Source organism: Capricornis sumatraensis, chromosome 1, assembly GCF_032405125.1.
Source record: "Capricornis sumatraensis isolate serow.1 chromosome 1, serow.2, whole genome shotgun sequence".
NCBI lineage: Eukaryota > Metazoa > Chordata > Mammalia > Artiodactyla > Bovidae > Capricornis > Capricornis sumatraensis.
This window is the reverse complement of record NC_091069.1, coordinates 186949574-187021073: the sequence shown is the minus strand read 5'-3', so window position 1 is coordinate 187021073 and position 71500 is coordinate 186949574. Positions and strand designations below refer to the sequence as shown.

Genomic DNA, 71500 nt, shown 5'->3' with positions numbered 1-71500 from the left:
CCCAGTTGGCCTCTCTGCCTCTGAGACTGAATAAGCTAAAGGACGGATTTTGGCTGCATTTCTCCTGCCCCAGTATTCAGGGAGGAATGGATAGCAGCAGTGGCCACAGGGAGTACTCCTGACTTCTTGAACTTGTAAATTTGCTCTGCCCAATTATAGAAAACCACCCAGAAGGACTGAAGGGTGTGTGTGTTTTCTGTGACTTCAGCATCCAGGCCACAAATAAATTGAAATATTGGTGACATCCCTGTGGAAGGAACCTCAGAGGTACACCCTCCTGTCATGTCCTTCTGCAGGCCACTGGCTTATTGAATCCAGAGAAGAGGCAAGTTTATTTCTTTGTCACTAAGCACTGCTGTGCACACAGTTTGCAGCCACTTGGGAGCTGGTGGTGAGTGAGCTCCCACACGACAGTGCTGGGGGACCACTTAGGAAACCCTTCCCATTAACCTTTGACTCCTGTGCCCACAGCCTGCGGCTTCTGGAAAACAAGGCTGTATGGGTGTAAAACTCATACTGAAAGGACTTCCTTCTTCTTTTCTGTCACACTTCATTCTGAGCAAGACTCACTGGCTTGTGACTAGTAGGTGCCCTAGAGAGGGATACAGGACTTCTGCTGCTTTTTATCCCTCTGGTGGAAGGCCATCCTTTTCTTCTCAGCTCTCTGGACATTTCTTCCACCAGGTGGCCCCTCGGGCAAGAATCCCCCCTCTCAGAGGTCGGGCAGTTTTCCCTTGTTGCTCCTTTGGATTAACTGGCCCTCACTTGGCAGTGGCCGACCTCACTCGCTTCCTGGGAAGGCTTGTGAGTCCAGCCTGGCTGCCACGAGGTTCCAGGCCGTGTGTGGAATGCTAGGCTGTTCCGTTAGCCTCTGTCCACCTCCCCGTTCCATTCTCCCACTCAGCCTTCAAACCCTTCCACCTGCCATGCTCCCAAAAGTGGATCAGGAAAGCTGATCTGTGGGGGAGTGGTGGTTGGCAAGAGTGAGAGACAGAGAGAGATAAAGACAAAAGACACAGAACGTGTGCTCCTGCCTGGCTTGCCTTTGGTCCTCCAGGTCTTCATTCCAGGTTTTCCAGAATGCTGCTATAATCCTATGATGCCTTTTTTTTTTTTTAAATAAAAAAGGAGTTAGCTAAGTTTGCTTTCTATTTATTGTCCCCCAAAGAGTTCTAATATATATCTCAAGCCCCCCACCCCACTTCACGAATCTTCTGCATGTCTGTGCCTCTCTTCTCTGAAAGCTCCCCACGGGCAGGGTAAGTCGACCCCACCCCCTTCCCAAGGCATCTGTAGACAACCTGCTGTACACAACTTGTGTGGGTTAAACATCTCAGCAGCCCTCTGCCCATTTCCTTTCCCCAGGTTCTCAGGGCAGGGACTGAGTCTCTTATCAGACCAGGGACCCAGGTATCCTGCATTCATCCAGGTATCTTCAGATGCCCGGAACACTGCCTGGCATAAGGCACATGCTCATTAATGTTGGAGGAAAGAGTGAATCAGTGAAAGAATAATGTGTCAGTGCACCAAAATGTATGTTGTATAAAACTCTCTAAAATAGCTCTGGAAATTTCCATTCTAACTTAAGTCTTAGGCATGCCATTTAGTCCAAGAAACATTGGACTGGCAAGGATGCCGCCCAGAAGGGTGACTGCCAGAAGCCCATTAAATAGGGCTTAGTAACTGTTCTGTTTTGAAAACGTTCCCATGCCCCTTCTCCTGGAAATAGACACCATCTCCCTGGACAAAAAGGTGAGCACGTTCCCCTGTTCTGGCCAATAGGTATCCTTGCCTGACCTGTAGTGCCCTTGTTCCCCCCTAAAATGCAAAGGGTCTGGCTGAGACTGATGTCTGGGGCCCAGGTGACCAAAACAAAAAGACTCTGGGTTAGGTTTAAACATATCCTTTATTATTAATCTCCTAGAATCAGGATTAAGAGAAAAAAGCAATGTATAGGAAAGTGTGTAAAATAATGATTGATGTACTGAAGCTGGGGTGGACATGGTTATAAAAGCAAAGAAAGCACATACAAGGGGCTTCCCAGGTGGCCCTAAAGGTAAAGAATCTGCCTGCCAATGCAGGAGATGTCAGAGACATGGGTGTGATCCCTGGGTCAGGAAGATCCCCTCGAGTAGGAAATGGCAACCCACTCCAGTGTTCTTGCCTGGAAAATTCCACGGACAGAGGAGCTTGTATGGCTGCAGTCCATGGAGTTGCAAAGAATCAGGCACATCTGAGCACGCATAAGCCCTGCTGCACATACAAAGGTCAGAAGTACCATCTGTACGTAAGCTCTGTAAGGACAGGAATTTTCGACTTCTTAGTCACTGCTCTATCCCCAGTACCTAGAACAGGCTCTCGATGAGTATATCTTAACTGAGCAAGTAGGACAAAATGAAAGGAATATCCCTGAGGGCAGAAATGAGAACATGGAGTAGGTGGTTGCCTGTTGGTGGGGAGAGCAGAGGTGTCAGGATAGAGGAGGGCTGCGAAGGAGACAGAACACTGTTCTGTACTGTGTACAGCTTTTACACACGCGGACTGCCTTAAACGGCAAATGTAAAGGGGTAAGACCAGGAAGACAGGACACTGTGGAGCTAAAAACAGACTGGAAAAAACATGAAATCTGGATGAGCATCTCTTACCGTCCTCCATGACAGCAGAGGAAGAAAGCTAACTGGAGGATTGGCAGTCCACTCTCTTCACACAGCAGCCCTGTGGGGCTGATCTGCACTGGCTATAAAGATGGCAGCCTTGAGTGTTCTCTTACATAAGCAAATTAGGCTCCCATAAATAGCAAAGCCAAGTCCTTTGAACACTGAGGTGACAGCCCTTCGTTTTGACAGCCAGCCCTTGACATCTTGTCAACCTCATGGGTAGTCATGGCTGCCTGTTCTCTGCTAAGCTGGTTTTACTGACACCTTTGGAAACAGTAGGCACTCTTGGATAAAGAAAAGTTTTCTTTGTTTAATTTGGGCCAATTCCTATTACAATCAACATTTCTTCTATTTCTAGAAGAATATTCCCAAAAGTTTGATTTCAGGGCTCCCTCTGAAAGGTGGGCAGCATATGAAAGACAGAATTAATATCCTTTATCTTTGATGGAGAATTTAGTAGTTAATATTTTGACAGAGAAGTATAAATTTATATAAAGCATCTCATTTAAATCTTATTTCAGCTTAGAAAGGTGAAAAATTCAAGAGATGGATGAAGGTGAGAGTTGTACAACAATGTGAATATCCTTAGTGCCACTGAACTGTGCAGTTAAACATGGTTAAAATAATGTTTCACATCAAGTGACTTTTGCCACAATAATAATAATAATAAAAACATTGGCCTACAGAAAATGTCTCTCAGATACTTCATAAATTTTAACCTGAAAAAAAAAGTCAATGAAAACATCTTAAAAAGGGGGACAAACATGCATCTTTGAAGGTTAAAAAAAAAGTCAATTATAAAAATTAAATAACAGCTTTATGCAGAAGATGAGATCACCCCATTTTATAGAAACCGGGGTTGTGGGAAGCAAGTGGGAAGCAAGGGTTCCAACCAGGCCAGCCTCTAAAACACACGTGTGTTCCTCACCACTGCGTACCCACACCTGATAATACCTGCAATTGACAGAGCAACTCTCAGAAACCATCCCATTTAATTCTCTCAACAATCTAAGAATTATTTTAAATTTACATTTGCTTTGGACTGAACGTCTGTGTGTCCCCTGTAAATTCATATATTGAAGCCTAATCTCCAATGTGGTGGTATTTGAAGATAGGGCCTTTAGGTTGTGAGGGTTCAATATCAAAAAAAAAAAAAAAAACCCAATCAAAAAATGGACAGAAGACCTAAGTAGACATTTCTCCAAAGAAGACATACAGAATCTCCAAGTCACTAATCATTAGAGAAATGCAAATCAAAACCACAATCAATTATCACTTCACACTGGTCAGAATGACCATCATATAATATATATATATAAAACCATTATATATATAACTGAAAAAAAGTTTCTCTTTCGTGTGTCTCCAAAGACACCAGGTTCTTTTTCCAAGAATTACACAAAGTCTTGTTAAAATCTGCAAGCTAAGTCACTTCATTCGTGTCCCGCTGTTTGCCACCCTTGGACCACAGCCTGCCAGGCTCCTCTGTGCATGGGATCATCCCAGCAAGAATGCTGGAGTAGGTTGCCATGTCCTCCTCCGGGGGATTTTCCCGACCCAGGGATTCAATCTGTATCTCTTATGTCTCCTGCATTGGCAGGTGGGTTCTTTAACACTAGCACCACCTGGGAAGCCCAACCTAGAAATCTTTAATTACCTGTGGCTTATACAAATTACTAAGATTTCAACTGAGTCAAGGCTTAAGATATTATTAAAGTGATCTGTCAGGACAAACTATAAAACACAAAATTAGGTTGTGAGGGTAGAGCCCTCAGGAACAGGATTGCAGACTTCCTCTCTGCTCTCTGCCTGTGAGGACACAAGACGGCCATCTGCATCCCAGGAAGCAAGCTCTCACCAGACACCAAATCTGCCCATGCCTCAACCTTGGACTTCCCCGCTTCCAGAACTGTGAGAAATAACTGTCTGCTACTTGGGCAACCCAGTCTATGGTTATTTGTTACAGCAGCCCCAACTGACTAGAACACCATTTTACAGAGGGAAAAAATGGAGCTTAGAGAGGGGAATACAGAGGTGGTGTGCTATAAGACAGAGAGTGCTGGTCTGGGGAAAAAGACCTGGATCCTACTCCCAGCTGTGCCCTGTTGAACTTGGTGACCTTGGGCAAGGCATGCATCCTCTCTGGCCCTGTGTCCTCCTCTGCCAGGCAGGGTGATGGACTAGAAGCTCCAGCATCTGCAGCAGCTCAGATAGTCTTTGATCCCAGGAAACCTCTCGGTGTTCCTTGTGAAGAAACTAGAACTTGAGTTGCGAAGGGGGAGCCAACCAGAACTGCCATACACAACTGGCTCTGGTGGGATGTTGGCACTTGTTCCTACGCTGCAGTTCACACGTCTAAGTTTCTGCAGTTGCAATGTCTTAATCATAACGACACTGCTTCTAGACTGCCATTAGTATTCCCATCAGAACTGGAAATGCCAAATTGTTAACAGCACCCTGGGGGCTTTGAATCACATGCTATCATCACTTTAGATAATTTTTTAATCATATTTATTAAAATATCAACCTTTTTTTTTTCTCCCCAGTTAGAAACAGGGAAGTCTATGCCAATGTTTATATAAGGGGAGGAAAAAAAAAAATTCTGTCCACCTGAAAGAAGACAGCCCACAGCTCCACTGAGAGGATAAAAACATCTGGAAAGCCCACCTCTGCCTGTCTGCCTGAGGCTTCCCTTTGCTAGTGGGTATTGCCAGCAGCAGTGGCAGGTCAGTGCTCAGTTAAAGCAGCAGGTAGAACCAGTGCAAGCAGAGGCCCGGGGCCCCTATCTGTGGTTCAGAAATGGAAGCTATGGTGTCTCGCCTGGCAAGGAAGTGGGTAGGACAGAAAGGGAGCGGGCAGCCTGGGTTTGAATCTGGGCTCCACTGCTTGTGGCTCTGTGAGCCTGGAACAGTTACTTCAACCCTCTGAGCTTCAGCTTGCTCATCCGTAACTTCTCATTTAGCATTTCTGGCTGAGAATCAGTGCAATGATGGAACAGGCTTAAGATGCAGAGAAAAGCAATGGTGGAACAGACCTAAGATGTAGAGAAAACAATGACAGCTAGGTAGGCAGTTTCACTATTCCCATTTAGTAGATGAGGAAATTGAGGGACAGCAACAGTAAATAATTTACCAGAACTTGAATCTGTGTCATCTATTCCTAGAGCCTACAGTTAGCCATTATACTTGGCCATATGTCTAAATTCAAAAAGTTCTCATTCATAGCTACATAGTTCCACTGACATGTCACCTCCTGGGAATGCTGCTGTGTCCTAAGGTTTTTTTCACAGAATACCTTTCATCACTTTGGTAAGGTTGTCCTGGTGCAAGATTTGGTCTTCAGCATTGTAAGTCCAGAAACCAACTTGTATCAGTGCAATAAAGATGGGACAGTAATTTATGAGTAATAACAACTGGAGGACACAGAACTCTTAGCCCTTATGCCCAACCCACAGTCACATTAGTCAGAAGCCAGGTCAGAATCAGAGTCGAGTTTGAAAAACAGGGACTCAGACGAGGATAGCTGCAGGCCTCATGTCTGACAGCTGTCAGCTAGAGAATCCAGCCATCGAAAGCCTGCCTCCTCCACCTCCTGTCCTTGGGAAGGTACCCCCAGGCTTCCTCTTCCAAAGTCAGCGCTAGGACATTCTTACCTACTCACCCAACATTGTCCCTGAGACTCGACTTTTCTTGGATTCCATGGCTCACCAAACCCGCCCTGTTTATTAACTCATCCCTGCTCATAAAGGGGCTTCCCAGGTGACACTAGTGGTAAAGAACCCGCCTGCCAATGCAGGAGACATAAGAAATGTGGGTTAGATCCCTGGGTTGGGAAAATCCCCTGGAGGAGAGCATGGCAACCCACTCCAGAATTCTTGCCTGGAGAATCCCACGGACAGAGGAGCCTGATGGGCTACAGCCCTTAGGGTTGCAAAGAGTAGGACAAGCTAAGTGAAGCAACTTAGCATGCACACCTGCAATTAAAATTTCCATTAGGATACAATAAAACTCGGAGGGTGAGGAGTCTTTCTGTTGTCCAAAGATGGCTTTGAACATCTCTGCTGTTATTCTTAGTAAATTATGCCTAAGTTTAGGTCTTCAGGAGAAATCTTTCTTCCTAGCACAGCAGTACGGGCAATGTACACAAAACACCTGACAGGTAGTAGGTGCACAGTAAATGTCCATGTAACAACAGCCATCCACCCTGGTGATATATGGATGAGACACAGCCTCCGACCTCAAGGAGTTCATGGTCTAAGGAGGAGAGAAATGTGGAGAGACCGCTGTGACTGACAATACAGAGGACTGGGGTACTGGTGACGGTGGAGAGTGGCAGGAGCTCAGATGAGAGCGTGTAACCAGATGGGAAGAGGTGATGTCAGCAGAGGAGACGCTCCCTGCCCTCCCCCTGCTCGTTCCCACACCCCTACCTCTACCCCAGGAAACATCTGAGCCGATAGCCAGGATGAGGATGAGACTTACCTGGGAAAGGTAGGGAGGATGATTCCTGGCGGGAAACAGCAGACTGCCTTTGAAGGATTATCAGTGATTCACAGATTCACTGTGAGTGCTGTGGGTTGGAGGTGGGGGTGAGGGAGCCTGGGAGAGTGGAAAGAGATGAGGCCTGTGAATCCCTCTGTGGGCCTGCAGTTTTCCCAAGCCCGTTTCTCCATGTGGCTGGATGGCCCTGCACAGTCACTGCACAACAGCACCCCAGGCCAGTGGCACAGGGTGCTGCCTCATGCGGGATGTGGGCCAAGGCCTGGGAAGTCTGGATTTGGTTCAGTTCAGCTCAGTTCAGTCGCTCAGTTATGTCCAACTCTTTGCAACCCCATGAATTGTAGCACGCCGGGCCTCCCTGTCCATCACCAACTCCTGGAGTTCACTCAGACTCACGTCCATCGAGTCCGTGATGCCATCCAGCCATCTCATCCTCTGTCGTCCCCTTCTCCTCCTGCCCCCAACTTTTCCCAGCATCAGAGTCCTTTTCAATGAGTCAACTCTTTGCATGAGGTAGCCAAAGTACTGGAGTTTCAGCTTCAGCATTATTCCCTCCAAGGAAATCCCAGGGCTGATCTCTTTCAGAATGGACTGGTTGGATCTCCTTGCAGTCCAAGGGACTCTCAAGAGTCTTCTCCAACACCACAGTTCAAAAGCATCAATTCTTCAGCGCTCAGCCTTCTTCACAGTCCAACTCTCACATCCATACATGACCACTGGAAAAACCATAGCCTTGACTAGATGGACCTTTGTTGGCCAAGAAATGTCTCTGCTTTTGAATATGCTACCTAGGGTTGGTCATAACTTTCCTTCCAAGGAGTAAGTGTCTTTTAATTTTATGGCTGCAATCACCATCTGCAGTGATTTTGGAGCCCCAAAAAATAAAGTCTGACACTGTTTCCACTGTTTCCCCATCTATTTCCCATGAAGTGATGGGACCAGATGCCATGATCTTCGTTTTCTGAATGTTGAGCTTTAAGCCAACTTTTTCACTCTCTTCTTTCACTTTCAGCAAGAGGCTTTTTGTTCCTCTTCACTTTTTGCCATAAGGGTGGTGTCATCTGCATATCTGAGGTGATTGATATTTCTCCTAGCAATCTTGATTCCAGCTTGTGCTTCTTCCAGCCCAGCGTTTCTCATGATGTACTCTGCATAGAAGTTAAATAAGCAGAGTGACAATATACAGCCTTGACGTACTCGTTTTCCTATTTGGAACCAGTCTGTTGTTCCATGTCCAGTTCCAACTGTTGCTTCCTGACCTGCATATAGGTTTCTCAAGAGGCAGGTCAGGTGGTCTGGTATTCCCATCTCTTTCAGAATTTTCCACAGTTTTTGTGATCCACACAAAGTCTTTGGCATAGTCAATAAAGCAGAAATAGATATTTTTCTGGAACTCTCTTGCTTTTTCCATGATTCAGCAGATGTTAGCAATTTGATCTCTGGTTCCTCTGCCTTTTTCTAAAACCAGCTTGAACATCTAGAAGTTCATGGTTCACATATTGCTGAAGCCTGGCTTGGAGAATTTTGAGCATTACTTTACTAGCATGTGAGGTGAGTGCGATTGTGTGGTAGTTTGAGCATTCTTTGGTATTGCCTTTCTTTGGGGTTGGAATGAAAACTGATCTTTTCCAGTCCTGTGGCCACTGCTGAGTTTTCCAAATTTGCTGGCATATTGAGTGTAGCACTTTCACAGCATCATTCAGGATTTGAAATAGCTCCACTGGAATTCTATCACCTCCACTAACTTTGTTCATAGTGATGCTTTCTAAGGCCCACTTGATTTCGCATTCCAGGATGTCTGGCTTTAGGTGAGTGATCACACCATTGTGACTATCTTGGTCATGAAGATCTTTTTTGTACAGTTCTTCTGTGTATTCTTGTCACCTCTTCTTAATATCTTCTGCTTCTGTTAGGTCCATACCATTTCTGTCCTTTATCGAGCCCATCTTTGCATGAAATGTTCCCTTGGTATCTCTAATTTTCTTGAAGAGATCTCTAGTCTTTCCCATTCTGCTGTTTTTCTCTATTTCTTTGCATTGATTTGGTTCAGAACACTCCAAACCTGAGAAATTCACTAGAAGGGTTTAAATCAAGGAAGTGACACAATCACAACTGTGGTTTTGAAAGAACACTCTGAACACAGGAAGGCTGATGGATGGGCGAGGAGAGAAGCCTGGAGGCCTGGGGTGGGGAGAGGGGAGGATGAGCAGAGGCACAAGAGTGTGTGCGTGGGGGGCGGGGGGGGGGCAGGGGCAGAAAGGGAGCCTTGGAGGAATCCACAGAAGTTAGGATTTTGTGATTGGGTAGAAATGGGAGGAGACAAGGACACGATGAAAGCTGGAGCCTGTGGCTCAGGAGACTTAGATACAGGAGTCTTTATGTGGAGAGAGAGGAAGGTGGATCCACCCTTGACCAGAACAAAATGTCAGGGACCCCTGATGTTTTGGAGACAGGAAGAATCCTGTGGGGAGCGGGGAGGGGGCTGAGTAAGCCTGGTCCTGCGGTCCTTCTTGTTCCCACCGAGTAGGAGGTGGAGGTATCTGGAGAGACCGGGTGTGTGGGGAGCCTGGAGGGTGGTGAGGAGGAAACAGCTGCTGTGGGGGGTGAGCGAGGCACTCGATCAGGACGCCGGGGAGGACTGCCAAGCACGGGTTGTTTTCTCCTGGCCTGACAGCTGCCGTCAGTCAGGGGACCAGATGGAACAATGAGGTAAGATCCTCCCGGCACAGGAGCTATGCCCTGGAGGCAGAGCAGGTGCTTTCAGACACGGAATTGTGTCCTCTGTGCCACTAGAGGGCCACCAGTGCAGAGGCAACATTTGCTGATGAGGAAGGCCCCAGGCCAGCCTCCCCAGCTACCAACGGGAGCAGGCCTAGAGCAAGAGTGAAAACAGAGGCCCATACATCCAGATGGCTAAAATTGGAGACACTGCACAAAGCTACTCCCTCAATGGGCCTGGGACCTCGCAACCTATTCCCCAGCACCACCCTTGCACCCCAGAGACTAAAAGCGGTGAGCTCTCCCCTGGGTCAGCCTGGCCACCTGTGAACCTGTGAGCCAGGATAGGGCATTAGCTGGACCTGGGCCCAGGACTACCAGTTGGCGACTAGACCCTCAGAACCGATAGGGACAGACCTAATCAAGGTCGCTAGGGAGTTGAGGTAAGCAGGTTCCTCTCTCTGAGTCTGAGTGTCATTTTGCCAAACCAGGAATTCCAGGCAATTCTAAGTACCTCCCTAAACCACATCACCCAAGTACAGAGAACGGAAAGAGTTATCTTATAGAAAATGCTTTGGCTAAATGCCTTTTTTGTGTGATAGGAAGTGACTGTCAACAAGGCGGGCCTTTTGGAAGCAATCCAATTTCCTTCAGCTGGTAAGTGATAAAGCAAAATGTGGTATATCCATACAGTAGAACACCACTCAGTAACTTAAAAAAATAGACTACTAATATGCAACAAGTCAGATATATCTCAAAAGCATCATGTTAAGAGAAGAATCCAGGCACGGAAGGCTCCAGGCTGCATGATCCACCTTCATGGCGTTCTAGAAGAGGGGCTATGGGGAGACAAGACAGATCAGTGGTTCCAGAGAAAGAAGGGTGGAGAGGATTGGCTGCAAGGGGGCAGAGGGGAATTTAACTGGGTGATGAAAGTGGTCTAGACCTTGATCGTGCAGGTGGTTACACAACTGTAGACACTTATCAAAACTCATCAAGGCAAATACTTTAAAGGGTGAATTTAATGAAGCATGTTGTTTCTAAGTCCTGTCCGACTCTGTGCTCTCTGTGACTCCATGGAATGCAGCGTGCCAGGCAACCCTGTCTGTCACCATCTCCTGGAGTTTGCTCAAATTCACGTCCTTTGCATCAGTGATGCTATCTAACCATCTCTCCAGGCAAGAATACTGGAGTGGGTAACCATTCCTTTCTCCAGGGGGTCTTCCTGACTCAGGGATCAAATCTGCATCTCCCGCATTGCAGGCAGATTCTTTACCATCTGAGCCACCAGGAAGCTAATGAAGCTACCCTTCCCAAACAAGTAAATAAAAACCTGAATCAGACCCCGTTTCTCTGGTTTCCCAGGACAGAGACTGTGATTTTCTCCCTCTTCCCTGGTCTAGTGGATCCATTTCAGCCTAAGTGACCCTCTCCTGGAGAATAACCGTTATCGAATTGGTTACCAAACCAGAGAAAGACAGACAGAGACAGAGATTTAGACAGAAATGCAGAAAACACTTTGTATTTTAGAGTTTGTGATATGTAGGATCCTTCTGAGGCTTCCCAGGTGGAACTAGTGGTAAAGAACCCTCCTGCCAATGCAGGAGACATAAGAGATGCTGGTTCGATCCCTGGGTCAGGAAGATTCCTTGGAGAAGGGCACAGCAACCCACTCCACTATTTTTGCCTGGAGAAGTCCATGGACAGAGGAACCTGGTGGGCTACAGTCCATGGGGTCACACAGGATCAGACGCAGCTGAAATGACTTAGCACACACAGCACACAGGATACTCTAAAGTGTGGGCCCCAAGGCAGAGAAAGGGTCCTCTTTTCAGGGTGTGAGGACAGGAAGAGACTGTCACAGACTCAGAGCATCTCCTTTGATAAGTCTGGGTACCTCAGCTTTATCTACCACGTGATAGATTCTCACTCAACACACAACTCTTTGATAGTAAGCCTTGCATGAGCATTGCATTTTGCTGAAAATTTCAATGTAAACTTTTAAAAGACTCCTGTAAGTAGCCACTTTAAAGTTAATATTCTCCCCCTAATTTACTTGTTTTGTACATTTGAAACTTTTCATGAACTGGTTTTGCTTAAAAGGATAAGCCTGAAGGATAACCCATCAAACCTTCACTTGGCTTGACAGATCTGTCAGATTGTCCTGTTGTGGCAGGGCCCAATCAGAAACCAGAAAAATGAAAGGCAGAAAGGAAGAAGATAACACAAAACAAGGCCTAAACAGAAAGCATCTCTATGTGTCCTTCTGATGCATGCTTCCTGACACTCACATGTCCCTCCCCAGCCCAGCAGTCCTATGCTCACCTGGATTTCACTCAATCACAGAAGCCACCTACTCTGAAAGTATGCGTCCTTCTTAAGATGATCTTTACAAAGTTGTCATATCATAGGAGAGAATTTTGGCATGAGCACCTGTTATACCAAAGGGCTGCTGCTGACCATGGGGACCCAAGAGGTCTATAATGACCCCTACAGTCACATAGTCCTTCAGTTACTCAGTGTATTCACAAGTAAGGTGGGAATAAAATATTATCTTTTTTTCTCATAACCGTGATGAGGGGTACATATGGAGTTGCATATGAAAGGGCCCTATCAACTCTGGAACAGCACCTATACAGCACCTGTATGACTCTGAGCCTGAGACACAGCCAGCTCCCTCTCCACGGCAAAGACCCCTGGGTTTTAGAGGAGGCCTCCAAAGCTTGTTAGTGGTTGAGATGCTTTTGTTTCTAGTTTATAACCAACCTGCAGAAAGCCCCCTGCCCCTCCCCGGCTCACCGGAACACATGGTCTAAAGATTTCTCTTGGTGTCCTGAGTGCTGGACCCTGCAGAACTAGTCAGGGTCATCAAGTTCCCCATGAGCTCCGCGCAGCACGCGGTGTGTGCTGAGAAGCGCGGAGGTCAGCACCCCAGACAGACCCCCATTGTCCGGGCCCACGGGTCAGCGCGCGGGCTAATGTGGCCTGTTCAGGGAGGTGGGGCATGAACAATGGGAACAAATCTCTGCCCAGTGTCCTCCCAGGGGACAAAGTGCTGGCAGGCTTTCCCTTGGAGCTCATCAATTCCAGAACCATTCAACCAGGTTGCTGAGCCCCGGAGGCTGCTGACTCACAAAGGGCCACCGGGGTACTGGGGAAACAGGAAGCCATTTCACCAAAGAGAAAGGAAATGAGATGGTTTACAGAGGTAAGAGAAAACCAAGGGGGCATCCCAAGGCCTGGAAGAAATGAAGTGAGAGAGATCACCTTCCCCTTTCTGTGCAAGTAGCTGCTCCCCTCAAGGGCAGGAGTTCTCTGCTCCCCTGCAATCCTCCCCAGCCTCCATAAACCACCCCCTTCCTTCCTCCTCCGTACCTGTTCACCAGACACCGGCTCCCAGACACTCACGGATCATTAAAGTGGGGAGGGACTGAAGAGACCACCAGCCCACGGGCTCCAAGCTTTTCAGCACCAAGCACTCCTCTCGCTTCTGCTCCTGCAGGGATTCCCTCTTTGGGAGGATTTTAGAATAACTGCCCTTACTGAGTACCTGCTCCTTTGGATCATTCACTGAATTAAGAATTTCCCTTTATTATCACTTCTAGTGCCAGCAAAACCCCTGGGAAGTGGGTGTAATTATCTTTATTTCACATACAAGAAAACAGAGACTGAGAGATTTGTTCTTGCCTGAAATCCTATAGCTAGAAAGCAGGAGAGTTTTGAACCGAGGTCTGTGTGGCTTCAAGTCCCCACAGGCTTCCAGCATTTAAGAAGAAACAGCTTAGGCTCCCTGACCTATTTGCCCTGCTGGGTGTATACTCAGGCAAAATGAAACTATGTGTCCACATAAAAATTTGTGCAGGAACATTTATAGCAACTCAATTCAAATGTTCATCAGCTGGTGAATGGATCAACAAAGTGTGGGATATCCACACAATGGAATATTATTTGGTCATAAAAAGAATGAAGGAGATTGGTGATTGCCAGGGCTGAAGGGTGGGGTTGGGGGTGGGGGTGGGGGTGGGCGATGGCAGTGATCCCCAAAGAGTGCAGGTTTCTTTCTGAGGTGACAAAAATGCTCTAAAATTGACTGTGGAGATGGTTGCTTATGGCTGTGAATACACTAAAAACCACTGAGTTGTACATTTTCAACAGGTGAATTGTATGGTGTGTGGATTATATCTCTATAAAGCTATTTTAAAAGAAATAGCTCATGTTATGACCGGAAGGTACCCTGGTTCTATGTTGTGAAGGTTGAGAGGCAGAAGTTGCATGGGGCAGAGGAAAGAACCAGAACTTGGGAACCGGTAACCTTGGACAAGTTGTTCATCCTCCCTGAGCCCGAGTTCCTTGTCTGTAAACTGGGATTAAAAAGCCTCTCTCTCCCTTGTTATAGTGTACGCAAGACCCCCAGCCCCTCCGGGCACACAGTTCTCTGATTTTGAAGTTTGAGGCTTGAGTGAAAGAGGCAGAGGGAGGAGGTGCCCGTGGACACAGTGGCTTCCCCTGCATAGAGGGATCCTTCTCTCTGGATACTAAGGGCTAGTCAGGCAAAGGGCTGGAAAGAAAGCTTGGTGATTCACTGTTCTCTGTTGCCTAAGAGACCCCAAACAAGACAGACTGAGGAGAAAGTGAGAAAACAGAGTGTGTGTGTGTGAGCTCTCTGGATGACCCTGCTGGCCCGGGGACTGGTGGGACTCAGAACCAGGTGGGAGGCAGGTGTGAGAACTAAGGGACAGCCAGACTTCTGTGGAGGGTGGCTGCTTTTCAAGGCAACAGGATGGGTTGGATGATTCTGATATGTTTCTTCCCAACTAGGAAGCATCTGCCAAAATGCCGAGATGCTTTTCTGAAAACAACTGGGGTATTAGAGTTATGAAAAAGCCACACAAGTAAAATAACAAAACCCAGAAAACAGAGAAACTTGACAACAGAGGTCTAATACTTAATGTCTTGGGGAAAGGTACCAGGTCAAGCGCCAAGGTGGGAAAGGTACTCGATCTTCGTCATTCACAGATTCCGTACTCGTGAATTTGCCCACTCACTTCAGCGCATGTGTAATTCCCAAATCACGGCTCATGGTGCTTTTGAGGTCATTCTCAGACACAGCAGCGAAAAATTTGTCACCCAGTGTGCACATTCTCAGTTGAGGTGGAATAAATGCTCTGCCTTCTTGTTTCAGCTCTCGTACTGTAAACAGAAGTTCTTTTTGCAGTGTTTCTATGTTTTTTGCATTATTTCCTTCTTGGTTCATGATTTTGCTATATAGAACCACCCCAAAGGCAGTGCTAAGGTCCCGTCCAGTGTTCCCAAGCATAAGAAAGCAGTGATGTGCCTTACAGAGAAAATAATGAATCAATAATATATATTACGAGAAGCACATATTTTAAAAGGTTATATATTGATTAACTGACAAGAATGTTGTGACCAGAGGCTCACAGGAACCCAACCCTGTATTTCCTTTAGGAAAAAGTAGTGCAGTGTTTGCTATTCAGGGTTCACACTCTTTATAGAATAGAGCTACTACAAATAACGGATGCTACGTATTTTTCACATATTATCTCAGTTTAATGCCCACAGACTCTTATATCTTACAAACAAGGAAATTGAGGTTATGCATATTAGACTGTGTGACTTACAGTTAACACGTGCCAGTGGAAGGATTGGAATCCATTTCTGACTCTGCCGCGAGGAAAGGAATTTTCACTGAGGAATGTTCAGGATGGAAGCAGAGCTGAAATAGTCTAAGAATGCTTTTGTCCAGTTTTCTTGAAATCCCCCATTTCAGAGCAACAAAATAATAAAAGGTAGAGGGAGATAATAATTCTAAATAATATCAGTGCTCTTCTGGGTGTGCTTGAACCGGGTGGTGGGGGGGTGCGTTGGGGGGAAAGGGAGACATTAGCTTCTCACTCTAATGCCAAAATATTGTACCAGAACTGAGACTGATTGATAAGAACGTAAAGTGTTCTTGACCTCTAATATCAATTGCTAGTAAAATTCCTTTTAAGTGCAAGTTGATTGATGTCTCTATAGCTGGGGAGAACGGTTGCAATTGCTTTCTGGATTAGGGCATGAACCAAAAGGCATCTAACATCTAGAAATGATAATTCAGTTTCATCTGTCAAAAGCCATCTTCTTCTTCTCTGAGGCTGTGGTTAGTCATCCTGACACTTGTTTTCCTATCTTGCTGCCAGAGCTGCTTTTCTGGCTGTTTTGAACAGACTGCGGCCGACTCACCATGGAATGGAATGTGGCAGCAGTTGATATGAGAGGAGAGACTGGCCCTAACTCACTGTTACTACCACTCCAGTTTCCTGGGCAGAAAAGGAGGAGCGGTATCTCTGAACCACTTCCTGAAAGTATGCCTCTAAAAATGAGTGTCAGTGGTCCTTAGTCATCAGCTAGTCCTCAGACTCCAGAGAATGTTGATGTTTGACAGGACCTGAGCGAGTCTTTGGTTCAGCTAGCTGGTTTTGGAGATCAGAAAAGTTAGCTTCAGGTTGGGAGGCCCAGAGCTCTCTGTAGCTCAGTGCTCATCCTCCCATTCCTCTGCCCCAGTTTATCATAACCCCTCACTCAAAACAGACAAAATTACAAAGGGCAAGGGAAGTTAACAAAATGAATACTTTTTGAGAGAATTACCACACAGGGCTTCCCAAGTGGCTCAGTGATAAAGAACCTGCCGGCCAATGCAGGAGACATAGGAGATGCAGGTTTGATTCCTGGGTCAGGAATATCCCCTGGAGGAGGAAACAGCAGCCCACTCCAGTATTCTTGCAGGGACAAGAGGAGTCTGGTGGGCTATTGTCCATAGGGTTGCAAAGAGTTGGACACGACTGAGTGACTAACACACACACATACACACAGACGCACGTGTACATGCACACGCAGTTCTATTTTTTTCAAGTAACAGCACTGTTTTCACTGCCTATTTTTGATAGGTGTGCTGGTTCAAGCAAAACTTTGGGAGGCCCTGTCCTTCCTAGCTTTTCAATTTCTGTGGTCTTACATTACGCACAGAGATCCCCAGCCAATGTGTTGAAAGAGTTAGAAATAAAAAGGACAAGGGCTTCGGAAATATAAATGTCCTGTACCAAATCCAGGTTCCTCCATTCACCAGATGGTAAATTTGGGCAACTTTTGAACTTCCCTAGGCCTCAATTTATTTGTGCAATGCAAATAGACACTGCCCCCCTACCCCCTCACTTATAGGGCTATTGTGAAGGGAAATGGGAAAATGAAGGCACACAATAAATGGCAGCTATGATGACTGTACCTTAAGCAACAAGGGCCACCATGTGGCAGTATGATTTTCTATCCTTTTAATGCAATCCTGTTTTGTTTGGCGCAAAGATACAGAAGGGTAACCTGACGGGTGAGTTGCTTTATGTAACTGCGTGCTGTGGCGGGCACTACTTGACTGGTCCCTGTTTAAGGTGTTTAAGGAGAGGCGTCACAGTAAACAGCGGAATGCATGCCAATTGTTTTATTTATAAGGCTTATTTGGATGACAAGGCCAGCCAGCGTTTGTGTGCATCTGTATCATCACTCCACAATGCGGCGGAAAGACTGGACAGCTGGGGAAGCTGCACCCCAGTCGACGGGCTTCCGGTACTCCTTCTTGTCCAGCAGGTACTGCCTGCCGCGGTAGTTGGGCAGCTCATAGAAGATCCAGGCGCCCTCCAGCACCTTGCAGGAGTGGACCTCCCGCATGTGGAACTGCTCCATGATGGAAGGGCAGTCTTCTGTGGCCTCATACATCTGACCATTAAAATCCCCTTTCTCAAAGATCTGAATCTTATACTGGCCTCCACTAGACTGAAAAAACAAACAAACAAACAAACAGAAAACAAGGGGAAAAGAACAGCAACTGTTACGGGAATGAACAGCAGGCTAGGAACTCAGAGAAGAGGGCAGTTCAGGACCCACCATCTTGAAAGCGAGATGATCTAAACTCCCATCCCTACCGTGTACTGACTAAAACAGCTGATGTTCAATAAAGAAAACTTTATTCCTTAAAATATATAAGGGGTAAAGAAAGTGGAAATAAAGCATATAGTCTTATGATGAACTGATCTAACATTTGACTGAAGCCTCAGCAGCCAACAAGAGATAACCAACCATTAAGAAGTAGGCAAATCTTAAGAAAACTCCTTTGCATAAAAGCCTAAAGGAGTGGAAGAGGGAAGGAGAGAGAGGGAGTCCACCACCTCCAGACTCACCAAGTGAACAGCCCTGCAGGAGCTGAGGCGGTCGTTGAGGCCCATCCAGTGCTGGTACTCAGGATACTCGCCCCGGGGTAGGATGTACATGTACCCAGCAAAATTGGGCCTTTCATACACAGCCCAGGTGCCTCCTTCCACTCTGATGGAGTTGCAGCGGCTCAGGTACATGTGGAAATCCGCACAGTCGCAGTCGCTGTCATAGTGGCGGCCTTGAAAGTTTTTGTCTTCAAAGAAAGTAATCTGGAGTACGGGGCAAACAAAGAAAGGACTGAGGGGTGAGGTGGCTACGCTTACAGAAAAGTGAGAATTAGGGCATCTTTCCCACTCTAAGAATTCCTTTTCCCTCCATTTTGAGGAGAGAAGTATATAGTTCTACTGTACCTCACATTAGCCTTCTGGTAGACAACTTTAGTTGTCAGCAACAGGAATGAGGACTTTATGAGGGCTCTACTATAAGCCATCATTTTCAGACTCGGGTTCATGGCTTTTTCCTCACTCTACTTACCACATTATGTAATACGTTTTTCACTTTTTTCTCTCTCTCTCCCACCGAGACTTCTTTCAAGGGCAAGGATCAAGCCTTATTTAAGCTATGGATTCCTATGCCCAGAACTGGACAAAACCCTCAACAAAGGCTGGAAGATGAGTGAGTGAAGTCGCTGTCGTGTCTGACTCTTTGCGACCCCATGGACTGTAGTCTACCAGGCTCCTCTGTCCATGGGATTTTCCAGGCTAGAGTACTGGAGTGGGTTGCCATTTCCTTCTCCAGGAGATATTCCCGAACCAGGAATCGAACCCAGGTCTCCCACATGGTAGGCAGAAGCTCTACCGTCTGAGCCACCAAGATGAGTGAGTTCCAAATACAGAAATTCATTTTAGATGATAAGGAAGAAATATAAAAAGAAAAACAAAACATAAACTTTAGCTTAAGAACGTTAGATAATATAGAATATGAAGATATAAATTCTGTACTATTATTTTGTTGCCAATAGAGTCATTGCAAAGTAACAAAATGACAAGGCAAGAATGTTCTTTGCTTCAAGCTCTTATCAAGTTGCACCACAATCCTCAGGGTAATCCTCCAAGGCCTGTGACAGCACTGGGAAATATGCGGCCCTGGGAAACAGGGAAACACTACGCCTGGCTGGAGAGCTGCAGCTCTACAATCAGCCCTGCTATTTTAATCAAGCCATCGCTCCAGGCTGCAGCTTCTCATTGGTCAAATAAAAGGACTGGACTGGAGTTGAAGCCCTGCCTGTAAAATAAAACTTCTCTCTTTGCACGAGGCAGCCGAGTTCCCAGGAAGTCCCAGGGCTTCATGACGCAGTTTCTGAAAACCACTAGACCAAATGGACCACAGAGTTTGTCCCTTCTTCCATGATTCCACACCCATGATCATTGCCAGGTTATAATTCCAACTGAAATCACAGGTGTCATTCCCTGATGCTGTGCCGCCACCTGGTGGCTAACGCGCTTTATCAGTTTGGAAGGAGGAAAAACCAGGTCAGCCATTTTAGACGTCAGCAGCAGAGCCAGTAACGATCTGGAGAGGACTTTTGAAGAGAGGATTTCTGGGGTGAGGGTTGAAGGATAAGGAGGGGTTTTCTAGAGGCAGAAGGAAAAGGACAGCTTGTTTAAAGAAATAAAGGAGCGAAAGAACATGGCCCACCATAGAGTAGGGACAAGTAGTTCACCAAGCCTGGTGCAGACTGAGCGCGTGTTGAAGAGTTAGAAAACAAAGCCAGAAGTGACCCAGAAGCCATGCTAGAACAATGTAGCAGCTTGTGCCTAGACAGAGCTGACTGCTATAGTGGTGTTGAGAGCTGCTGAGGACCAGCCAAAGGCAAGAGCAACACGAACAGCACTGAGGATGAGGATCTGGTGACTAGTCAGATGCAGGGAGTGAAAGAGGGAGAAACCAAGAATGACTTGCAACTGAGCATATCACCTCATTCTTTTCTACCCCAGGTGAGTCTTTCTAGATGGTAACTGACTAATAGTTTCTTCCTTCCACTGTAAACTTTCCCCTCCCGGCCCCTTCTGTTTCTCTCTTCTCTTTCCTGTTCCCTAAAAGCTTCCTTACCCTTCCCACCCCTAAATCATATAGTCCACCCCCTTTTGCCCCTTCCCACATTCATCTCTTCCTGCTCCCTTTTCCATTTTAGCATAAGACAGGTTTAGAGATATGTGGTACCTGTTTACAGATGAGAAAACAAAACTGTACCACCACTAGTTAAATCTAGGTAACACTGTCCACTGGAGTTGTTCTGAGAGTCTGATGGCACAGTGCCAGTAAAGCAATTTTAATAGCTGCCTCATGACTGCCAATAAACTTCTACATCGGTGACAGATAAAGACGTTAAATGACTTGCCTAAGGTCACTAGCTAGTTACAAGTTGGTTGTGGACAGTGGTGCAAGCTTCTGACCGGCAGTCAGTGGTCACTTCATCTCCCTCTGTTGTCTTCCTACCTGCCCAGCTAGCTCTGTTCAACATATGCCACTTACTCTTGGAAATGGAGCGAGACGGATCCTTCTGACGGGATTTTCCCAAAACCTGTGGTGAGATCTTTAGGAAAATCAAGGTAACCTCTGTAAGAATGGATAGATTTTAAACTCCTTCATTCAACTGACCTTTGGTTTTTGGCCAACTATTCACCAAGTAAGATGTTCTACAAGGAATATGCCATGGGAAATTAATATCTTTCTTCATTGTTTCTCACACTTACTACCTTCTGCACGCTTACCGGACTGACTTCAGTATATGAACAGTAGAAATCTGTATAATTTTTTGCTTGCTGTTCACCTTCCCAGCAGACCAGCCAACCACCCCAAGGTTGAAACAAAGCACTAGCATTGCCATAGTACCATTACTGAGCTCCAGGGCCAAGCTGTTCTTTTAGTTGGAGACCTTCCAAATCTTAGGACCCAGGTACACCTCTACTTAATTTCAGTTTGTAGAAGGACCATGAAATCCACCTTATAGTCAGCTGAGAGGTTGGACAAAAAAAGATGTTGAGAAGGCTAAGAAATGTGCAGATTTTCCTAAAAGTTATTACAAAATCCCTCCAATTGTCAATTAAAAAAAAAAAAAGCCCACTAATCCAATACAGAAGAGGGGAAAATGTCTTGAGTATTCTACAGATAACAAAAAAAACAGAAAAATTGCTTTTGCCTAGCCCATAACTCCTCCGATTAAACTGCTAGCAAGATAGTAATTTATCTCTTACTCTTATTGCTTCTTCCTTTCTCACTATCTCCTTTGACCTAGCAAGTAAGTTTTAACTAAGTGAATAAACCAGCTACAAGGAATAAGAGTACTCCCACGCTGGAAATCACTGAAAGTGGGAGTTACTCTATAACAGTCTTCCTTCCATGCATGTGGATAGCCCTCTGAAGATTTCAGATTCTCTTTAGTGGATTTTCATGGCATATTTTTCAAAAATCTCAGAACGCTAAAGACATTGTCTCACTTTTCTCCCCAAACCTTCTGGATGCAAATATGATTATTAGTTCTATTTTCCAAATTGGGGGAAAAAAAAATCAGGCACTAACCAATTATGGAACAAGTTAACAGGTGCCTCCTGAAAAAATACAATGGGAAGTGCCTGACACTGCCTATGTAGGTTTCATGCCAAGGTGGTAGTCTAAATCTAAACATGAGAAAACAATTAGAAAAATTCAGATTTCAGTACTTTTTATAAGGCATCTGGGTTTGGAGTTTGAAAAATGTCAAAATCTCAAAGAACAACAATAAAAATAGGGGGGACTATATTAAAGAGGCTAAAAAATGTTACAGAAACTTGACAACCAAATGAAATGCATGGTCCTTGACTGGATCCCACATCAGCCAGCCATGAAGCATTTTTGCAGGAAGCACTTGGAGAAAATGTGAATATAGTCTGAATATTAGGTATTATGTTTTGCTAAGGATATCCTGTTTATACACGGAATGCCCTTGTTTTTAGGATATGCCTAAACACTTAAGGCAAAGTATAATGAAGTCTGCTATTTATTTTCAAATGGTTTAGTAAAAAGAGAGACACAGAGAGAAACTAGATATGGCAAAATGTAAACAACGGGAAATTTAAGTAAAGGACAAACAAGTATTCTTTAACCATTTCTTTCTTATTAAGATTCAATGGGCTTGAACATTTTCAAAGTAAAACATTGGAGGGAAAACCAGGTACCAGAGGCTTTGCTTTAGACCTATAGTCAGTGAAGAATTAAAAAGAGAAGGAAGATATATTCCCTCATTCCCAAAGAGAATCAATTTCCAGTCCAACAATTATGGATCAAATATTTGAGAAGCAATTTTCCTACTCTAAGTCAGTAATTTATTTAGGGAACAGGATAAGAGTAGCTGCTGAATGAAGGGGAGATGTAGGATTTAATTCACCTGATTGGTCTACCCACTTTGGCCACTTAGAATATTAATGATTGAGGCTAAATTTCACAAAATTTTAATTGAATACTGAAAGTTTTCTGCTCCACATAATCCTCTTATCTGCACGTCTTATTCCTGTGGAAATTCAAAGATCAGTTGCTAGAAGGCAGAAATCATGATGATACTTACACATTACCTACCTGTATTCAACATAGCACCACACATGAAGATAAAACCCTTAATAAATTATTTGGTAATTGCTGGAATTGAAAATATAATAAGCATTCCTTTATCTTTTCTTCAATCATCCCAGCCTTCTAACTATCACACTCACCTCCAGGTAAAGAAGCAAAAATGTTTCTTTCAATGTATCATTAGGTGAAAAGAAAGTGGGTAGGCTAGAAATCAGTGTGACCATTTACTTACTTTGGTTCCAGCTTTAGACATGTTTGGTGCATAGATTGGTTTCCCCAGTGCTGAAATCCAGGAATGGCTAGAGAGTTACAGGCACAGAGACATTTATACTGGGCTGGTTTCAAATCAAACATTTGCTTAGTCATGAGAATAGGATCCAAAAATTGAGTCAGTCATTTAGAGGCTATTGATGGTTTCTAGAAAAACAATCGGGATTATGAAATAAAGGAAAGCTTCAGTACCCTCTTTAATGCTTACCAAGCCTTGCTGCATTATAGACTCTGCTGAGTCAAGACACCAAATCCAGCCAAATTTTTCAAAATTAAAAACAAAGAAGATCCTCCTACCTGGGCAATTTGGTTTTTTAGCAAGCAGCCACCTTGAAATCCCCAATATCTTTTTTTTTTTTTTCACTTCAACAGAGCTTGTAGGAGAGGAGTTGAAAAACCACACTCTAATTCTGAACAGAAGTAAAACATGTTCCAAAGCAATAAAACTGACATGTCAACTAATGGCAGTACATGATATTGTGTTTGGGGGGAAAAGTCAACACAAGTGACATTTTAGGAATGACTAGAAAAATTGTAATACAGACTATATATTAGGTACTACTATCGTGCCATTGTTAAAACTTCCTGAATTTAATTATATGTACTATGATTATGTAAAAGAATGTCTGGTTTTAGTAAATACATACTAACGTATTTAGGAGTTAAGGTCCTAGATGTGGGCAACCTATCCTTAAACTGTTGAGCAAAAATAGAATAGTAACACTATGTAGAGGGTGGTAAAGTGAATATGTGTGTGTTAGTCACTTGGTCGTGTCTGATTCTTTGTGACCCCATGGACTCTGCTGTCCATAGGATTCTCAAGGCAAGAATACTGGAGTGGATTGCTATTTCCTTCTCCAAAAGTGAATGTGGCAAAACGTTAACAATTGGTCAACCCAGACATAGGGCATGTGGGAATTCACACTCCTGCAACTGTCAAAGGACAGTCTGAAATTTTTTTCAACCCACACACATATATACAAAATTCCAGTCCATAAGAAAAGGTGCTACTATATGTAGCCCAAGAAGCAAAAGTTACTGTGGAAATCCTGCATCACAAAGGTTTAGCTAAGCCCGACCTGCCGCCTGCTAGGTGACATTCCTCTGCCATGCTATCATCTTAGAACCCGTGTAGAGAACAGTTTTTGGCATTTAATATAAGTCTGATTTTATGAATAAGATTACATCTCATGATGCTGGGAGGGATTGGGGGCAGGAGGAGAAGGGGACAACAGAGGATGAGACAGCTGGATGGCATCACTGACTCGATGGACGTGAGTCTGAGTGAATTCCGGGAGTTGGTGATGGACAGGGAGGCCTGGCGTGCTGCGATTCATGGGGTCACAAAGAGTTGGACACGACTGAGCGACTGAACTGAATTGAAACTCAAACAACAAATCAAGTCTTCTCCATTTTAATTTTCCTGGTCAAATATACTCTTCTTAAAAGTTCTACTTCCTCATCTTTCCACTAACAAAGACTCCAGCAAATTTTTTATAAATGGGATGACCCCAGATATATTATGGTTAGTTCATAAAATGACAAATGTGCCTTGATATGAAGCTTGTTGGGTTATAAAGTATTAAGTTATGTGCTTAGTATTCTGAATTTTATAAACTTTAAAGAAAGTATCTAATTAATACCATTAGTTTTATTAACAATAGCAATTTCCAAAACACACTCCTACTACTCCAGTGTTTATTTGATAATGCTCTGCTTGGTTAAATTTCATCTTAAAATAAAAACTGTAAGAACTCCAATTAAAACATTCTGAGGGTTAATTTTCACTTTAGAAATAAGAGATATTCCTTATCTCTTCATAACAGATATAATTTTGATATAATTACTAATTAACTGACCACAGAGCATATGAAACAACATTTATCAGCAATCAGATTATTTATTAAACTTTTCCTTTATCTTAAAGAACACAACTCTCCTATCAAATGTAAACTTTATTTTGATATAACAGCACAGAATGACTTTGGAAACCTTTCCTAAAGTTAAAACTTTAGTTTTTAATCAAAAGGAGAAAATTACTTTTTAGTGTTTCATTGAAAATTTGAAGCAGAAAATGAAAAAGAAAAATTCTACACAATTTCATTGTTGTATACTTTAAGGACTAAAATATCTTTGTATAAAAGCTTTTCTGCTATATTTATACTCCAACAAGTCATACTTTCATTTCAATTCTATTTTAAAAGGCATAGCAATTTCAATTTAAATACTTACAAAGAACTATAAAACTCTTATTTAACTCTGAAAGGATGAAACCCTTTCATTACACAACTTAAAATGTAAGGTTTACTAAATCAATACTCAAGTCATTTTAATATTAACATAATGTCTTCAACTTTTTCATTTTAGCATCATAAAATGAGCCTTCTGATATTCTATAAACAATATGTTTATATAACATAAGTTTAGACTAAAATTCGATGTAAACAGTAACAAATGAAATTGGAAGGAAACATAAAGAAAAGTCTTAAATAAGAAGAAAAATCTCCAAAGTCTCAAACAGCAAAAGCACCTTCCCAGTTTAGTCTCAACATGTGCACAATTTTCTGTTCATCCACATGTTGCCAGGACCCTGAAAATGACTGAAAAAAAAAAACAAAACTATAATCACTTAATTTTCTGTCACCTTCAAGGAAAAACAGGAAAAAATCCTTTTCACAACATCACATAAATCAATCACATGATAATTTAGAGTGATAAAACGTGAGTTAAAAGTTAACTACATTCCTTTTATCTTAGGTTCACATACAGACATAAAGAAAAGAAACTCACATATAGACAAAGTAGTAGGCAGTGGGGATTAGTCTAAAGTAAAATTTTATCCTCTTATAGTTCCCATTTCTTTTGTATAATCTTCATCAGATTTTCAATTCTTAATCTCACTATTTATTAACTAAGTATTTTAAGTGACAGACTTTATTTTCTTGGGCTCCAAAATCACTGCAGATGGTGACTGCAGCCATGAAATTAAAAGACGTTTGGTCCTTGGAAGAAAAACTATGACAAACCTAGACAGAATATTAAAAAGCAGAGACATTACTTTGCTGACAAAGGTCCGTCTAGTCAAAAGTATGGTTTTTCCAGCGGTCATGTATGGATTTGAGAGTTGGACTATAAAGAAGGCTGAGCATAAAGACTCTTGAGAGTCCCCTGGACTGCAAGGAGATCTAACCAGTCAATCCTAAAGGAAATCGGTCCTGAATATTCATTGGAAAGACTGAACTGAAGCTCCAATACTTTGGCCACCTGATGTGAAGAACTGACTCACTGGAAAAGACCCTGATGCTAGAAAAGATTGAAGGCAGGAGGAGAAGGGGACAACAGAGGATGAGATGGTTAGATGGCATCACCGACTCGATGTGAGTTTGAGCGAGCTCTGGGAGTTGGTGATGGACAGGGAAGCCTGGCGTGCTGTAGTCCATGGGGTTGCAAAGAGTCAGACATGACTGAGCGATTGAAGTATTGTAAAATTCTTTTTTCATAAAAAGTAACACATACTGAAGATATAAACAATGTATAAACAGTAAAGAATATGCTATCCAGCTTTGGAAAACAGTTCAGCAGTTCCTCAAAAAATTAAACATATGGCCTTTCAATTCTACTCCTCTGTATTGTATACTGAAGATAAATAAAAACATATCTCTACACAAAAATTTGTACATGAAAGTACATATAGCAGCATTATTCACAACAGCTAACAAATGGAAGCAACTCAAATGTCTATCAACTGATGAACAGATAAAGTGTGGTATATCCATATAATGGAATATTAATAGTAGTTGTTTAGTTGCTAAGTTGTGTCCGACTCTTTGCGACCCCATGGACTGCAGCCCACCAGGCTCCTCCATCCATGGGATTTTCCAGGCAAGAGTACTGGAGTGGGGTGCCATCGCCTTCTCCAAATGGAACACTATCCAATCATAAAAAAGAATACTGACACATGCTATAACATAGATAAACCTTAAAAACATTATGCTAAGTGAAAGAAGCCAGACACAAACGCCATATGTTGCATGATTCCACTTATCAATATATGAAATGTCCAAAACTGACAAGTCAAGTTGACACACAGCAGGTTAGAGATTGCCTGGGAACAGGGGGCAGAGGAGATATCAGAGTTGGAGGATTTGGGCTTGACTATCAATGTATATGGGCTTTATTTCTAGGGTGATGAAAATGTTCTGGATTTGTTCATGGTGATGGCGGTACAAACTTGTGAATATAATCAAAGCTGCTAAATTCTTCACTTTAAAAAGTGAGTTTTATGGTATGTGAATTATATCTCAATAAAAATTAAGAATAAGTTTTCTCCTACCCTAGACATCCAGTCTCATTCCTCAGATAAACACTCTAACAATTTCTTTATAACTTTTCAGAAATTTTAAAAGCATATAATTAGTATATAAATATGTGGGATTATCCCTCCTTTTTTTCTCAAACACACAAGGCAACATTTTACTCCCCTTCTCACTTCTTACTTTCACTCCACTATAGATCATTCAAGGTGAACACCTGTAGATATACTCCACTCTTTTTAAAGATGCATTCCAAGCATGAATGAACTGGTTCATAGGCACCAGCCCTCTACCGAGAAACATTTGGCTTGTTTCCAGCCTACAGCTATTTCAAATAATGCTACAGATCTTTACAGATCTTTAAACAGATCTTTGCATATCTGTAAGCTAAATCTAAGATGTGAAATTACAAAGTCAAAGAATGTGTGCATTTTTAATTCTGATTTTGTCAAACTATCCTCCAAAAAGGTTGCACAAATATACTTTGCTCAGTGGTAAGTGAAATGTCTTAATTTGTAAATTACATTTTTGACCTTTGCCAATGTGATAGATGAAAAATAGTATCTTACATTTCTAATTTTAGGTGAAAGTGAGGATCTTTGTATCTTTCTGTGAACTACCTATTTATGTCCTTTGTGTTTTTCTGTTGTGAGTCTTTAAAGATACTTTCAAATAGCAAAATAAGCTAATTTCTATTAAAAAAAAATACTATGTATTTGGATTAAACAACTTCCAGTAAATGTGTCTGTATCTATGTCCTCTTCTATTGAATCTGCAGGTTTCCTAAAGATTAGTATTCAAATCTTCATTTGGATTAATTCTAGTTATTTATTAAGGCACAATTAACAAAGACTAGCTAAATTAAATGACTAGTATGTGGATTTACAGGATAGAGGTGAAATGTATTAGAAAGAGTAAACCTTAAAGCCATATACAGGGAAGTACAGAACAGCTTTGGACTGTGTCAGGCAAGAGACAAAAAAGACAAATTTGGCTATTCTATTTGCTGATAATGCTATAGGTGCTGTTTGAATATTCTGGTTGGTCTTCTCAGTATAAAATGTCGTAAATATGGGCATTTACAATTCTGTATATACTGGTGGGAGCAGTGGGAAAAAATAGCAATGGTTGGTAACATAATAAGTCTGTGTGGTTTTTTTTGGGGGGCGGGGCACACTTATAAGATTTCCCCCAAATAATTTACATGGTCGCCATTGTAAATACCTACCAGTGTTTCGAAGAGGAAGTCTTATCCTGCTGCTTGTTTGGAGCCTGCTGCAGGAGGCACAAGACTGTCCAGCTGCTGACGGTGTCCTGTATTAATCAACCACTCATAAAACTTGTTTTCCACAAGTACCTGAAACTGCTTTCTTTGATCCCTAAAATTGCAAAAACAATGCACTCATATTAATTTTATACCAAGTGGTTACAAAATGCTTTAATAGGATAAATTTTAAATATTTCTAGTTATTCATTTGTTCTCTCTGAATGACTGCTTTGTTCAGTGCTACATACTACATCACCACCACCAAAAAAAAAAAAAGATTGGTCAAATACAATTCTCTCTTTGTAAAGACTTGTCAGTAATTATATATTTTCTACTGTGATCATTCACTCAACAGATATTTACTGAGGACCAGTGATGCTGAGTAGTGTTCTGACTGATAAGACATGTAAAGAAAAGAGAAGTGGCCTCTGTCCAGGCAGGTTTGCACCACACGACTCCAGAGGGAGTGGTTCCCATTGTGATCTATGTAGTCTGTGCTCTTTGTGAACTGCATATTCTAGTAGGGAATATAGGTAATAAGTAACGTGTGTGTGTGTGTGTGTGTGTGTGTGTGTGTATGAACCTAAGTAGTTAGAAAAACAGAGCAGAGTAGGGAAATTGAGAGTATTGGGAATGCTAATTTAGAAAGGACTGACAGGAGACACCTAAGATCACACTTAAGCAGAAATCTGAATGAAGTGGTGGATTAAGAAAAATAAATATCTGGAGAAGAACATTCCAGGCAGAGGGAACAAAAACTGCAAAGGCTCAAAAGTGAAAGAATATTTAACATGCTGAGGATAAGCAAGAGAAGTTCCTGATAGCCAGGAGTTGGCTTAGCACCTAGGCTTAGCTAGGCCTAGGTGTAGTCTGGATCTGGCCTGGTTGTGGTGCTCTTCTGTTAAACATAAATAATCCCACAGCACACCAACAGCAGACAAGATCATTGTGGGATGATGCTAGATCAACACAACAACAAAACCACTCCAAAATCATATCTCAGGTCTGGATGAAAAACAAAAACATTTTGTGATCCAAACCATAAAAATGACTGAGCATTACCCTTTCCTGGCTAATGAGTGACTGCTGTTTCTTTACAATCACATTTTTTTTTCTCATTAAACTTTTTTTAATCGGTCTCAAATTCTGTGACAGATTTTTGGTCAAGTTGTTTTCATTAAAAAGTACTGATTTTAAAAACTAATAATTTAAACTGCCACACACAAAACATATGGTCCACAAAAACATTCTCCTTTCCTTCTGAAGGTTTTATGATGCATTGTTATTAACCAGTCTTTTACTATTAAACTTAAATGGCCAATTGAGACAAACAGTTCTGAGACCGTTCTTCCACCACTGATTAAGACTGGGGTGGCAGGTATTGGGGATAATATTCATTTAGCCTTCTGAGCTTTCTGGGCAGACTTGGTGACCTTGCCAGCTCCAGCTGCCTTCTTGTCCACTGGTTTGATGACACCCACAGCGACTGTCTGTCTCATGTCACACACAGCAAAATGGCCCAGGGGAGGATAATCAGAAAAGCTCTCGACACACATAGGCTTGCCAGGAACCATATCAACGATGGCAGCGTCACCAGATTTCAAGAATTTAGGGCCATCTTCCAGCTTTTTCCCAGAACGATGATCAATCTTCTCCTTCAGCTCAGCAAACTTGCAAGCAATGTGAGCTGTGTGACAATTCAGCACAGGTGCATATCCAGCACTGATTTGGCCTGGATGGTTCAAAATAATCACCTGAGCTGTGAAGCCAGCAGCTTCCATGGGTGGATCATTTTTGCTGTCACCAGCCACACTGCCACGACGGACATCTTTGACAGACACGTTCTTGACATTGAAGCCCACATTCTCCCCAGGAAGGGCTTCACTCAATGCTTCATGGTGCATTTCTACAGACTTCACCTCAGTTGTTACATTGACTGGAGCAAAGGTGACCACCATGCCAGGTTTGAGAACACCAGTCTCCACACGACCCACAGGGACAGTACCAATACCACCAATTTTATAGACATCCTGGAGAGGCAAACGCAAGGGTTTGTCAGTTGGGCGAGCTGGTGGCAGGATGCAATCCAGAGCTTCAAGCAGGGTGGTTCCACTGGCATTGCCGTCCTTACAGGTGACTTTCCATCCCTTGAACCATGGCATATTAGCACTTGGCTCCAGCATGTTGTCACCATTCCAGCCAGAAATTGGCACAAATGCTACTGTGTCGGGGTTGTAGCCAATTTTCTTAATGTAGGTGCTGACTTCCTTAACAATTTCCTTGTATCTCTTCTGGCTATAGGGTGGCTCAGTAGAATCCATTTTGTTAACGCCAACAATTAGTTGTTTCACACCCAGGGTGTAAGCCAGAAGGGCATGCTCACGGGTCTGCCCATTCTTGGAGATACCGGCTTCAAATTCACCAACACCAGCAGCAACAATCAGGACAGCACAGTCAGCCTGGGATGTGCCTGTAATCATGTTTTTGATGAAGTCTCTGTGTCCTGGGGCATCAATGATGGTAACATAGTACTTGCTGGTCTCAAATTTCCACAGGGAGATATCAATGGTAATACCACGCTCACGTTCAGCTTTCAGTTTGTCTAAGACCCAGGCATATTTGAAGGAGCCCTTTCCCATCTCGGCAGCCTCCTTCTCGAACTTTTCAATTGTTCTCTTGTCGATCCCGCCACATTTGTAGATCAGATGGCCAGTCGTGGTAGACTTCCCTGAATCTACGTGCCCAATGACAACAATGTTGATGTGGGTCTTCTCCTTTCCCATTTTGGCTTAGGTTTAACGGTGGTTTTCACGACACCTGTATCCTGGCGGCAAACCCGTTGCGAAAAAGCTACAATCACATTTTTATCCCCTTCATTCCTCTCTTCTTTAATATAAAAATTATTATAATACCAAATCACAGAATTACCCTCACTTCCAGATTGCATCCAACTCACAACAGGACCCTCCCCCAAATCATCTATCACAGCCAAAATGCAATGACCAGTTCTTTTAAACATGCTTTTATGGAGATGTAACTAATTCTCTCCCTCCTTGCAATACGTAATGATACCCAACTTTATTCTACAGATACATTCCTGGTGGTGTATGGCTGGATGGCAGTGAGTAAGTAAGATCATATTATGGTGGGAGGACAGTGAATAAGGAAAAGAATGGCAGAAAAATGAGGCAGAAAGGGCCTGGTAGGTACCATGAAGGTTTTATATTGCATTTTGTTTCAAGTATGATGGGGACTCGTGAGAGGGGCCACAGTAAGGAAATGATATAACCAAATCACTTTAAAAGGATGATGTTGGGAGTTTCAGTTCAACTTAGCAAATAATTCCTCTGTCTTTCCATGTTCCCAAGGTGAAATTGTGTGCTTTCCCTTGTTTCTATTGTTATCAAGGATCTTACCACTTGAAGACACTCTAACTCACAGTTAACATGTGCTAAGTGCCTTATCACATTCCAGATTCTGCACGTGTATAAGCTTTCTGTACATGGGGGAAAATCTAGGCATCTAAATACCAGCAGCATCCAAACAACAGAATTGCTTTAAAAGAATGTTTTTCTAATGATCCACTTTTATATCACATCATTATAATGATTATATTATATATGATAATAGTTCACAGAAAACAGTAGAGACACTAAGAACCTAGGTTCTGGAATCAGGCTGACTAGATGCAAATCCTGACTCCTGTGTGACTTTGGGTAAGTTACTTAAATTTCTCTGTTCCTTAATTTCCTCATCTGTGATAAGGAATTGTTCAGTTCAGTTCACTCAGTCATGTCCAACTCTTTGTGGTCCCATGAACCAGGCCTCCCTGTCCATCACCAACTCCCAAAGTTTACCCAAACTCATGTGCATTGAGTTGGTGATGCCATCTAACCATCTCATCTTCTGTCATCCCCTTCTCCTCCTGTCTTCAATATTTCCCAGCATTAGGGTCTTTTCAAACGAGTCAGCTCTTCTCATCAGGTGACCAAAATATTTGAGTTTCAGCTTCAGCATCAGTCCTTCCAATGAACACCCTGGACTGATTTCCTTTAGGATGGACTGGTTGTATCTCCTTGCAGTCCAAGGGACTCTCAAGAGTCTTCTACAACACCACAGTTCAAAATATCAATTCTTCTACACTCAGCTTTCTTTATAGTCCAACTCTCACATCCACACATGACCACTGGAAAAACCACAGCCTTGACTAGACGGACCTTTGATGACAAAATGATGTCTCTGCTTTTTAATATGCTGTCTAGGTTGGTCATAACCTTCCTTCCAAGGAGTAAGTGTCTTTTAATTTCATGGCTGCAATCACCATCTGCAGTGATTTTGGAGCCCCCCAAAAAGTCAGCCACTGTTTCCACTGTTTCCCCATCTATTTCCCATGAAGTGATGGGACTGGATGCCATGATCTTAGTTTTCTAAATGTTGAGCTTAAAGCCAACTTTTTCACTCCCCTCTTTCACTTTCATCAAGAGGCTCTTTAATTCTTGTTCTCTTTCTGCCATAAGGGTGGTATCATCTGCATATCTGAGGTGATTGATATTTCTCCCAGCAATCTTGATTCCAGTTTGTGCTTCATCCATCCCAGCATTTCTCATTATATACTCTGCATATAAGTTAAATAAGCAGGGTGACAATATACAGCCTTGATGTTAGGAAGAAGAAATGAGTTAGTACATAGAAGGTGCTCAGAACAGTACAGGGCACATAGTAAGTGCTCAGTACGTCTCACTTACTTTTATGGTCATCAGCATTGTTTTGCTAAGCTGAACATGACTGATCTGTATTATTAGTATCTTGGTGGCTCAATCCATGAGATACAAACCAAGTGGAATGTTTGTTACAGATAACAGCAGTATTTTTACAGTGGATTCCCAGAGAAAGCATGAGTTGTGACTATTACCGATGTTTATATTTTTGGTAGCCAGCAACTATTTTGAAGAAGCTAAATGCAAACTTACTTACAAAACAAAAAGAGCCTCACAGACTTAGAACTAACAAACTTATGGTTGCCAGTAGGAGGGATGAGGGGAAGGGACAGTTAGGGAATCTGGGATGGACATGTACACACTGTTATATTTAAAATGAAATAACCAACAAGGACCTACTGTATAGCATGTGGAACTCTGCTCAGTTTTATGTGGCAGCCTGGATGAGAGAGGAGTTTGGAGGAGAATGGATACATGTATATGTATGACTAAGTCCCTTTGCTGTCCATCTGAAACTATCACAACATTGTTAATTTGCTATACCTCAATACAAAACAAAAAGATTTTTAAGAAAAGAATCTAAATGCAAGTGTGTAAGTATATCTTATATACTTCCTTCCTTAATCCATATGCCACAAAAATGCATCCAGAAAATTAGATGGCTGGATCGAGTCTTTTTTCAACAGTTTCTCTTAGAATGAAGTTAATTCTAACAGGTCACGTCTCAGACATTGAGTAAACAATCTCACCTAGAAGATGTGTCTCTCAAACTCATCATTAAGCAGGGTGTCTTACACTCACACTACTACACATGGTACAGGACACACCACTACAGTGTCTTATACACGCATCATTACTATAAGTTATCTTTATTAATGAACCTTTATATCAGTCGTATCAGGTAGAAAATACACTCTATATGTATGTGAAATAGCCAAGAGATAGATCAGATGACACCTTCAGTGTCACACAGTAAGCGGCATGGTCTGTACTAATTCCGGAGTCAGAGTACTTTCCACTACAATACAGACATGCTGTCCAAAGAACAACACTAATTTTAACATCCAATAAAATCAAGAGATCTAATTAAAATATGCACTCCTACTTACATATCAAATCACAGCTCTGGATCATGAGAAATAGAAACATTTTTAGAAAGGCTGCTATTTTCCAAGATAATGATAATCAGGAAAAATAATAACAAAAAACGAATACCAAGCAAATGGAATCCAATTATTAAAGTAAGAGTTTTTCTAAGTCTTAAGGATCAAGACATTATTAGGATATAGGACATTTCATGTAAACAGCCTCCAAAAGAACTTGATACCCTCTTCTCAAACTAGCTCCAGCTCCCAGATGGACAATGTTGTAGAAGAAGGACCCCTCCATCTTGTGGTACTATAATGTTTCCTACTTATCTTTCCTAACATCTCTAACAAAATTAAACACCAAAATATTGTACAGACAATGATTACTTAATTATTAAATAATTACTTCATAATTATTCTGAGCACCAACTACTTTTTAAGATGTACATGCTATTCTGTCCAGAAGAAAAGTGATCAAAGGTGTCTAAACTGGAGTGCAATTTTTGAAGTCATCTTTGTCTTTTTTAGAAAATCTTGTACCAAGTTCAGCCTCCTGTCAAAATATTTCTGGTTTCCACACCCTTTATCTCCACTCTAGTCCAGTTTCTTAGTCTAGAATATCGTAATACCACCCTGACTTCCCTCTTTCAGATCTAGTCAGAGCATCTTCATATGTGCCAATCACATTTATCTGCCATACCATCTAATAAGGTGGTTTGCATATTGCAGGCATTCTATAAATGTTCCTGAATAAATAAAATGGCTTTCTGAACTTCATTGCATTGTTTAAAACCCTTTTATGCCTTCTATTATTTAATTCCACATAAATCTAACTCTTATTGACTGATATGCAAGATTCTACATGATCTGGCTTGATCTACTCATACAAGTTTAAATATTATTATCCACACCCTGAATCTTGTTTAAGCAACTGATTTCCAGGACACCTTAAGTCTGCTTCTACTTCCACATCTGTTCCTCTAATGCTGTTTCAAGTATTCTGCCTAACCCTCAATTCCTATCCAAACTCTGCTCATTTTTCAATGTCCAACACAAATTCTTTCCATCAATCTTCTCCAACTACCCACATTCATGTTTTCTGAATCTTTATATATGCTTTATATATAGTGTGTCCCTGGCTCCTAGAGTTTAAAGACAAGTACCCTTGAAATAAAATTTTGTGATGGACATAATAAACCATAAGCATCTATTATATCAAGCATGTTATTAAAAACAAGATACTTCAGTACCTACAAAGTAAGAAAGAAACAATTTCAGAATAAAAGACAGTATTCTAAGTTGACTAAATTTAGCACTACTTAAAAACACTGTACTTATTTTTCACAATTTACTATTAATTAGGAACTCTGACAAAAACTGGCATGAGTCCATGGACCAGCATTAGGAATCCACTTTTGGGAAGTCTATCTGTAGAGTAGAGGAGCCAGGACCTGTATTTTTAACAAGCTCTTTAGATGATTCTGATACACAACCATTTGAAAACCACCAATATAGTGCAGAGGAGAAAATTAAAAACTAAAAGTAATCCATTTATGATTGACCTTATATACGGTCCTTCATTTAAGTCTTATATCTGCCAGTTAAACTGAAGCTTCTTAAAAGGAGAGAGTCTATTTGGGAAGGTCATGTACATACTGCTATATTTTAAATGGATAACTAACAAAAACCTATTGTATAGCACATGGAACTCTGCTCAGTGTTATGTGGCAGCCTGGGTAGGAGGGAATTTTAGGGGGAGAATGGATACATGTATTATGTATGGCTGAGTCCCTTTGCTCTTCCCCTGGAACTATCACAACATTGTTAACTGGCTATACCCCAATACAAAGAGTTTTTTTGTGTATAAAAAAAAATAAATTTACTATACCAAAAAAAAAGGAGGGAGTCTAATACTTGAGTATCCACTTGCTCCCATCCCCCAACCAAACAGTACCTGGAATACTGACCTTAACAAAAGACACATTTTGTCTTTTTTGTTTGTTTAGCACAATTATAAACATGTGCAGATTAATTTGGGGGGCTTCCCAGATGGTGCAGTCATAAAGAATCTACTTGCCAATGCAGGAGACGCAGGTTTGGGGGTTGGGAAGATCCCCTGGAGTAGGAAAAGGCAACCCACTCCAGTAGTCTTGCCTGGAGAATTCCATGGACAGAGGAGCCTGGCAGGCTTCAGTCTATGGGGTCACAAAAGAGCCAAACACGACTGAGAGACTGAGCATGCATGCAGATTAATTTGCTTTCCCGTGGCGTTTTACATAAGACAAGTTACTACTTACTTCTAGAAACTACTCACTTTGTTAAACGAGCTTCCTTCACAGTTTTCTGCCAGACCTGTATCTTTTTTTCCCTTTGGCTCAGTGCTTTCTGATATGCAGATGGAAGACCCCCAGGTATCTCTGTTGTGTCCCCTTCCATTTCAAATGGAATAATAAACACATAGAATTCACATGGTGGTAGGAGTTGGAAGACACTTGGGCTGCTGTTCTCTCTGCACACAATCATGGGATTATCCCAATAGTTAGGCACTGTAGCAAGGCCGGTCCTGGCCATGTGGTCCTCCAGCATCGGGTAATGGGTATGAAAAGGGGCAAAAGTTACTCTCTGGTTCCCAGAGAGAATAAGGGGGCGTGTAGGTGTCAGAATGTGAAAGATGCAACCTGTCGTCGACGAGATGGACAGACGATGGCAAACAGCAATGACTTTAACATTGTCACAGCTGTGGAGGTGAAGAGCAGTCTGAATAGGGCCCAGGACAAAGGTGCTATTTCTGCACTTCTCAATTGTCACGGATCTGAAAAATGAGGTAAATTCCTTTGAACAAGATTAAAAAACGTTTGACTATGATATTATTCTGTGATGACAAATAAAAGGACCAACCCCATTCTAAAGAAGATGTAACAATGTCAGAACACTATCAAGACTGCTTACCGTAAGGGAGAGAGCAGATATATAAAAGACTCGTTGCAACGATGGATCTTTACATGTGCCCCCACCAGAGTATCTGAGCTCTTGGCCAACGTTTGCTTGTAAACCTGGCTCATCACCACCATGCGGTGCATCCTTGGGGCCACGTGAGTATTACAGGCAATCTTTGCTCTCTTGGTTGTCCCTTCAACTATTTAAGAAAAATACAAACGAGATAGTTTCAAAGGAAACCCATCATCCAAATGAGCTTATACATATCTACATGTCCACATGTCTAAAATTAGATACATAACAGATTTAAGAAGTGTTAGATCTGGGTGTCAGGTAAAGAGATGTATGCTATACTACACTCTGTGCTTTTCTGTATGTCGCCAAATTTTAAATTTTTTGCCTTTTTAATAAAAGGTGAAATCTACAATCCATTCAAGATTGCCTATAGATCTAAGATTTTTTTCATGTCTACTCTTCAAGTTAAGTAACGTGCCTAAGGCCATATAGCTAGTAAGTGGTAGAGTTGACGCAATTCAAATATCTTCCCCAACTCACCTTAATTTATCATCCCAACTCTGAAATATTCTTTTTAAATTGCCATAATACAAATTCTGAACTTCTCCTAAGTTACTTACCACATCCTTCCATGCATTCTATTTAGGTTCATGTCTTTACTCTCAGGATCATTACTGAGAGTACATCTTCCTCTCAGACATGCTGCCTTGCACAAACTCACACTCAAAAACTCTGTGCAGGCTGCCCTCCTAACACAGTCTCACCATGACATCATTGCTTTCTCAGACTGTACTTCCCTGCAAGCCATCAGGACCACTCTCGTAAAGAAAACTGCCAAATGTGGAGAGGTCACATAGTACACTATTCTTCTTTTAAAACAATTCTTATTGTTTTATTAGAAAATTAATATATGGCTACTGTAGAAAACTTTTAAATACTATAAGTAAAATAAGATAAAAATTATTTGTAATCCTACTATCTACACATTTTATAATCCTAAGAGGTCAGATGTCCTTTTTCCTCCTAGTACTTACCCTAACAATGTTTAAAAACTTACTTGCACCTATATTTCTTTTATCAGCATCAACAATTATATAGTGTCTCCTGTTTATAGAAGCCATACATACCTGAGAGTCTGACCTCATGCTAGAGCAATAACTTGGTTGCATGTAAAATACTTGGATCATTATAGATGTTGCTCAACCGTTTTCTGAATCTTAGCATTACAAAAATTTGATACAAAACTGCTTTTTTTTTTTTTACATTTGCATGGAAACTATTTTCTCTTTATCTCTGAAACTCAGAGATTTTGAAAGTATATTCTAGTTTTTTCCTATTAATTCTGCCTGGCATTTGCCTTAGTGTAGCACCTACTTCTGAGGCCCTCTTCTCTTAAAACTTATACCTGGGCCCCAAGAAGTCATACAGTACCTGAACCTATCCTGTCAGCCATCACTGGACAATCAGAAGTAGATACCTTTGCAACCAAAGCCAAATTCTCTCTACTATGAATTTAAATTTCTAATTCAGAAATAGCTACTCTGCCTGTGTCTGTATAGCTAAAAGAACTTCATTTTTGCAACAACTCTATGAGGGTATAACTGCAGAATAGCCAATTTCTGCTAAGTGGCACAGAAAATGGAAAAGCTTCAAGGAAATCAGCATGAGAGTGAGAGGGAAAACAAGCCAGAAAAGACGAAAGTAGAGCACAGAAAGGACTAACTGAAGTTGGAGTTTCTGTTAGTTGCAACCAAAGCAAGTTGGACTAATGAGTCAACTGAGATTGTTGCTGCCTTGAGAAAAAGTCATTTACAATAGAGATGTTCCCCTTTTTCCCTTTTATAGTAGCAATATTCTTGAGGTCTTCCACAAAAGATGTGTGATATACACCAGAAAATACTAGGTTCCATAACCTGTCAGTCAATTTAATATAGATTAAGATATTAATAAATACCTTGGTGAGCCCAAGCCAATTTCTTCCCAGACTTGAGGCAAGCAGATGTACCAAATGGATTCCCAGTCAAGCAGGTTCTCAACCAGGCTTCCAGCTTGTAGAAAGAAAAGGTCTTAGAGGTCTTTGAGAAGCCAGTTTCCGCATGCAGTGGTTGCCACAGTGCAAGTTCATAAAGCGGATATATCTTCCTAGCTCCACTCACTGTACCTTCGATAAGAAAGCTGAGTGCCACAACAGCTTCCCGAGAGACTAGACTATTGTGGGTTGAATGAAATGATGCGGTAAGTTGCTCTGGGTCTAAAAGCAGCTCAAGGAGATCTGACAGATGATCACAGACAAAAGCCTGATGACTGTAATCATTCCAGTTCTAAAAAATATCAAAAGAAAGCACTCTCAACAGAACAAAGAGACTCAGTGAGATCTGAAACTTTTATATTTTAATTGTTTTATGTTTATACTTTACCTCATCCCCCCAAAAGCATTCAAGGTGACTATACAAAACTTATAAAGATTTTCTGTGCATGTGATAGATATAAAGAGATTCTATCCTACCTAAGAATCCAAAAGTAACACTAATAGCTAAGCTTCAGTGTGTGCCAAGCACTGTTAAAGAAACTTTATCATTGTTTAGTCCTAGCAACAGTCTTAAATTAGATGCCATTACCATGCCCATTTCACAGATGAAGAAATGGAGATACAAAAAGAAACTTGCCCAAGGTCACACAGCTAGTAAATATTCTAAAACATTTCATGAAGCACTAGGTTTTTTTAATTTACCTTCTCAAATCACAGAACTAATTTCAAAATCCGATGAAAAAAGGCAACTGATCTTACAGTAGTCAGATTTAAAAGAAGTTATTACTTTGGGAATAAGCTTTGAGTTGGCGGACGTTCTAATAACTTGGCTCATTCATTTGACAGATATTTTTTGATTAACTCTATGTGATATGACCAGTGTTACGTGATGAATTATACAAACTGAGTAAGACATAGTTCCTGTGCTCAAGGAATTCAGCATCTGTGTAGTGAAATGACAACATAAAGTAAAACACAATGAGATAAGACCTATAGCAGAGATCTGAAAGATGTTCTACGGGCAGGAGAGGAACAAGAACGCCATTTGGGAAAAACAAATCTTAGTGTAGTGCTGTTTGAATAGATTCTTGATTGACATTGGTAGTTTTGCAAACAGATCGGGAAAAAAGGCCATTCTAGCCTTAGGAAATTGCATCCAAAGGCTCATAGGAGTAAAATTACGTGCTATGTTGAGAGAAGTCAAAATTCTGGGTGGGGTGTAGGGAGCATGCTGGGGAAGTGGCAGGGGAAGGTTAAATGGTAGGTAGCATCCATTCAGCAAAAGCCTTGCATGAAATACTAAGGTCTCTGGGCGTCATTGTGTGTGCCAGAGATTTTCAAACTATTTTGTAAACAGCTATACCATTTTCTCTTTTGAATAAACTCTCTTTTGGATGTTAGAGAACACTTCAAAGCAGAGCAGCCCACAACCTCACCTGCTCTTCCTCCCTCGTGCTGCATCTCCCTCCCCCACAGTAAGCAGGCTGGAGAGGACTCCAAAGAGTACAAGGGTGCAAACAACAATGACAGTGAGAATTCACTGATGGAGTTCTGACAGGAGATGGATACAACTGATCTGTGTTCTGGAAACTCCAGTGTAGTAGGTGGGCTATAGATTAAAAGCAGGATGATCAAGTAGGATCTAATACCAGAAATAAAAGCAAAAAAAAAGACCTATAGAAGAAGAAGAAGAAACACAACTTTTTAAAGTTATTTTGGAATCAGAATCAGTAAGGCTTGACAACTAAGTAGGTAAGGGTGGTGATAAAGAGAGCATGGGTGGCTGGCTGGTAGTAACTTTCACCGGCAGAGGGAATATAAGTTAATTCAAGTGAAGGGAGATTTACTGCAGGGACACATAGTCATCTCCCAAATGGAATTACAGGGAGGCCTCATCAGAACCAGAACTGGAAAGCCAGTTTGAACCTCTTCCTCTCCCAGGACGCTCTGCATATCTGTTCCATTCTCTTCTTTTTCTCTGATTCCCTCAGAGTTTCTAATCCACCATAACTCCAGGTGACTCACAAATGTGGTAGCTGTGCTGGTCTCAATGCCACATGAGCTACCAGCAAATACCCATCACCAATTGGTAATTTCTTCAACTCCTTGGGGTATTGTTTGGGCCACGGTCACCATTTCAAATCAGACCAATTTCAAATTCATGCCAAGGAATGGGTTACTCTAGTCAAGTGTCCATCCCTGGTCCAGTCGGTTGCTGGGAGATGCCATACACAAACTAAAGTCACCATATACCGGTGCTTACTGCGCAACAAGTCATGTGCTGTGTATTACTGAATTCTCACAGCCACTCAGAAATAGGCATTATCATCACCATGTAGAGAAAAGAAGCCAAGCAAGAGAAGTTAACTGACTTGTCTACAATCATGTGAAATCGAATTCATCAACATTTGCAAAAATGTGAACACTAATTAAGAGTCAAGTAAATGATTTGCCAGAAAATTATCTAAGTGATTTTTGTGTCATTGAAGGAACCGAAATCACTTCTCGATGTTGATTGAGACTGAACATGTTGATTTTGTTTTATAAATAGGAAAAAAAGAAAAAAGCAAAACAAAACAAGCCAGCAAATCTCTGTCTTATATAAGTTACTCAAAGTAATATTTAATGAAGGCAATATATCTCCCTTGAAAATTGTCCCTTTCAGAGAAAGAGACCATAATTTAAACAGTACCTTATTATGACAACTGGATTTTTCAGTCAGGTCAGGAGACTGAGATCTGTGTCTGGGACTAGGCCACTCTTCCCCAATCAAAGATGTCCTCAGGGAGACCTTGTTTAACTGCTGTATATGTAAGAAGAGCAGAAACTGCAGGGTGTCCACTGAAAGCTGTCCAAGAAGAAAATAAATGATGAACCCATGTCCTAAAATGACATCAACCACTAGTCTACAACTAAGTAGATATAGTAAAAGAAATTCACAACAGTGTTCTGATCCTAAAAGGACAAATGCAAAAATGTTTCTAGCATTGGATACATATGTCTCTGGTACCCAGATGTAGGAGTGTCTAAAACTAATTAAACTGGAGTCACTTATCTTCTCAGAAAGCTATGTAGCATCTATGGCCATTGATATTCTCTCCCAAGAGTCATGAAGCACGTTCTTTTATGAAGTATATTATTTCAAAAGTTTAAAATTATATTTAAAAAACCTTAGTAATTTGAATTAAAAATTAGATAGGCAGGAAATTTAATCAAGACACAGAAGTTAGTTTAACATAATCATAAACTAATCAACAAAGTTTAGGATATCAGGGCAACATCTGAAATTGTATGTAATTTTTTGGTGTATGGTATTCTGTGGAGGAGTAGGCCTCAGGTTTTCATCAAATTCTTTAAAAGTGCTTGATTGAAAAAAAACTACTACTGGCCGGACAAATGTTTCTAAATCATTTCTTATTTGAAGAAGATATGGTTTGAAGCTCATGATTATCCTCATATACCCATTCCCATACACATACAATGGAGGCAAAAAAGTGAAGTAATACCTCTAGGACTACAGCTATATTCACCCTGATTGCCAACACAGCTCAAAATCATGAAGTCTAAGGAATTTAAAAATATGGATTCTCAGAACCACCTAAATCTAGCTGTTCAAATCAGCAGTCAACATGGAACCTCATGAATCTATGTCTTTTTTTTTTTAAGTTTTGTTCTTAACTAAACCTTTTGAGGTAACTGTAGTTTCACATGCAGCTGCAAGAACAAAGATCTGATGTACTCTTCACTCAACTTCCCATCTTACCAAACTATTGTGCAATAGTATTGACACGGTGTTGACATGGATGCAGTCAGGGTAGAGAACACTTCCATCCACACACGGATCCCTCATGTTGCCTTTTTATAGCCACACTGACTTCCCATCTTCCCTCACCCCTTCTTCAGCCCCTGGCCACTTTTCTGTTCTCTATTTCCATAATTTTGTCATTTCAAGAATGTTACATAAATGGAATCACAGTATGTTATCTTTTGGGACTGACTTTTTTCACTCAACACAATTTCCTGACTTTATGCATATCAGTACTTCCATTTAATAATTATTTGTTATACTGTCATTACTTCTCCACATACCTGCCTCTCCATGAGACTATGAGATCTCTTTTTCATTTTTATGTTCCTAGTAACTAGCACACATAGTAAGCACTCAAAAAACACTGGGGCTTCTTGAAGGTTTTATTCATCTCGGTATCCACAGCACTCGCTACTGCACACAGTAGGCACTCAATAAATGTTTAAGGGCTGATGCTGAAGCTGAAGCTCCAACACCTTGGCCAATTGATGCCAAGAGCGGACTCCTGGAAAAGACCCTGATGCTGGGAAAGATTGAGGGCAGGAGAAGGGGGCAACAGAGGATGAGATGGTTGGATGGCACCACTGATGTAATGGACGTGAACCTGGGCAAACTCTGAGAGATAGCAAAGGAGAGGGAAGCCTGGAGTGCTGAAGTTCATGGGGTCATAAAGAGTTGAACATGATTTAGCGACTGAACAACAACTAATTATAATGCCCTTCTCCTCCTGGTTGTTTGCCAAACTTTTTTTCAATTTCCAAAACCTTGTTTAGATATTATTTCATGTGGTAGAGTCTCGCTAGATGCTAACTAAATACCTTTCCCTCCTTGAGCACACAATTAGATGGCATTTCCCAGCCTCCTTTGAAACTGGATATGGCATAACTGGGTTACAATCAATGGAATATGGGTGGATTTACATATACCACTTTCAAGCCTCCCAAAGAATAGAACTGAAGGACTCAGGCCCTAGTGGGCATGGCCATAGCAAACTGTATTTTATTTGCAATTGTTCACTTCCTCATCTTCCAAGGGGCTTACATGGCTCTACCCGTGGCCACAGGATTTCCCTACTTCCTATGAGGCAGATTCCCTCCCATCTTAATAATATCAGGCATGGACATATGACAAGGCTTTAGCCAAAGGAACAAAAGTAGTTGCTGTTTATGTCACATCTGAGCAAAATTTTTAAGAGGTGTCAAAACTTTTCTCCTATTCCTTTGCTCTTCCCTTCTATCATAAGACAGGTATGACCTTCACAGAAGCTGTTTCTTCAGCCTGAGTCCCCAAATGGGCAGAAACAGAGCCAGACCCTGGAAAAGAGCCTTCACTAAAGTGCAAACTAAAAGTCAAATAAGCAAGAAATAAACTCCAGTTACTGTAAGCCACTGGAATTTCATTTTTGTTTGTTTTTAACTGCAGCAAAGCAGACTAGTACAATAGTGGTTCCAAAAGACAGAAGATGCCTAGACCCCTGAGTCATTGCTTAGACAACAGCAGCCTAGAGACTCATCCAACCAGATGCCTTATGTTGGACTGCCGCATGAATAAGAAATAAAATGTTATTGCACTAAGCCACTGAAATGCTGGACTCACTTGTTACTGTAACAAGCTTACTCTGATTAATATACTTTCCCTGTGAAGTCTTTCCTCATCACCAGAATTAATTATTCTCTTCTCTATTCTGTTTCTGTACTCTATGTATACTTTCACTGTACATTCTATACTATTAAATAGTACTTTTTAAACTGAATTATAGTTGATTTACAATACTGTGTTAAATTTCATGTGTACAGCAAAGTGATTCACACACACACACTTGATTCTTTTCCATTATATATACACACATTTGATTCTTTTCCATTATATATACACACATTTGATTCTTTTCCATTATATATACACACATTTGATTCCTTTCCATTATATATACACACATTTGATTCTTTTCCATTATATATATACACACTTGATTCTTTTCCATTATAGTGTATTATAAGATACTGAATATAGTTCCCTATGGCATACAGCAGATCCTTGTTGTTTATCTATTTTATATATGGTAGTGTGCATCTGTTAATCCCATACTCCTAATTTATCTCCCCTCTTCACAAGTTTGTTTGCTATGTCTATGAGTCTGTTTCAGTTTTGCAAATAAGTTCATTTGTACTATTTTCTATATCCACATAGAAGTGGTATCGTATTTGTTTTTCTCTGTCTTACTTCATTTAGTTATGATAATCTCTAGGATCATCCATGTTGCTGCAAATGGCATGATTTCATTCTTTTCTATGATGAGTAATTAATATATGTATCTTGCTTATCCATTCATCTGTTGACAGACACTTAGGTTGCCTCCAAGTGTTAGCAACTGTAAACATGCTGCTATGAACACTGGGGTACACGCATCTTTTCAAATTAGAGTTTTCTTTGGATGTAGGTCCAAGAGTGGGATTGCTGGATCATATGGTAGCTTTATTTTTACTTTAAGGAACCTCCATACTGTTTTCCATAGTGGCTGTACCAATTCACATTCCCGTCAACAGTTTGGAAGGTAGTCTTTTCTCCACACCCTCCCCAGCATTTATTATTTGTAGATTTTTTGATGATAGCCATTCTGAATGGTGTGAGGTAATACCTCAAAGTGGTTTTTATTAAACAATTTTTATTAGAGTATAGTTGATTTGGGCTTCCCTAGTGGCTCAGATGGAAAAGAACCTGCCTGCAATGCTGGAGACCCAGATTCGCACCCTAGGTTGGGAAGATCCCCTGGAGAAGGGAATGGCAACCCACTCCAGTATTCTTGCCTGGAGAATCCCATGAACAGAGGAGCCTGGTGGGCTATAGTCCATGGGGTCACAAAGAGTTAGACACGACTGAGTGAGTAATACAGTAACAGTTGATTTATAAGGTCTGTTAGTTTGAGATGCATAGCAAAGTGAATCAGTCACACATATATCCACTCTTTTTTTAGATTCTTTTCCCATACTGGTCATTTCAGAGTACTGAGTAGAATTCAATGTGGTTTTTGATTTGCACTTCTCTAATAATTAGCATTGTTGGTCATCTGCATGTCTTCTTTGAAGAAATGTTTATTAAATAGCACCTTTTTACACACACCAGCTTCCCCTACTAGTCTATAAGCTCCATGAGAGCAGAGCTGCTAGTCTAATCATCTTTGAATCCCAGCACATAGCAGATGTACACTTAAAAATAGGCAGGTGCTCTTACTGTAACAGGTCAACAGTTCATAAGCACCCACATACCTCAATATTAGTTTTAATGTCAATGAAAATATTTCCCTCTTCCAATTACAGGGTTTCTGTATCATTATCACTTTGAAAGTAGATGGGTATGGATTGCTAAGTAAGGACTAATTCACTAAATACTGCCAAACTGGAAATGCTAAAACTTAAATGGTGCTTTGGGAGCACATGGTCATTAAAATCTAAAACTTGCACACTCTACAGTTAGTACAAAAATTTTAAATAGTTTATTTCCCAAAGTAACTAAACACACACACATATACATATAAATTCATACCTGATTTCTTTGCTTTTCGACTTCATCCTCAGACATGCAGTTGGACAGAATCTCAGACCATTCCAGGCGCTCCTCTGGTGTCTTCATTGCAAGACTATCAAACATTTCAAAGTAAAGCCATGCCAGATCCTTAGCTAACTGCAGCTTCCCACAGGCAATGTGCCTCCATGTAGACCAAGACAGGCGTGGGTAACCTCCCTCTATGGTCCGTGTTCGCACATAGGTGGATATCTTCCTGAGATAGTGAAGACTGAACTTGGAAGGAGGGGGAATCTGCAAGGCACCCACTATAAAGGGTTCTGCTTTCACCCAGAGGAGAACTCCGGACTGATCCATATTATCTCTAAGGACATCTGCGTGAAAAGGCTTCTTTGCATACCTAGGAAACAAAGTTTCTTTACAAACTAATTTGAAACAAAACTCATTTACACATTTTCTTGTAAGGTGACCTCTCCCTTAACTGTTTATAAATGTACTGCTGCTGCTGCTGCTGCTGCTAAGTCACTTCAGTTGTGTCTGACTCTGTGCGACCCCATAGACAGCAGCCCACCAGGCTCCCCCATCCCTGGGGTTCTCCAGGCAAGAACACTGGAGTGCGTTGCCATTTCCTTCTCCAATGTGTGAAAGTGAAAAGTGAAAGTGAAGTCGCTCAGTTGTGTGCCACTCTTAGCGACCTCATGGACTGCAGCCCACCAGGCTCCTCCATCCATGGGATTTCCCAGGCAAGAGTGCTGGAGTGGGGTGCCACTGCCTTCTCCATTTAAATGTACTAGGTCAGTTTAAAAAGTGAATAGATTTTTTGGTCAGATCTCATCATAATCTATTTGAGCAAGAAAAAAATGTGATAAAACCATCTGACTTGTTCAAAGTGGTTGTTCTAGGAAGAGTATAAATGCATGAGGTATGAGATAGATGCCTGCTCAGGATAAAGAAAAGAAGAAATGGAAAAAAAGAGCCATCCTATCACCAGAAATCTTGCTCTACCCTGAGGGCAAACACTAATCAAAATAAGAGGAATAACATTTCAAAGTCCAATCACTTACATATAGAGGATGAGACTGACTAAAGATTGGGTGTGTTAGTTGCCCATATGAGTGCAACATCAAGTACTAGCACGAGGTGGCAGACAATAACGCTCATGTAAACATAAACCGAAAAAACTGACCAAGGAAATTAAAGCACCTTTATTCTCTGTAACAGTTAACCTGCTCTGGCATATTCTATTGTCCTTAGTTCAGGAGCAATATTTTTAGATTTTGTTGGTCCATTGCTTGTTGTAACAACAAGACACCATTTTAATGGAATATTTATTAAATATCTAAAAATGGAAGGGGAGGAAAGTATCCATAGGCCTACCACCAAAGGGAAACTGGTTAATATTTTACTGTGCTTCCTTCCTTTTTCTACACAGGTTTTTGAATGTTCATAGTTGTGATAATACTGTATATTTTGCATTGTATAATACAATTTTTATTATTTTAAAAGCTGAAAAAAATATATTCCAGTTTACTCAACTGTTCTATTTTCAGACACCTTGTAAATTTAAGTTTTTTCACAAAAACAAGACAGACAAAACAGTGATCATTGTTGAAGCTGGATGATGAGCACATGGGGGTTCACTTACCTATTCTACTTTTATATATGTGAAATTTTTCCACGATAAAAAGTTTAATGTTTTCACTTTTATAAATAATGCTATAATTACCACCTTTCTGCATATATTCTGGCTTGTGATTAATTCCTAGAGAAAATTTTCAAATGTGCATTTGTGAAATGAAGTAACTGACATTTCTCAAGTTCCTGCCATATATGTCCACTGCTTTCCAAAATGATTATATAAAATTTTCCATCAGTTGACCAAGCAATGGTTTTCATCGAGCACGCCTCAGCATTAACCTTACTTTAAAAACCTTCATTTTATGACTGGATGAAAAAAAGTGTTACTGCTATTTTTGTTTGGCACTTGATTCTAAGAAAGCTGTGCTTCTTCAGGGAATTCTCTGTTCAAAAAATAGCGGACATAAATTACGTGCATATTATGTGCCAGGTAGCATTCTAAGTATTTCATGCTCTTCACCTTCTTTCATCCTTACAATCACCTAGAGATACATATATTATCCCCATTTTCAGATGAGAAAACGGGGGCTTAGAAAAGTTAAGTGAGTTACTTACCTAGAGTCACATACTTGAGTTGGCAGAGAACCCTGGATTAGAATTCAAGTCAATCTGACTTTAGAACTGAGCTACTTACAAATATATATAGTAATACTTTAGGAACCCAGTTTTAGGAGAGTCTGGAAAGTGGGAGTGAATCCAGAAGAGAATTACCAGAATGAGTGGTCTTAAACGGAGGGCCACGTAAGGGCCAGGTGAAGAATCATGGAAGCATGAACCCCAGAAAGGGTGTGAGAGGGTGGATGACAGCTATCTTCGAACTCTCTGAGTAAAATCAGACGATGCAGGTTCTGTGAGGAAGATCTTGGTCCGCTCCAGTATAGTCCACCTGTCTCTATAGCGAGCAATCAAAAGCTCAATGGAGACGAACCCTCTATTCTAACCACGAAATTCCGGACGGCTAAATTCATAAACATAAACGGAAGCTCCTTTCCGCTTCAAAAGCTTCCCTGGGATGCCCTGGGATCCTGGTTTTTCAGGAAGGGAGACCAGCGTGAGGCCCAAGGCCGTCCTCCCGAGGCTTCGTCGCCACCTCATCCGCTGTCCAGGGTAGGACGCGGTCCAGGTTGGGAGGCGGGATGTGCAGCCCGAGAGCGCCCGGATCAGACTTCGGGAACAGAGAAGCCTCAGATAATAGGGTCTGTAGAGGACCCAAAACCTGGCGAGCGCAAAGGCTGCCTTCCCAGCCGGAGCCTGAAGCGAGATGGTCCCTCTCCTCCCTCCCTGGCGTGGGCCCGCGAGCGGTTACCTGCGAAGGCAACGGGCCGTTCCACCGGACCTCTCAGGGCGCGGCCGTGCCTTGCGCGCCAGACCGGCCCAGCCCTCGTCGCCCAGCTTCTGCGCAAGCGCGAGGTCTCGCACCACCGAGACCTGGCGCACGACATTGCTAGAGCGGCCCAGTACTTCTTTCGCGATCTGCGAAACACTTGGCTGGCGCCCAGAGTCCTTGATGCTGGAACCTGGAACCAGACCTGGCTGCTTTCTGGAGTCGCGCTTTTCTACTCAGGGTAGTAGGAAGTTTTCTATTCCTCCACAGAGCTGTGGTCAGCGACTAGCTGCTGGTAAGGTCAGCACGCTTTCATCAGTAATAATAATGAAAGTGACAGTTTACTTTTATAGAATACTATGAACTGGGCACTGATTAAAGCACCTTAACTTATCTGTCTTCCTAAGAGCACTCTAAGTACACTTGTTTTACAGATGAAGAAACTAGGGCTTAGAGAGGTGAAAGTAACACAGCGACCGAGCAAAGATACAAACCCAGGCTATCTGAAGCGAGAGCGACCCAGGGTGAGCTCATGTCAACCATGTTACTGCCTTTAGGAAGTTTTTTTTGGATTTCACCTAGTATAAGAACATCACTCTTTTCTCTAAACTTTCATTTTATGATTTTTGGCCATTTTCTGTTTTCTTAGTTCGTTTATGGCCTCTAGGTGTGGGAGATACAAAGGTAAAAAAGACTGTAAAATGCAATTTAGCTCCTCTTGCATGTGGCCTCTCTCCCTTAGTAGGCATCTTCCTGAAAGCAGTAACCTGGTCTCCCTCTTAGCTCTGCACTGTATCTGGCACAGTGTTAGCCACTTGAATTACAGTAGTGAACAAAACATAAAGCCCTTGTTTTCTTGGAGTGTATATTTTGATAGGGACAATGGGTGAGTGCCAAATCTGAGCTGAGGCCTGAAGAATAAGAAGCCAGCACATGAAGATCACAGTCAAAGCGACTTTTACGCCGTGGCAGACTCTGTTCTAAGCTGCTGCCTTAAACAGCTGTTAAGAGAACAGTCCATATTCATGCTCTCATGAAACTGGCATTCCAGTATGTGTGTGTTAGGGCAGGGATGAAAATAATAAAACAGAGCAGTATAAGAACAGAGATTCAATAGTTGCTAATTTTGGTTGCCCCGTCAAGGAAGTCTTCTATAAAGTGGTGAATTTAAGTGTTATCTGAGTTTAAAAAGGAGTCACCCCTGTTAGGATCTGAGGGAAGAGTGTTTCAGGCAGAAAAAACTAGAATAAAGGCCCTAACCAGGAATGAGCTTAATGTATTCAAAAAAGATAAAGGAAACTTTTGCTGGAAAAGGTGGTAAGGAGTATACTAGGTGAAGGTACAGATCATGTACATTTTTTGTTCTTTTTTCCCAGCTTTATTAAAAAATAATGTCTCTTACTGGCCACATGTGGCTATAGAGCACTTGAAACTTGGCTAGTGGCACACTGGAATGATGCTGAGAGTCAGGGTGCATTCATTTATACATGCCTCCCCATGTCCTGCTTCCTGATTCTGACTTCTGCCTGCCACCTGCTGTGATCACTGGATCACCATAGCTGCATTGCCAGTCATGGTTCAAATATTTATCTGTGAGGTTTGCTTTCTCTATTTAAGTTCCCATAAATTTTTATTTCATTATATTTATTCTGCAGATGATCACTGGCATGTTTGAACAGTATCATTCTCCCACTTCCCCAGCTCTTTATATTCTAGACTGAGAGATTTTAGATTATCATCTTAATCTGACTTTATACACATTCCTATATCTTTGAGATGTAACAGTACAGACTTTTAGGATTGTACAGGAAGAGACTCTTGCCTTGGGGATGTTACTAGATTTTAGAACTAAGATATTTTCTAGGGTTAACATTATTCTGAAAATTTGGGTGACTGCTTCCATTTCTTTCGTCTCATCCTCAGTCACCCCTTCTCTTCCTGAGGATGAGATAGGTGGATGGTATCATCGATTCAATGGACATGAGTTTGAGCAAACTACTGGAGATAGTGAAGGACAGGAAAGCCTGGCCTGCTGCTTTCCATGGGGTCGCAAAGAGTCAGATACAAACATGACTGAGCAACTGAACAAATCTGTTTCTTTATATTATCAATGTTTTAACATTGACTCAGCTAGGCCAGTATTCCTCTTTAAACTTTTTAGACACTAGTTACCCACTTAGAGAATAATTAGGTAGATGGTTTATTTAAAGTTATATATTTGTCTTTCACTGCCTATTAATATTTTTAATGTGTATGATACCCAACTGATATACATATATATAATTGATATATTTTAAATCTCTTTAGACATTTCTTATGGGGCTTTCCTGGTGACTCAGTGGTAAAGAATCCGCCTGCCAATGCAGGAGACATGGTTTGATCCCTGGGTCAGGAAGATCCCCTGGAGAAGGAAATAGCGACCCACTCTAGTATTCTTGCCTGGAGAATCCCATGGACAGAGGAGCCTGGCAGGCTACAGTCCATGGGGTGACAAAGGGTTGGACACGACTTAGTGGCTAAACAAGTAAACATTATTATATTATCTAATAGCTAGTATAAAGGCTGGGGATCTTATTGTGCAATGGAAAGTCATTCGAGGCTTTTAAGCAGAGAAATTATATGATCTGACATGTGTGTAAAAAATCATGGCAGGGAAAAGGGTCGGGGTGAGAAAGAGATCCTAAGATATTAGGAGTGGAGGCAGGGAGACCAGTTAGGAAGCCCTTGCCTGGTGGGAGATGATGTGACTTGGCCAAGAGGTGGTGGAGATATATAATAGTGGACAGATTCAAGAAATGGTTTAAAGGTAAAGATTCGGATAGGGGACACAGGAGAGAAATCAAGGAAGATACCTGAAGCTTTGCAGTGATGATTTACTGAAATGAGCAAAGGGGTGGGTGGAAGGGGTCAGAGGGTCGTTTCTGTTCTTTTTTTTTTTTTTTTTTTGGTTCTTTTAAGTGTAATATTTATTATTCTTTGCGTGCTTACTATGTGCCAGACGCTGCGCTAGACGGCTTACAGATTAAAATTTCACAATACTATCAGTAAATGCTGTGCCTCGAGTTTTGTAGAAAAGAAGCTTAGGCTCAGACTTGGGACAAGGCGCATGTTCTCACCGCTAGAAGTGGTGGAAGCTGAATTCGAACCTAAGTCTGTCTGCTTCCACGGACATCAGGCCTCTTCTTTGCGAAACGAAGACAGTTTTCTCGTGAGTTTTGTTGGGAGAAGGCAAAACATGACCTAAGCGTCGCGTCCGTCGTACCGTTGACTTTCAGTCATTGTCCCCGCCCATCTCGCTCGCGTACCTCCTCCCTGGCGTCCAGCGCCTAGCTCTATATGAATGAAATTCCTAGACTTGTAACCAAGATAAAACCTCCCTCCTGCAATTGGCCAGTGCTGGAGGAAGAGCCTTGTGATTGGTAGAGAGTCCAAGGAGGCGGGCGGAGGGAAACTTCTCGTACCGTGGACGCCGGCTCTAGGACGCATCCTACATCACCAATCTTTACGTAATTTTCTCCAACTGGCAGGTGCCTGGGCCGGACGGATTCCTGCGGCGGCGCGATTCTCTGACGTTTCCCCTTCTAATTGGCCGGGAGCTGCGGCTGCAGTCCCGAAGCCTAACTGGCCGCCCGCGCCGCCTCGGAGGTGAAGTGTACTGCACTGATTGGCTGTGAGGCGCCGGCCGCGTGTGATGTCCGGAGCAGTGATTGGCTCTGGCCCGCTAGAGGCTTCTCTCGCCGGGACTCGGGACTCCCGGGAAGTGGACTGGTAGAGGAGGGGGCAAGCTAGCTACCGCTCCTAACTAAGTCGGAGACCCGGGCGTAAGGCGGCCTCTCAGGGCCCGGTGGGCTGACGAGCCGACGCGGCGGCGGGGGCTGTAAGGAGTGCGGGGGACCGGGGCCGGCACAGAGGGACTATGGCCCCGCAGAACCTGGGCACCTTCTGCCTGTTGCTGCTGTACCTCATCGGGACCGTGATCGCCGGGTGAGGAATTGGAATCTGCGGGCACGGGGCCATTAAGTCAGTCTTGGCTGGGAAGGAGGCTGGGGAGAGAAGGGGACATTGTCCGACGGGGGGAGTGGTAGGGGGCGTTGCTGTGGTGAGGCGGTGGAGAGGAGGACTGGGTAGTGTGGGCCAGGCTAGTGGAATGGAGAGGAGGACAGTGGGTGACCCAGGAGATAGGGGCTTAGACTCAGAAGCCCTAGAGCTAGATTTGCCCAGAGAAGCGAGGGTTGGATGCAGTGACAAACGCAACGTGGGATGGGGGGCTGCTGAGTTTGGAGAAGGGGACGATACAGTGTTAAGTCTACAACGAGCCGTTGGTCTGGCATTAAAGTGGGTGGGTTGTGATACCAGGCAAAGTGAGGAAGTGGGGAGAATAGGTAGGGTAGCCATGCCGGGACTGAAAGAAATTGAAATGAAGGAGCAAGGCAGACCCTTTGAAGAGCCCTTGTACCTTTCAGCTTCGTGAGATACTGAGCCTAAGCTGTCATGCCTCATTGTCTCTCCAGGAAGCATTCTTTGGGAGCTGAGTAGTATTACAAGCAGAGGGGAGAAACATTTCACCAATAGCTAGTAGACTGGAATTCTAGCCCCACTCACCTTATAAATTATGTGACTTTGAAAGAAAACCAAAATTCCCATCTTTGACATGAGGATAATAATGTGCCACCTGTTTGAAGGAAGCAGGACCTCCTGGACTCTAGAGATTCTCCAGCCTTTAAGATCCACTGTCCTGTAGGGCCGGTGCCCACTGAATTTGATACGCCAGGCTCATATTTAGAATGTGGAAAATAGTAAATCCTTAGCTTCTGACAAAGTTGTAGGTTACTCTGAAAGAAGAAAGCACTACCTAGAAGAACATGACACTTTAAGCGCTTATTATTCTCTTAAAAGTTTCCCTCCGCCCGTGTGCATATATGCTTAAACTTTGTTTTTTTTTTCCCTTGTGAAACATCTTATATTTCTAAAATAAAAATCTTCTTCTCCTAGGTAAAACTTTATTGTATTTTTAACGTTTTTGTTAGCACTTTTTGCACTTAAACCAATGTGTACTTTAAGTTGTTTGAACAAGATGTCAGTATGCTGCTGCTGCTGCTAAGTTGCTTCAGTCATGTCCAACTCTGTGCGATCCCATAGATGGCTGCCCACCAGGCTGCCCCATCCCTGGGATTCTCCAGGCAAGAACACTGGAGTGAGTTGCCACTTCCTCCTCCAATGCATGGAGTCGCAAAGAGTCGGACACGACTGAGTGACTGAACTGACTGAATGACTGCAGAATTGATATTTTCTCTTTTTTAGCACAAAACTCCACAACTCATAGATTCAAATGAATGTTATTCTCTTTTCAGGCTTCTCTTGTTTGGGCTTTGACTTAACTTCTGTGTTAACCTCTGAAGTTAATTTCAGCCACTTCATCTTTAACATTCAAAGAGTGCTACTGTTAGTCAGAACGTTTATGTGATACAAGTTTTTTGGATAAAGAAAATCATCCTTTGAGATTATTTGATCTTTGGAAGCAGTCAAGTCATTTGAAGTCGATAATAGAGGACGACAAAGAGACTCAATTTGATTATAGCGGTGTGACCATAAAATAAGAAAATGACTTTCTTGACTAAAACTAGTTATCCTAAGAATGCCACAGATACTTTGAATAATCCTAGCATTGTTCAAAAAGTACATAGCCGCTCATTATGATTGCTTCAGTGTATGAAACTCATTACAAATTCTGGTGTGGTTTTTTTTTAAGTCATTCTTTTTGTGTGTCACATAGGTACCTTCATTTTCCTACCTCTTTGCTCAGACACAAACCTAAATGTAAAGGAAAAAATTTCACTTTTAAAAATGTAATGTATAACCCTTTAATGAAGTATCTTCTCCCTCTCCTGCATCCCCAGGCGAGACTTCTATAAGATCTTGGGGGTGCCTCGCAGTGCCTCTATAAAGGATATTAAAAAGGCCTACAGAAAACTAGCCCTGCAGCTTCATCCTGACCGGAATCCTGATGATCCACGAGCACAGGAGAAATTCCAGGATCTGGGTGCTGCTTATGAGGTGAGTCAGGAAGAAGGTAAAGTATAAACAAAACCTGCAGATACAGAAAAGACCATGTAACACAGAGTAACACTCCCATTTTTCAGGTCACTTTTTAAAAGAAATAGACAATAGATAAAAGTAGTGCTCAGTGCTATATTGTACATGTATTTTAGAAGGTACTACTTCCTGCCCTTTTCATATCAGCATTTGTTTTATTAAGGAGAGTAGTGTTAAAAAAGATGAAAGCAGATAGAATTGGTAGATTAATAGTAGATTGGAAGTTGGAGCCAGAAGCAGAAACAAAATCTAAATGAGGCTTGCACATCCACCCGCCTATGTGGACCAGGCAGATAATATGCATGGCAGGTATTAGATAACACGAGAGAGTGGATATTCTACCTCCATTTTAGCAATCATCAGGGAATGAAGAGGACTGTGACAAACTGAAGACCTCTTGACTCATTTCAAGGGAGCAGCTGTTATTCAACCCCAACCAGTTTTTGCCATATATAGATGTAAGCACTGTGTTGCCAGATTATTTAATTTTTCTAGAGGAGTGGAATTGCTGGTTTTTTTGGTAAATTTTCCTGGTTATAACGTGTTGGGAACTAATTCAACTTAAAATTTTCTTTTATGTGCAGATCAAAGAAAACATAGCTATAGATTGAATTTGCAACCTCTAATCTAGAGGTTAAAACATTTTGATGTGTATCATTTCATTTAATCTTCATTAGGACAACATGAAATATAGTAGAGCTGGGCATATTCTTATTCCCATTTTCTTTCTTTTTCATTTTTAACAACACAGAGGAGTATTTACTGAATCCTAATCACCTTTTTTACTGTTTGAAAAACTGTTTCACACAGAACCATTTTACACAACACCGTGGTGAAAAAATTTTTACAAATAAGCAGCTGATAATCTTTCATGTGTATTAATTTAAGAGTTAGCTGCTTAGCATGTGTTGCAATTCACCTTTCCCCTAGAAATAGGATAAGAGATTGGTGGTTATATTTTTTTTTCAGCTTTGTTGAGATATAATTGATAAATGAAATTGTAAGATATGTAAAGTGTACGTTGTGGTGATTTGATATGTGTATACATTGTGAAAGGATTTTGCTCAGTCCATCACATCATGTATTTCTTTTTATAGTGAGGACATTTACTTTCTGCTTTCTTCACAGCTTGCAGCTATACAATACATTGTTATCAGTTCTAGTCACCATTTATTCCCATTTTCTAAAAGGGCACAGAAAAAAATAATTTGACTCCAGTAGTCAGGGAGCTGACACTATTTCCACTGTTTCCCCATCTATTTCCCATGAAGTGATGGGACCGGATGCCGTGATCTTCCTTTTCTGAATGTTGAGCTTTAAGCCAACTTTTTCACTCCTCTTTCACTTTCATCAAGAGGCTTTTTAGTTCCTCTTCACTTTCTGCCATAAGGGTGGTGTCATCTGCATATCTGAGGTTATTGATATTTCTCCCGGCAATCTTGATTCCAGTTTGTGTTTCTTCCAGTCCAGCGTGTCAGACTTTATCTTTTTGGGTTCCAGAATCACTGCAGATGGTGACTGCAGCCATGAAATTAAAAGATGCTTACTCCTTGGAAGAAAAGTTATGACCAACCTAGATAGCATATTCAAAAGCATTACTTTGCCAACTAAGGTCCGTCTAGTCAAGGCTATGGTTTTTCCAGTAGTCATGTATGGATGTGAGAGTTGGACAGTGAAGAAAGCTGAGCGCCAAAAAATTGATGCTTTTGAACTGTGGTGTTGGAGAAGATTCTTGAGAGTCCCTTGGACTGCAAAGAGATCCAACCAGTCCATTCTGAAGGAGATCAGCCCTGGGATTTCTTTGGAAGGAATGATGCTAAAGCTAAGACTTCAGTACTTTGGCTACCTGATGTGAGGAGTTGACTCATTGGAAAAGACTCTGATGCTGGGAGGGATTGGGAGCAGGAGAAGGGGATGACAGAGGATGAGATGGCTGGATGGCATCACTGACTTGATGGACTTGAATCTGAGTGAACTCTGGGAGTTGGTGATGGACAGGGAGGCCTGGCGTGCTGCAATTCATGGGGTCACAAAGAGTCGGACACGACCGAGTGAACTAAACTGAACTGAACTGAGTCAGGGAGCTACAGCTTCTGAATTCAGATTAAATCCCTATATAGTGAGAAGATTGGAAACAAGTCTGGAAAATATTTTAGTGGAAGAAACCACAAAGAGGGGATTCCTAACGCTGCCTGGGTTAAAGAAGTGAATGAAGTAAAAGTGATTTATATGCACATGAAACTTAAAATTAATGGGGTTTCCCTTTCTTCTCTCAACACCTATAGGACCAAAATTCCTAACCTTAGGCTCACAAATAAACTTGAGAGAGTTGGTGGACCCTCTTAAATTACTGTATGTAACATTTTGTTTCTTGTTAATATGGATTCCATGTTTTGCACTTTATTTACCATGAATACTCCCATTACTTGATAGAAACCCAATAATCAAAACTATTTTGTGGGAGAACTGTTGCTAAGGATTTTCCATGCTCTTTGTAAATTCTCCATGTTGTTTCACCATGACCTAGGCAGGCTATACATGCATCATTCAATGAGATTGCATTTTAACTCAGAACCTTTCTAGTCCCCAGTTCAAATTTTCTTTCTTCTTTGTGTCATTCACTTGATTGCCTGTCTTTGGTCCTTGGATAAATCAGTGTCCACAAATCAAAATCTCACTAAAGTTGAAGGGTCTATTGTGAATATGTCTATCTTCTCTACTGAGCTGAGATTACTGCAGGTAATTAGTTGAGACTGGTTGATTGGCCAGTCAACTAAGAAATTCCTCTCTTTCTCTTAAAAATAAAAGTTTCCAAGACTGGAATAAAACTGCATTCTTTAGACAGAAGAGAAGTGAGGAGTAAGTGAATGATAATAGATAACTTTAAGGGTAGTTTTGGATGAGTTATTACAGAAGCCTCCTATGTCCAAAAAGAAGCTGACTTAAAAATAGTCTTTGTTTGGGGGGGGTTGAAATGGAATTTCTTATGGATCCAATGTGGAATTAATTTCTTTGCCAAGACAAGAACAGAGAAGTGGACTTGAAAGTGAAAATATTGAAAATCCTGATAACATAATAATGAGGGTTTTTCTGTTTTGTTTTTTAAGTTAACTCTGCCCATTTCTATTTCCCCAAAGTAGCTTTTTTTTTTTTTAAGGATATTTACCAAACCCTTTATTTTTCACCTGCTCTATCGTAGTGGTTTTAGTTGAGTACTCTAGTCACTTCTAGTCTAACTCATTTCTCTTTGATTTTAAGAATGCTCACTTTCTTATACACTGACTTTCTTCTTATCCTTCTGAATGTATCTTAAATGTTAATAGTTTTGTTTTGTTTTTTTTACTGTGGCTCCTTACACATCATTCAGGCCCTGAGCCAAAAATGTGTCCTATTTACTATGCCAATCAGATCTTCCCTTTCTTTTGCTGAGTCAACAAGCCCCATATATTTCCAACCTTTTTTTTTCCTGAGCCAACACAAGTATGAGTTTCGAATAACTTTTTCCTTCCGTCTGCTGTCTAAATAGAAATGTAAGAATACCAAAGAGCATAAAGTTGTTTAATTTTCAGTTATGTTGTTGTTTAGTTGCTAAGTTCTGTCAGTCTCTTTGCGATGCCATGGGACTGTAGCTCGCCAGGCTCCTCTGCCCATGGAATTCTCCAGACAGGAATTCTGGAGAGGGTTGCCATTTCCTTCTCCAGGGGGTCTTCCCAACCCAGGGATCAAACCTGCATCTCCTGCTTAGCAGGCGGATTCTTTACCACTGAGCCACCTGGAAAGCCCCTTCAAAGTGCATATATTTCAGAATGCTGTCAGTAAATGGGAAGCTTTTTTTGGAAGGCAAATTTTGAATAACGCTGAAGCTTATTTTGTTTTACATTCTTTATTGTAGATATGAAATGGTCCCAGTGAGAAAGCATATACTTATGACTGAGCATCTAGTTTTCTAAAACCATTAAAACTTTAGAAAGTCTTTTTTCAAGTTGTGAAATTGAGCTTGAGCATCCTTCGTAGAGCAGTATCCCTTTTCACTCTTTGCAATTCAGACTCAGGACATTGTGAGCTGTATGTGCCAGACAGCACTCTTCCACAAATGGATTTCTACATATACCAAAAGAATGAAAGGGGAATATGAAAATATTGCAGTGTAGACCTTTCTGGAAACCTGTCATCTGATTCTCTCGATTTGCCAATCTCTTAATTTGTGTGGGGTAGTGTCGGGTAGAGCTTATGGTATAGGAATTCATCTCACTCTTTCCTGTTACTGCCCTCACATTCATAGCCATGTCGCTAATCTTGTTAGTGCTAATCTGCATGATGTTTATGCAGCTCCGTAAGTTCTGATCAATTTAAATTAAAAACATGAGTTGAGCATTGTGAAAAGTTACAAAGTGAACGCAGATCAAAGAATTTATTAACTCTTAAACATGCCTTAATACCATACATAATGAAAACCACCATCCACTAAAATTTTACACACAGTATCGGAGTTTAAAAATTTTAAAACATAAATGTGAGTGCACCTTACCAGACCATTTTTCATAATCATTTCCTCCACTGGCTTTTGCCCCCAGGTTCTGTCGGATAGTGAGAAACGGAAACAGTATGATACATATGGTGAAGAGGGCTTGAAAGATGGCCATCAGAGCTCCCATGGAGACATTTTTTCACAGTAAGTAATTTATCCATCTGCAAAGTATTAGTGTCTGAGATTGGATCACTTAGTGATTATTAAAGAATTATCCTTGCTCAGAATCTTTTGATGAAAAGTACAACTCAACTGATCCTTGACTAGCAGGTCATTCATCATCCTTTGTATGGGAATATACCTCTCTGTTTTCACAAAGCTCCAGCAAAGATGGGTAGTACTTATAGGGATGTCCTTCTAGCCAACCATATCAGTTGAATCAATTCCCACTCTGTTGGGGATGATATATGTTGGAAACCAGTTCATTTTGTCTCCTCGCTGTCTTCAAATCTGCAAACCACTTACTGAGCAAGGTGATTCTTGTAAGAGAGAGAAATTCCTGCTCCTATACCCAGAGCTGCCTTTTCATCCTGGCAGCAAGAAAGGGATGATTGTGATCATCAGCATTGGTGGAAGGAGTCAGGGCAGAGAACTCTCTGTCTCTTGCTGCTCCCGGCTTTCTGAGAATGCTGAGTGGCTGGATGATAAACACCTTACCTTCCCACTCTTTGAGGCCCACTTTATTGAACATTTGAATTTTCATGTGCTCTGATGATGCATAAATAGGTGGTCTTGATTGGGGGTTTTAAGTCAAATTATAAATAAAAAGATATTTGAATATACATTTCTGTGGGGGGAGGATGCAATGCTTTCTTCAGATTCTTAAAGAGTTTTGTGAACTCAAAAAAAGTAAGAATCACGGTTGCTATGTTTAGTGTTTGGGGGTGACGGTAGATTTTCAGGACCTGTGAAGATGTGTGAGTAATACAGTTAAGAAATCCTGCTCTTCCCCAGGATTGATTTGGCTGCTTTAGCCTACCAGGGAAGTGTTCTGTTCAAACCTCTTGGCAGTTAGAAGTGATACCCAGAGATGCCAGAAAGAGAAAAGGCTCTGCCCATGCCCCTCCTGCACCAAAATCCTCCCCCTCTGCTTTTATTCAAGATTCAGGGAGTCTGTTCACCGAGACTGGGGGATTTTTTGTCTTTTTTTTTCTGGAGGGAGGAGTTGAGGGGTTGTATAGTTGTCATCACTATGCTAACATCTGAGACTTCTTAACCAAAATTTAAGGCTAAAATTAGAACTCCTATGGAGTTAAAGGTCACTGTTTATATTAATCTTAAAGTGATGCTTCTGTTATTTAACACAAGTTAATTTTGATCATATGAGACCAGAACTTCCTTTTCTGTCAGGTCCAGAGTTTTACTGAGGCTGATGCTTTTTTAGTTTAATTATGTATCCAAGATTTTTGTACAAAGCAGTAGCTTCTTTCACCAGTTAGTATCTAAAAAGCATATAAAGGTGAACACTACAAGAGTCCAAAATTACCGTTGGTTTCAGCAATACATGGGCTTATATATACTATACCCTTTCTCAACATCTCCATTATATTCTGATATTTGTCAGTATTAAAGAGATTATTTTTTCATTGATTTATAATTTATTGGCATACTTTGTACACTGTATTGTATATCTAGACAATATTAAAAGTAGTTTTTTTGTGTTGGGGCAATATATATGTGCTGTATATTTATACTATAAATACTATATAAGTTATATATGATGTTATTACTTCAGTGTATTAAAAATGTCTTTTAGTTTTGCTCATTGGTAGGTCACAATATTTGATCAGTGTGAAGAAAACTAAAATTGTAAGAGGTGAATTCTGATTTCTTTTCCTGATGATTTTACACTTACCAACAGCTTCTTTGGAGATTTTGGTTTCATGTTTGGAGGAACCCCTCGTCAGCAAGACAGAAATATTCCAAGAGGAAGTGATATTATTGTAGACCTAGAAGTCACTTTGGAAGAAGTGTATGCAGGAAATTTTGTAGAAGTAAGTCCAAATTTTGCACCTATTCATATTAACTCTAGAATGTGTTCTTATGACTAAAACTAAGAGGTTTGTGGGTACCTTCTCTGTCTTTTAGGAAGGGGGGCAGTGCATAGAATTGAATGAATCATAATCCATGATTATGTTCCATGGACTAATGATTAGTTCATGATACGCTGTAGTTGTTTCATGAACTCATCTCTCAGCCCAAGAACTTAATAAAACAACAAACCAGGACTTATATCTACCTACATGCTACTTCCCTATTCCATCCCCCCACCTCCCTTCCAAGGTGACTACGTCATATCCTGAGTTTCATCTCTATTGCCACTCTTTATTTGTTCTATTATATGTGTATGTATACCTGAATAGTATTTCGTTCACTCACATTGTTTCTGACTTTTTGAAAACAACATCAGACTACATTATCTTCTGAGACTGGCCTCTTTTTACTTACTCTTAATATTGTCAGGATTCACCCATGTTGTTGCTTACAGCTATAATTCTATTGAATAGAATTTCACTGTGACCACATTGGATCAATAGTCATGTAGGTTGTTTCCAGTTTTTTTCCAGTTCCAAACAGTGCTATTAGGAAGCCTTATACCTATATTCAGGTACAGAGATTAATTTCCCATGTTCCCTTGCAGGCCTGTTGTCTGTAGTCATTGGCTATACATAATGTACACATCACTTTCTTATAGTTAGCAAATTCCTTGTTAATCTAATTATTGTAAAGAATGTATGTGACCTTGCTATTTAAATGTCCCCATGGTCGATTCTTTTTAAGAAAAATAATTACTCTAAAAGAGCATAGTGGTTAGAAGTACAGACTTTGGAGCTAGACTTGCCTGATTTAGAGTACTGGCTCTGCCATACATTGGTTGTGTGACCTTGGTCATATTACTGAGCCTTTCTGTGCTTTCATTCTATTCTCTGTAAAATGGAGATGATAGCGGCATCTATGTCAAAAAGATTTCATAAATACATATGATTAGGACCTTGCTTGGCACATATTAAGTGCCATAACTGTTAGCTCTGATTACTTTTATTGTTTATTCTGTTGAACTGGGCTTCATACGCTAGTAGGCTTTGAGGGATTTTTCTCCAAGCATTCGCCTCATTCAGCTGCATAGGCATGCATTTCTTCATATATTTTATTATATATGAAGGATATAATATATATATCCTTTGATTTGGAGGGATCAGAATATTTGATTGCAGTCAGCTACAAGGAGATGCTCATTGTGTCTCTTCTTACAGGCTGAGTATCTAGATTGAGGCAGCATTGGAAAACACTGCCAGATTGAATTGCCTGAAACAAGGAAGTGTTTTCATGAGGTTAATCATGGCTAATCTTGGAGTGGGAGCCACATGCCAGCTTTTGAAGGCTGTGGTCTTCAGGGCTCCTGCTTTACACAGCTCAAATTTCTCGAGAAATAGTAATTCTATGGACTATTTGTAGTATTTCTTTGTGGCTTAGAAAAAGTGATCCTATGCACACTGTCTTCTAGTTCTCTTTCTTACCCTCCTCTCTCTCCTCCAGCTTTAGAATTTGAGTCCGTTAAAGATCCATTTACTACAGTCCTGTGTGGGGGCTGACTTGTAACTCCTCCAGGACTTCCCTCAGCTGTGGGTCTCCCTGAAGGATGGCTTGGGAGAGAAGGGAAGGTTCCAGCCCAGATCCGGTGAGGAAACTGAAATCTGGGGGATGCAAAGAGAAGCTTATGCTGTGTGTGCACTTCCTAGGTGGTTAGAAACAAACCCGTGGCGAGGCAGGCCCCTGGCAAACGGAAGTGCAACTGCAGGCAGGAGATGCGGACCACCCAGCTGGGCCCCGGGCGCTTCCAGATGACCCAGGAGGTGGTCTGCGACGAGTGCCCGAATGTCAAGTGAGTAGAAGCACCTTGTTCGCTCTGCCAAGGGACACTTTAATCATCTCATTGATTTAATAAAATGCCAGTGGTCCATACCTAGATTTTTTTTCCTTCCCTCTCTTCCTCATGTCCTGCCAGAGGACAGAGCAAAGAAACTTACATTTTTGTTTTTTCTTAAAGTATCTCTTCTGAATGTCTTCTTTTATGTCTATAAACAAATCAGCTTTATTTCTGAATATTCTTAAAGCTGTTGATATTCCATTTTTTTCTACTTGTAATATTTAGAGCAATCTTATATGTCTAGCTAAATTTCAGATTAGAGACATATTGTTTGCTGATTATATTGTGAACACAACTATTTATTGAACCTTCAATTGTATATATTAAATCTAGCTCATTTATTTGTGGGATCAGGGGAAAAAAATCAGATAGGATAAACTCACCTGTTAGATTTTCTGATAAACATGACACTATCCTTTCAGGTGGACACTGATGTAAGTGTAAGTGCTTTTCTCTGTTACTGATCCTCATGCTAAAGCAGCCAGCCAACCGTAGGCCCTTTTGGAGTCAGTGGTTGCGTGATTATGTGATTCATAGAAGCTTTGCCCTGGCATTTGGCAGGTGGAAGGTGTAAATGGATATCAAGTGGCTTTGTCATCTAGAGATATAGCCTAGTCTTCCAAGAAACAGTAGATTGAGTAGATAAAACTTGAGTTATCTGTGTCTGGGATTTGGTTTTTATTTTCATTTGTTTTTCCTTTTAAATTCTCTTTGTCTCAGACTAGTGAATGAAGAACGAACACTGGAGGTAGAAATTGAACCTGGGGTGAGAGACGGCATGGAGTACCCCTTTATTGGAGAAGGTGAAATATTGACATTGATGTTTTATTATCATAACTTTCTGCTCTCTGATTGCTTACGAATACCTCCCACCTCACCGCATACTTCATGGCCACGTAGTAAATGCATGCATCATTTCCAACACACTTCCATTGTTTTTTAGGATACAGGAAGCTTTTTGTGACCATCTTTAAGCTGTAGCATTACTGTTTATCCTTTGAATACGATGGCCAAAAGTTACTGTCTATTAGCCTAAGTTGGGCTTCCCAGGTGGTGCTAGTGATAAAGAACCTGCTTGCCAATGCAGGAGGCATAAGAGACGTGGGTTTGATCCCTAGATCAGGAATCCCGTGGAGGAAGGCATAGCAACCCACTTCAGTATTCTTGCCTGGAGAATCCCATGGACAGAGGAGCCTGGAGGGCTATGGTCCATGGGGTCACAAAGAATCAGACATGACTGAGCGACTTAACATGCACACACAGCCTAAATTATATCAAAGTTTAAGATGTTCAGAACTTAATGGATTAATTTGAACTCCCCAATAAGAGACGTAACTCTAATTGGCATTAATAAGATGCTCTCAGACCTCATTTTGGGGTTAAATTTAAAACTCTAGAAGAAAAAATAGCTTTAAAATATAAGGTTCAGAAATCAGTGAATCATTCTTTGTTTAGGAAATAGGTCAACTTATTTACTGCTGTGCCTGAGGCACAGGTGAGCCTCACTAATAATCTAAAATTTGATATAACCAGGTAGGGAGACTGTGCTCACAGATAGGCTTAACAGTCAAAGCCCAAGTTAGTGGCTTTAAAAACTTTTTTCAGCTACCGAACAGATTTGCAGTGTTCTGCTTACAGTGTGTGGTAATCTCTTCTGAGTAGGTGAGCCTCACGTGGATGGAGAGCCAGGAGACCTGCGGTTCCGAATCAAAGTTGTCAAGTAAGTCATCTCAGTTTGGGAGCCTTCTTTGGGTTGGAGCCCCTTATTGAGCCTAAATATTTATTTACTCAGGACTTAAGATTCTAAACGATGTTGGTTGGAGAGCATTGATAAGACAAGTAAGGAGCTGTGAAAGAGAAGCAGATGAGGAGGTCAGAGATATTAACTGAGGAAATGCGCCCCATGCAATAATGGGAGACTTTTCCATAGACAGGACCTACTGTGACGTCATCTGCAGCTGCTGGGCAGCTTCCGTGGTTGCCTCTCTCCAACATGCAGTGCCCCTTACATAAGAATTTTGCCTGGAACTCAGGCTTGTTTACCACTTTGGAGACCAGTGATGCCTCTGCTTCTAAGAATTCACTGAAACAAGATTCCCACCCAAATATGGAGAAATGGGCCCCCAGTGCCAAAGACTTTTCTCTCTCATAGCACTCCTTAATCTCAGTGATCTTTCCCCAGTGTTCTTCATCTGCCTTGTCTTTCTGATCACTTCCCGGGAAACTGGGATATGTTCTGTTTCCTGAATGAACCTAGTCCCTTCTCAAGTCCATATCTTTGCCAGAATTCCCTCTTGTCCTGTCCCCAGCCTCCCATGTACCCTCCTTATCTACAGCTTCAGAGCTGACCGGGCCTTATAAACCCAGCTCTGGGATCCCCACCGATCTCTGATGCTCTTCTCCCCCAACTCCATGGCCAGAAGTCCTTCTCTTTTTTCCGTAATCTGATTACTTGTATTTTAATTATATGCTTTTGCTGATCACAAGCTCTTGAAGATGAGGGCTTAATAAATCCTACTAACTTTATAGTCTCTATTAATACTATACACAAAGGAGTGTCTTAAGAGATGCTTATTGTTTGAAAGAGTGGCATCCATCCTTTCCCATGACTTTTCTAAAAACTTTTTGAACTCTTCCAGAAAAAGACTTTGGAAGTTACTGATCTTTACCTTGTTCTCTTCCAGGCACTCCATATTTGAAAGGCGAGGAGATGACTTATACACAAATGTGACAATCTCCCTCGTAGAGTCTCTGGTGGGCTTTGATATGGACATTACTCACTTAGATGGTCACAAGGTAAGCAAACTAGTTCTTTTAAAAGTCCTGTCCTTTTAAAGCCTTCCTGTGGCTGATGTTGAGGTTACTTCAGTCCTTTGGAGCCACGGAGACATGTTTTGCTTGCCCCTTCATCCTGGTGCTCTGCTGAGCTGTGAAGTGAGCTCTGGGTATCAGTGCTCACTGGAAGCTGTGTTGTGTTCTGAGAGTACAGTCCTTCTCTAGCATCCCCTTTTGCTTTCCAGGTACATATTTCCCGGGATAAGATCACCAGACCCGGGGCCAAGCTATGGAAGAAAGGGGAAGGGCTCCCCAACTTTGACAACAACAACATCAAGGGCTCTTTGATAATCACTTTCGATGTGGATTTTCCAAAAGAACAGTTGTCAGAGGAAGCAAGAGAAGGTGAGGGTATAATGTTTATTGTTCAGGGAAAGATGAGTTCTGCTTTAGAAGGATCAGAGGCTTGGAGGGTGAAGGCTACAACGGTTGCTTGAGAAGAGGGCCCAGGTGGTGGGTCGTAAGTAAAAAGGAAAAGGTAAAGGAGAAAGGAAAGAGGTCAAAAGTGGAAAGAGGACAGAGAAGAAGGGATGGAAGACAGCTGAAGAGCTTTCTGTCCATTCCAACTGCCTCTTCTCATGGAATTTTGTGGGATGTGTGTGTTGTATGTCTGCCTGAGACACAAAGACAAGGGATTACCTTGGATGTGCATGTATGGGTATCCACACGTGATGAAGTTGGACATGGGTGGTTACTTGTTTAATTCAGATCCATGCTTGTCCTAGGGCCATTTGTGGAGCCTTCCTGTGAGACATGCTCTTTAAGCTACATTTTTGTTAATGGAGTCATTTGTTCATTCTTTCTCCAGGTATCAAACAGCTACTGAAACAAGGATCAGTGCAGAAGGTTTACAATGGACTGCAAGGATATTAAGAATGAATAAAATTGGACTTTGTTTTAAAATAAGTGAATCAGCGATATTTATTATCTGCAGGGGTTTTTTTTTGTGTGTGTGTATTTTTGTTTTCATTTTCAATATGCAAGTTTGATTTAATTTTTTTTCTTCTAATGATCGTCATGAAATGAGTAAGCGGGCTTAAGAATTTGTCCATTTGTGTTGAGAAAAGAATGACCAGCAAAAGGTTTAACAATACCTCTCCCTTTGGGATTTATGTCTGGTGCTGCCACCCGAGTTTCAAGAATTAAAGCTGCAAGAGGACTCCAGAAGCGAAAAGACACTATACAAAGGGTTGGAGTTAATGGTTAGCTGTTTCATTTGAAATGCCAACTGGAGAAGTCTGTTTTTAAATACATTCTTTTGTTAATTTTTTTCTTGACTCCTGTTTCTTGTTGGTTTAGCTCCCCTGTTGTCTCTCCCATCTCCATCTGTTTTCCTTGCCGTTTTTCCTTAATCAGCCTCATTTCCCTCCCTGGGACCTGTGTGCTAGTTGAATTTTCCTCCCATGAAGCAAGATGAACGCACAAACCTGTGAGAGTGGTGAAGTCCCCATACCTAGTTAAACACACATGGCACTTTCTAGAGAGGAGCCTGAAGAAATTAGAGATGAGAGTGGATGAAACATGCCCCTAATTATCCTTGAGAAAGTATATTCCTTCTCATTTTAATTAGGGAATAGTAAAATCTGACATGGGAACTTTACTGTTTAGAAAACACTTTTCATGTGTCCAATCTCAGTTGACATGTTTAACAAGTCTTTGGCTTGTGTTGGGAACTAGGACTGTTGTTGCCCCTAGAAAATGAAATTTAAAGTACTAGAGTAACAAATTTACATTTCCTTCTGTCAGTGGCTCCTAATTCAGGTGGTATTTGACCTCAATATATGTGAATTTGGAACCTCTTTCCTTTTTCTTCATTACATGGTCAGATCACACTCTACTCTTCTTTACTTTGGCTAGTGAATGTTTCAGTGTTGTTGAACAACTGTTGCAGAGGGTTTATGGAGTGGCCGTCTAGCCATCAGTATGGTTCCAGCAACATTCCTGTGTATGTCTATATAACAGCCAAAGCTGCTGTTGCCTTTTCATTTATTTTGCCCTGTTTTATAAAAATTAAGGGAAGAGGGAAAGAAATTTCATCCATTTAGAACAGTTAACAAGCACATCATTTAACCTTGATCAGACACTGTTTGGATTTGAGTGATCCAACTGTGCATTTACTTGTAAATAGAAAGAAAATTGAGAAATATTTAAAATGCTAAAAAAATCTTAGAAAGTAAATGCACCACACAGATACATATGTATGTTTCATGGACTTTCTGTACATTTAATATTCATATGTACTAAGATTCTGTAGTTAATTTCTGAGGAATATTATCAACATTTATCTTCTATATCTTAGCCCAGGAGAGCTCTCGATCATGATTTGCACCTATTGATTTTTTCCAAGATTTTTGCAAGAATCAGTCACATACTAAGCTAGAACTGTTCTTAGCTAGGAAGACCCCAGATATAATTCTTACGCTGCAAAAAAGAATGTTCATGGGGCTTTGTCACTATTTAAGTGCTTTCTCTGAAACACATTGTAATTTGGAAAGACTTGTATCAGAGCTCCATAGGTTTTCTTGTAGTAAAGCATAGTAATACGATGATGTGGTGGAGATGACAGGAAAATTGTAAAACAGGCTTTAAAGTCCAAGCTTTTTGCACTAGGGTACAGCTGCCTTCCCAGAAGTTAATGCTGCCCTGAAGTGGAGCAGAAATCCCCAAGGCAGCAAGCTTCCTACGGAATGGGCTTGGGAGGTCATAATGGTCAATATGTAAGCTCCCCTTGAGCCAAAAGTTTCTGTGTATCAAAAAAAAAAAAAAAAGTTCTATGAGTTACAAAGTTTTCATGTGAAGAACTGAAAACTTGTCCTCTTATTCACTGAGTAGAAAATATTGAGTCCTTACTATGGGGCCAGTTTCTGTTAAAGTGTTTTATATGGATGAGGTTGTTTATATGGAAGAGAGACTGTTATCCTCAATCTACAGATGAGGAGATTGAATTACATCTCACAGCTTACAAGCAGTGGGTCCAACATTTGAAGACAAGCAGTCTGCTCCAGAGAATGTATCTTCAACTACCATGAACTCATGATTTCTACTCAAAGGAAACAGGTGGTGTGGAGGAATATTCTAGGTAGTGATGGTGGGAGGATAAATAATGGTGTCTTCAGCCCTGCAGGGAAAAATGTCCCTGCAGTGAGATATATAACGAAGCAGAAAGGGTGGCTGGCCTGGGATCAGACTCAGTTCTGTGACACTGGGCAAGCCAGTTGGAAATGATGATGGGTGATATATTTTAAGGCAAGTTTTTGCACATTTCTAACATATTTTGGCTATACATTTATGTAAGTTTAGTTTCTGCTCTTCAGCTACATTCACTATTGGTTATATTGCTAGATTCCTAAATGGGTGTTAGTGCTCAGAAATCACTGTTGTTGGAAAAGGGAACAAGATATGGAAACTTAAAACCAATTGTAAAAGTTGCATTGGTTGGTCTTAAAAATGGAAGGAAGAATTTACTCTAGTCTTTGAAAAAAGTTAAGCTGCCATTAGCTCCACTAAAAACATCTATCCTGAACAAAGACTCCAGGAGATAAGCAGAGAGGGAAAAAGTTTGAGGAGTGTTTATTTTTTTTAAATTCTAGACTCACAGTCACTGGCATGGTACCAGAACTCATGATGAAGGGTTGACTAGAGGTCACAAATAGTGGGTGCCGGTGCAGCTTCCACCATGGTTTATGTCAAAGAGCCCAGACCCTTTCTCTTTCCACTAAATGAAGTCGATACTTATGAGTGGAACAACTGTAAGTAAGGTATCTCTACTGATGCAGCCAGCCTGAGAACGCCATGATCAGAGTGCAGTGCCATCACAGAGCTAAGCGTCAGTGAGGACGCTCTAGAGCCGCTCAGTCCAATATGGGACATATGTCCTATATGTCCACTTCTGAGCACCTGCAATGTGGCTGGTGCAAACTGAGAGATGCTATACGTGTAAAGTACACAGCAGATTTTGAAGACTTGGTACAAAAAAAGAATGTAAAGTAATGCAATAATTTTATATACTGGTTACATGTTGATAGTATTCTGGGTATATTTGGTAAAATATATTATTAAAATAATAAATAAAATACATTATAAAATTCACCTTACCTTAGTTTTGGTTTTTTACTTTTCAAAATGTGGATTCTAGAAAATTTTAAATTATGTGTGTAGCTCACTTTACTGATAGGGAGGCTGCCAGGTTACTTCTCAATATGGGGCAAATTGACTTAATACTTTGGGATGACGAGCCTCATGTTCACTGCTATTCAATTACATCTCATTCAATTCAGTCCAGATGGTTAAGATGTTTTGGGATTCCAACTCAGTCATCTGATATTCTGTGCTTCTCCACTTGATGGTATCTGTCCTCTGTATTGGCTGAGACATCAAGATTTTTTTATCCAAATAGTGAAGAAAAGAATTGAAGGCCAACTCTTGAATTTTGCCATTGAAAGCCTTGCTCCAGGTTGTCATCAAAACATCAGCATATAGTCATATCAGCCTCCATGAAAATAGCTG

General features: G+C 41.3%; 3 protein-coding genes and 1 pseudogene across 4 annotated transcripts; 1 reads left to right on the top strand and 3 right to left on the bottom strand.

Annotated features, from left to right (window-relative positions):
• Positions 1-17389: 17389 nt before the first annotated feature.
• On the bottom strand, positions 17390-23277 carry CRYGS (crystallin gamma S). The gene is made up of 3 exons (XM_068980591.1): positions 22914-23277; positions 18100-18342; positions 17390-17695 (listed from the first exon to the last, which is right to left on the bottom strand). Exons 1-3 carry the CDS (start codon positions 22932-22934, stop codon positions 17423-17425), a joined length of 537 nt encoding a protein of 178 aa, XP_068836692.1. The 5' UTR covers positions 22935-23277; the 3' UTR covers positions 17390-17422.
• Positions 23278-25444: 2167 nt separating this feature from the next.
• TBCCD1 (TBCC domain containing 1) lies at positions 25445-49657 on the bottom strand. The gene is made up of 8 exons (XM_068983742.1): positions 49593-49657; positions 46670-47048; positions 42011-42166; positions 39244-39610; positions 37287-37473; positions 36652-37149; positions 28493-28643; positions 25445-25551 (listed from the first exon to the last, which is right to left on the bottom strand). The coding sequence occupies exons 2-7, from the start codon at positions 47003-47005 to the stop codon at positions 28514-28516; spliced, it is 1674 nt and encodes a 557-aa protein (XP_068839843.1). The 5' UTR covers positions 47006-47048; positions 49593-49657; the 3' UTR covers positions 25445-25551; positions 28493-28513.
• Positions 29822-31314, bottom strand: LOC138083998 (elongation factor 1-alpha 1 pseudogene; annotated as a pseudogene).
• Positions 49658-53206: 3549 nt separating the features above from the next.
• Positions 53207-68216, top strand: DNAJB11 (DnaJ heat shock protein family (Hsp40) member B11). Of its 2 annotated transcripts, XM_068972058.1 has the most exons (10): positions 53242-53594; positions 55508-55664; positions 60278-60375; positions 62093-62225; positions 63972-64114; positions 64880-64962; positions 65822-65879; positions 66844-66955; positions 67180-67339; positions 67803-68216. In XM_068972058.1, exons 1-10 carry the CDS (start codon positions 53527-53529, stop codon positions 67865-67867), a joined length of 1077 nt encoding a protein of 358 aa, XP_068828159.1. In that variant the 5' UTR covers positions 53242-53526; the 3' UTR covers positions 67868-68216. The 2 variants fall into 2 exon arrangements, with proteins under 2 accessions (XP_068828166.1, XP_068828159.1); XM_068972065.1 differs by lacking the exons at positions 62093-62225; positions 63972-64114 and having other exon boundaries at positions 53207-53594.
• Positions 68217-71500: the final 3284 nt, after the last annotated feature.

Excerpts from the sequence above, each read along its gene's own strand:
- TBCCD1 (XM_068983742.1), bottom strand. The coding sequence starts at position 47,005 with ATGGATCAGTCCGGAGTTCTCCTCTGGGTGAAAGCAGAACCCTTTATA. Across the intron at positions 42,167-46,669 it reads TCGAAAAGCAAAGAAATCAG|CTTTCAGTGGACACCCTGCA; the intron begins GTATGAATTTAT and ends CTTCTTGGACAG. Across the intron at positions 37,474-39,243 it reads ATTGGCTTGGGCTCACCAAG|TTGAAGGGACAACCAAGAGA; the intron begins GTATTTATTAAT and ends TTTCTTAAATAG.
- CRYGS (XM_068980591.1), bottom strand. The coding sequence starts at position 22,934 with ATGTCTAAAGCTGGAACCAAA. Across the intron at positions 18,343-22,913 it reads TGTCTAAAGCTGGAACCAAA|ATTACTTTCTTTGAAGACAA; the intron begins GTAAGTAAATGG and ends CCCGTACTCCAG. Across the intron at positions 17,696-18,099 it reads CCTGCAGGGCTGTTCACTTG|TCTAGTGGAGGCCAGTATAA; the intron begins GTGAGTCTGGAG and ends TTGTTTTTTCAG.
- DNAJB11 (XM_068972058.1), top strand. The coding sequence starts at position 53,527 with ATGGCCCCGCAGAACCTGGGCACCTTCTGCCTGTTGCTGCTGTACCTC. Across the intron at positions 62,226-63,971 it reads ATGCAGGAAATTTTGTAGAA|GTGGTTAGAAACAAACCCGT; the intron begins GTAAGTCCAAAT and ends TGCACTTCCTAG. Across the intron at positions 65,880-66,843 it reads TTCCGAATCAAAGTTGTCAA|GCACTCCATATTTGAAAGGC; the intron begins GTAAGTCATCTC and ends GTTCTCTTCCAG.